This window comes from Ailuropoda melanoleuca, chromosome 10 (genome assembly GCF_002007445.2).
Source record: "Ailuropoda melanoleuca isolate Jingjing chromosome 10, ASM200744v2, whole genome shotgun sequence".
Taxonomy (NCBI): Eukaryota; Metazoa; Chordata; class Mammalia; order Carnivora; family Ursidae; genus Ailuropoda; species Ailuropoda melanoleuca.
The window spans coordinates 65,157,394-65,218,341 of record NC_048227.1 but is presented as its reverse complement, the minus strand read 5'-3'; the positions used below and the strand labels follow the sequence as shown (position 1 = coordinate 65,218,341).

The window sequence follows — 60,948 nt, the reverse complement described above, 5'->3', positions numbered from 1 at the left end:
AATGCCTTGGCATGAGAGCAAAACACCACTCTAATGCTCCCTTGGGCTAAAGAATTTTCAGTAGCTGATGCTTCTGATCTGACTTCCCACTATCAGCTTTTATGCCTCTCGATTACAACTTGTACGCACAAGGGAAGCAGTGTTGGATCGGTGGCAAGGTACGTGCCCGTAGGGCCATCCTGCTCCTGATCGGTTTCCTCTTCGGCGCAGCTAAGAGCAACAGCAAGAGAGTGCACGAGTAGCACTCTCGTCTCAAAGCAAGAAGGAACCTGAGGAAAGAAAAATCTCAGACCGCATTCTTCGTCTCTCAAGCACCATGTCTCGCCCTGTGCTCAGAAGGCCAGAATACCACAAAATCGTAAGATCTTTTTATGAGCCTATTCTCCAAGAGGCCTTTCCTCTACCTCAAAGAAAATGTTTTCTGGAGTGATTTCTGGTTTATTTCAAAAGGTGACACTAGGCACAGACCTTTTTCAGTGGAGCAAGGGAGTATTTAGTGGAGCGGATCATAAATCACACTTCTGGGAATAGTACAATATCTCTAACACACTGTAACAGAGTAATTGCATCTTTATACATATTTTAGGGTTTTCTTTTGTGACTAATTAGATCCATAAAGTGTCAAATTTATCTCTCGTGTCTGACAGAAAATACGAAAAGGTTAAGCAATTCTTTGGATTTCATACTTCGTGAACTACGAAATGAAATGTATATAAAATATATATAAAGTAGTGATTATGTGTTAAATTAATGGGAATAGGTCAGCAAAAAACTCAGCATTAAAAGATTGCCTTTAGAAATGTATTTCCTTGTCTTAAATATAAGTATCTATTATTATAATTTGGTATGTGCTATTATCTTTTCTATATATTTCAAGCTCAGAGTTATTTTCAAAGCTTAATTATTTGCAGATTAGCTTTGGATAAATATTCTTCTTTAATCCTCTCATTAGAAGTTACAGATGTAAAATTTATCGTTATGTTGAAAGCTCTTTTCATTATTTCAGGAAACTGATGAGCATTGGAGAAAATTAATTTCAGTTATGGGTACTTGGAATTGTATGAGTAACTGTCACACCCCAGTTGGGAATGCCTCCAGATGGCCCCTCTGGCTTTCTGGGATCTTGATTTATTTTTATGTGGGGCTCGGAAATACTAAAAGGTATTGCAAAGTTCATCCTTCACCTAAATCACTTCATTTAAGTGTCAGTTAAAACACATTTTTATCCTAATGTATCCAAAGCCTCAAATAACTAGCGGTGTTCTATTTTTCAAATGTGAAAATGACTGTTTTTATTGTTTTATAAATTGTGAAGATAAATTTTACGTTGACATTTTCTGTTACCGGTAGTATAGATTTGAGACCTACTGGGCATGTCGTTCGAGGTACAACCTTTTACGAGGACGCAGAATGGAAAATACTGGCCCTCGTGGGTATCGAACTTGAAACTCACCTACAAGTAAACTGTAGTTAGTATTCACCCAACAGAATAAGAGAGGAAGAAGAAAATGCCATGATTTCAGTTTGGTCATATCATAAATGGCACAAAGCTGAGGCTCTGGCCTGTTCAGTAGAGTATAATTTCATTTCCTTTTATCTCTTTTTCAAATTCTTCTGTTTTTGTTGCTCATGGCAACAAGCACATTATTCTTTCTGTCTCTCTCCTTCAACCGTTGTTTGTTTTTATGCTGTGCTCTTACCACATAGCGGTAATTTATCTCCCGTGGTGGCTCCATATATATTGAGAAGATAGTTCATGTATAATTTATAGACATTTGTTTAAGTGTATGATTAGGTTTTTTGAGTTAAATAAGAAAAGAATTAAAATTGAATACATCATGACCTTTTAGTGATTTAACCATATTTTTGTTAAAATCACTTGCTTTACATTTCTTGCTTTCTAGTAGGAATATTACTGTACTTACTACTTTCCTATTCCTGACTCATACAGATTAGTCCTTAATGTGATGTCAATTCGTGTATCTAATGTGTATTCTACACACACTTAGGACATTTTGATTTATATTTTCAACATAAATGATCTCCACATATGGACATAATTTTGTAACTATAACTATTTAGATTCTATCCATTTAAATCTTATTTAGTTATAATAAATAGTCTATCTGATTAAAGAAGCCGATTTGTCATGATAGAAACCCATGTATATGGAAGTGGACTCTGGTGGTATTGGGCAAATTTTAGAAGTATTTAAATCAAAATTATATAACATTTACAGAAGTTACTTTGTTGAATGAATAAAAATTTTATTGATTTGTTTTGCCATTTTTCCCGTGCCTTAAAAAAGAAAAAAAAGAATGCATCTTACCAGGTCGTATCTTACCCTCCATGTCAGGCTACCCAAGATACCTGGGTCTAGAGGTAAAGACACCCCTTCTAACCTGGAATCCACACTTAGCTTTTCATGTAAATGCAAGATTATGCACGAAGTAAGATTACTTTCCACAGCGGCTCCCCTTCCTGCCTCCCTCTCCCACCCACCTCTATTTCAAATGGGCCTTCCCTTGTGCAGCTCAGAGATAACTGCTGTATCAGAGCGGAGCGGGCAGTCTCAGGCTCCACCCTGGCTCTGCCAATTGACTGCTAGTTGGACAAGTCGCTCATTCCTCCTGCGGCCTCATTCCCTCCTCTGTAGGACTGAAAGGACTGGAATAAACTATCCCTAGTATCTCCGTCCCTTTCTTAGATAGTTTTCAATAGCAGAAGCAAAACAGAGAGACTTTGTCAAATGGATTGATTGAGCTTTGCGTGTTGTTTCCCATGCTTTCAGCCTCTCTAACTAAGCCAAACCTTAATCATTCTTCGTTGTAGTCTTCATATTCAGTTCACTCTGAAAATAGGCCGTGTTTTGGACATCTATAAGAAAAGCACAAATTCTCCTTTTTTCACTAACTATAGAGAAAACAACATCTCACAAATTTGCTGCTACAGTTGGGTTCATCCTGACGGTCTCCTCGGCAGATCTGGAACCCCTTAGGGGTTGTGCAGACTCATGAGAAGTCTCAACCAATTATTCCTTCCAACTTAAAACATGGTCGGCCAATACCAAAGGCCATTCTAGAACAACAGAAATTTATATTAGCAATTATTTTTTTAAAAACCTTGCCCCATGAAAATACCTTGCAAGCTATGTAATATTACCAAATACATAGAAAGATTTCTCCTGTTAAGAAATTTATTTCATTTCACAGCTCTTTTCTCATCAGCAATGGATCCAAATATGGCCACAGCTTGTTCTCAAAAGTCAAAATTGTTGCAATAATTAGTTGGAGGGTGGAAAAAAATGAGCAGATGATCTCAAAGGCTGCCTGCAATTGGAAAATTTTGTTTAAAAAAATAGAGTAACACATTGTCCATAGCTTTGCCTAGAAAGTAAAACTAATCCTTTTTTCTCTAGAACAAAGATCTCTTTGTCCTCACCTATGGAGCTCTGGTTGCCCAACTGTGTAAAGATTATGAAAAAGATGAAGATGTGAATAAATATTTAGATAAAATGTAAGTACAAGTCTTTTATTCTCATGGAATGTATATTGTTTGTTAACTTCCTCTAAATTTTGTCCAACTCTAATGATTTTGCTCCACTTCACAAGCTCTTCTATTATTTCAATGAATCACATTTTAAAACTGAACACCCTTTCTGACAATTGTCATTTGGGCTGTCGTAAATTATAAAGTAAGAGGAAGGAAATTTTTTCCCTATGAAAATCAAGCTTGGAACATATCCTTTTTAGGTGGAAATCATTTCTTTGCTAGTCACTTACAAGCAAAAGTCTGGTAAAAACAGATTGTTCCTTTAACAAGGTGATGGATCATCAAATTTGATTCTTTTCAGAAGTCTTTCGTCCCTAATATAACTCCTAATATAACTCCTTCTAATATAAATATATGCTTACATAGGTATAGACCATTTGTGGCAGGATATGCAAAAAATTACTAACGGCAGTTGCCTGAGAGAACTTGAAGACGGGATTACATGTAGAATAGAGATTTACTTTTTCCTATGTAGTGTTTTTATTGTTTGAATGCTTTTACCATTGCTCTGCATATTTATTTAAAAATATACTAAAGGGAGAAACCCACCCCTTCCTTTTTAAAATAAAGTCCATTCTCCTTGTCTTTATTAATGGAGATTCCTTCTGCACAAATTCAACCTTTAATTTTCTCAGAATAATTATACGAGCATCAGATTATTGCTCAATAATAAACTATCTGTCAACATTTTTTGAGCCTCTTAATTATGGATCCTGAAACGGACTCTAACAGGGCAATCACCTGAAAGCCTACACTAATTAGAAGATTTAGTCAGAAAGGTTGAAGGGGAACTTGAGCCTAGTTGAGCATTTAGGGCTTTTAAAAAGGGTTCATTGTGGTTTTAGTTGGAAAACAGAAAGAAAGACAACATAAAGGAAAGCTTGAAAGGGTTTTCTTGAATGCTGGTTTCTTCCCTTTCTAAGCTTCTTCTTTTTCTACTAGAAAGTTCTTTTTCATTGTCCTGTGTTTATTTTGGCCCATGTAACTTTTTTTTTTCATTTCCTCTTCATTAGCCAGGAGTACTTCCTAAGATAAAACGTGTGTAATAGTGAGAGCTGCTTAAACTATTTTACCCTTAGGTTGTACTTGAACACCTGATAGAGCATTTCCAGAACACACATCATTTTATGTAGCTTATGTTAAATTTGCATTGTGTTGTGGAACAGCGGTAGAAAATGAAGAAACTCATTTATTTGACTGAAAAAACATACCTTGGTTAGCTACTTGGGTGCACGTTTTAACAAATAAGAATGAAATATTAAAGAATAAATTTTGAGAGGCTACAGAAAGGCCTTGCCTTAAGAACAGCAATAATTCACATTTGGATTTCTTTAATAGCTTCTGCTAAAAACATCTTACATTTTTAATCTGATATATAAACTATCTACTTTACAGAAACATACCCTTTGACCGAAACAAGATGTGTGTGTGTGTGTGTGTGTAGTGTGTATATATATTTGTGTGTGTGTATACACACACACACACACAGACACTGCACTGACCATAACATCCTAGCTTTCTTTTTTTTAAAAGATTTTATTTGTTTATTTGAGTGGGAGCAGAACAAGAGAGAGAGTGCGCGCGCGCGCGCGCACACACACGTGATGGGGGGCAGAGAGAGAGGGAGAAACAGGCTCCCCACTTAAGCAGGAAGCCTGACTCAGGGCTCAATCCCAGGACCCCGGGATCACGACCTGAGCCGAAGGCAGACGCTTAAATGACTGAGGCACTCGGACGCCCCCCCATTCGGCTTTCTATCACTTCCCACTGTCCAAGGCTGTAGATGTGCATACAAATTAAAAAACACTGGGAACATTTTTAAGTCCCAGTACAACTATTTCCGCAAAGTATACATTCTGTTCTTCAAAGGTTTCTTCAGTGTCAACTTTCTAGCTAGACTCATAAAATCGTTTTCTCAGAAGGCAAGTAAGCCAAATTGAGTATTTCTACCTACTCCGAAATAGCAATAGGCTATCTCATAGATTTAGTGAATTAATGAGCGCTCTGACATCAAATCCGTCTCCCCCCAACCACCCAGCCACCAAATATCTGCCCCCTTTTAGGCCCTTCGCACACTGTGGTGTCTTTATCTTGGTGGGCCTTCTGTTGCTCCGTTCACATCGTTTCATTTGTCTATGTACATGCGGTTGTGAAATTAAAAGATCAATTTTGTGCCAGTTGTTTAGCAAAAGCAGTCTTGCTCCTTTTCATTTCCACCATTCAGGTCACATTTGTTCAACTAGATTGAAAGTTCTTAGGTCTGTCTCGTCGCACGTGTCAGCTCAGCCCTGGCGCCGCGTGCTCAGCTGTGTCATGACATCTCAGGGAGAGGCCCTAACACTGTACTTCAGGCACGGCTCGATCCACTCGCGGTGGGGTGGAGCTAACAGATAGTACAAGTACTTTCTCCCAAGTCCCATAGATTCAGATCCCCTCGCATGAAAATGAATTTTCCAAATGTCACTTTTTTTTCTTTTCGCTAAACTTCAGAGTTCTAACTGCAGAAACCTACAGTGGCAACAAAAATCGATGTTTCTTTTCCTTTCTTCCTCTCCTTCTGGAGCCCATCCTGGACATGTTTGTCCTCTCACCATGAGAACTTTGCTAAGAGAAGAATGAGCAGCCAAGGACCACACCTTCAGCAGACAAGTTAGCTAGATCCTCATTCTGTTTCCATCAGCAGCTACTGGTGAGAAAGTTAGTTTTCAGTAAGATACATTAGGTGACACACCCCAACCTCCCTTAGCTATAATATACACTGTCAGATTTGGGCCAGCCTTACCTCCTCAGGCTTCTCTGCTCATAGAAAACTAGTTCATGTTTCCCGGATAATTGCTCTCCGCTTGTGTGTCTGTAAGACAAATACAGTGCCTACTGCCCCATAGCCATTGGACTTGTCCAATTTGCTTTACTTTGCTATCCATGCAAGTGCTAAACAGAGGACTCCATTCTTAAACACTGATAGCGTTCACTACTCAAATATTATTTTCAGACCATACTCTTTCCTCAATCACAGGGGATACGGCATTGGAACACGGCTGGTGGAAGACTTCTTGGCTCGATCTTGTGTAAGAAGATGCCACAGTTATTCAGAAATTACAGACATAATTGCCCAGGTAAATGCATTTTTAGCTCTTTCAAGATGTTTTGAAAATCTTTGATTTGTCCTCAGTTCTGTAGCTTTCTGCTCTCATTGGGTAGGTTCTATCTGTATTCATTATTAGGTGCTAAGAGATTCTGATTGAAAAGCATTTTATTTCAGCACAGGAATAAAGCTATTGTGAACAGAGATAAATGCTTTTAGGCACTTAAGGATCTATAGATTTTTCTGACCACACAGTGTGCGTGGAGTGTATGTCCCACACTGGGAAAAATGTTTTGAGATGGTAAACAGAAAGGCAGTGTAATAGGGCAGCCTCATAACTTGATGACACAAATCGGTTTCTTTGTATAATCACCTTATACACAGAAGCCATGGTCTTTGGCTGTCTCAGGGAATATTGTTGTGGCCATTTTATTCCCAGAGCAATGTTTCCCGAGATAAATAAAGCTTCCTGTAAAAGTATGTGCTCTAAGAACTTTCGCAGTCCTCATATACGAGAGACAACCTGGAATCATCTGAGACCAACTCAAACATCTTAGGTAGAAGATGAGATCGGGAAATGCATCCTTAGCCAGAATCCCCTCAGTCCGATGGTCTGCGATTATTAACCTAGTGTTGTTCATTTGGGACAAACCTGGAAAGTATACATGAGTATAAGATATTTATAAGGTTCAGGGATACCGCCTCCAGATTCTCACAACAGACCTATTAAGTTGGTCTCATTCTTCTTTTCTCTCCTGATCCTTAATATTACTATTTCCATACTGACTCTTCACATGAGTGGCAATAATCATTCTACATAGTGCTTTGTGATTCCAAATGCAGTTTTACATATTCTTTTGTCTTTTACCCTTGCAGTATCCCTGTGAAGCAGGCAGAGTAGGAGTTGTTCCCATTTTCCAGATAGGAAAACTGAGTCCCATGGGGCACCTGGGTGGCTCAGTCGTTAAGCATCTGCCTTCGGCTCAGGACGTGATCCCAGCCTTCTGGGATTGAGCCCGGCATCAGGCTCCTCCGCTAGGAGCCTGCTTCTTCCTCTCCCACTCCCCCTGCTTGTGTTCCCTCTCTCGCTGGCTGTCTCTCTCTGTCAAATGAATAAATAAAATCTTTAAAAAAAGAAAAAAAAAACTGAGTCCCAGAAAGACTATGATAAAAATTAAATACTAGTATATACAAAAAAAAAGTATGCCTTCAAAAACACAATCCAAATCAAAGATTTTCCCAATTTTTGTTATGATTACTCTCATTATTTCATTTCATCTCTCATTATTTCATTATTTCATGAATAACGTGGTTGAAATCAAAATCCAGGTCTTCTAGTCTCAGTGTAATGAGTTTACCACACAACTGAACAGGTTAAAAAATTCTCTTTCCCTGTTTGCAGAATATAACTGAAATAATGAAGCAGTAGTTTGAAAAATAAAAACAATTGTTCACTAAGCCAAGTTTATGATCAATGCTATAAAAATACTAGGTGTTTTAATGGGAAATATTTAAAATATATGAATGCAGATGGTTGTGTTCTATTTCTGTAAAATGTCATGGGGGTTTTGATGAGGTCTGATTGCATTGAGTTGGTAGATCACTTTGGGTAGTATGGACATCTTAACAGTGTTTAATCTTCTAATCTATGAACATGGGATGTCATTCCATTTGTTTGTTTTGTTTAATTTCTTTCGTCAATGTTTTGTAGTTTTCCATATACAAGTCTTTCACCTTCTTGCTTAAGTTTATTCCTTGGTATTTTATCCTTTTTCACTGATATTGTCAATGGTATTGTTTTCTTAATTTCTTTTCTGGACAGTTTGTTGTTAGTGTATAGAAACACAACTGATTTTGTATCCTGTCACTTTACTGAAATCACTTCTTAGTCTAACAGGTTTGTGTGTGTGTGTGTGTGTGTGTAGCATTTAGGGGTTTCCCATATATAAGATTGTATCATCTGTAAAAAGAGATCATTTTACTTTTTTCTTGCCAATTTATATGCCTTTCATTTCTTTTTCTTGACTAACTACTCTAGCTAGGACTTCTAGTACTATGTTGAGTAGAAACGGTGAGAAGCATCCTTCTTGCTCTTGATCTTAGAGAAAAATCTTTCCATTTCTTACCATTGAGTATGGCAATGGGGAAAGAATTGTCTTTTCAATGAATGGTGCTGGGAAAACTCGCTGTCCACATGGAAAGGAATAGAATTAGACTCTTACACCATATACAAAAATGAACTCAAGTGGATTAAAATATAAACATAAGACCCAAAACTGTAAAACTCCCAGAACAAGGGCTCCTGGGTGGCTCAGTTAGTTAAGCATCCAACTCTCGGTTTCAGCTCAAGTCATGATCTTGGGGACACACACACACACACAGGTTTTGGTGGAGATGTGGGGAGAATGGAACCCGTAAGGGCGCACTGTTGGTAGGAATTCAAAATGGTACAGCCACTATGGAAAACAGTTTGAAAGTTCATCAGAAAATTAAAAATAGGATTATCATAAGACCTACCAATCCCACTTCTGGGTATTTATCCAAAAAAATTGAAATCAGGATCTTGAAGAGATGTTAGCACCCTATATTCATTGCACCACTATGCGCAACAGCCAAGATGTGGAAACAACCTAAAAGGCAATCAACAGAGGAATAGATAAAGAAAATGTGGTATACACATACAATGGCATACTTTTAAAAAAGGGACATTCTGCATTGTGAAACAACATGGTTGAACCCAGACACAGAAAGACAAATAACTGCATGATTCCACCTAGATAAGGTATCTAAAATATTCAAATTCATAGAATCAAAGAAGGGAATGGTGTTCGCCATGGGCTGTGGGGAGGAGGAAATAGGGAGTTATTAACCAATGGGCATAAAGTTTCAGTCAAGCAAGATGAATGAGCTTTAGAGGTCTGTGGTCCAGCATTGTACCGGTCATCAACAGTAATATATTGTACACTTATAAATGTGGTAAGAGGGTAGATCTCATGTTCAGTGTTCTGATCCCAATTTTTAAAAAGCTTAAAAGAAACAAGTCTGTTTGATATAAAACTAAGAACATTCACTTTCCAAACATCTCTCCTCTAAACTTTTTATGTCTTTTTTATTTTTCTCATGTCATGGAAATTCTTATCTGCTCCTCCTGTCCTCAATAAACTGGGAGAAAATCCACTTCTACTCCTTTGCAAGATTCCTTCCTCCAATGAAGAGAATTTTTTGTCACCCTGACCCTTCTCTTGTACAGAGGGGTTGTCTCCCTTTGTACTTCCTTCAGAGGTCCGATTTCCTCCCACTTAATCATTTTCACTTCTCCAGCAAAATGTTCTTTCACATGTGGGAATGATGTCACCCAATTCAGAAGCATTTTAACACAGAGGAAGGGGCAGACCTTAGCTGCAGACTCACCCACAGATGCTTTCTTTATAATTGGCAGCTTTCATTAGGAGGTCTGGCCTTCAGCAGCATTGTCTCATTAATCCTTGTAAACTCTCCTGTTACAGAGTCAGTTTTAGGGAGGAGGGGAGCAAGGTCAGAGGAAATTTACCATAGTCACATGCTGCCCCTGGAGGATAGCAGGATCAGGGACAGAACCGAAACTTCGTGACTTTGTCTGTCTACCCCCACCCAGACCAGGCCCTCACCGCGGCATCCCTGCGTACTCAGCATTTTGGTGAGCTTTGGACCTCAGATTGCGCCATCTAGTGGTCGGAAGAGAAATCCTGTGACAGAGGCCAAATCTGCTCAAAAAGTTTGCAATCAGGTCTTTTATTTCATATAAAAAAGAGATGACAGGCTAATTCTAAAGTCATATACCTGCGACATTAGAATGTATCTGTTTTTAAACCATGATTGTATCATATGCAAGTCTACTTTTGTGGTGATTGCCTCAAATTTTAAATAAGATGTATAATTTATAAAGATTGTCAGCAGCATTATAAATGATTTGAAAAACTATTAGTAATACAGCTCCTTTCTTTAGAAAAGCTCAAAGTAATTGCCACCTATTATTTTTTTTCCCTTTCAAGAGTCTTGTGAAGTAAAAACAATAGCCATCATTAACCTCATTTTACTGATGACATAGCTCAGCCTTAGGATGTCGCCACAGTTACATCGTCAAAAAAGCCAGCTGAGAATTTACTTTTCCTGATCTTATTCCAGTGCTTTTCCCAAAATTAATTGTTTCTTTAAAATGTACCTACGGGGGCACCTGGGTGGCTCAGTCAGTTAAGCGACTGCCTTTGGCTCAGGTCATGATCCCAGGGTCCTGGGCTTGAGCCCCACATCGGGCTCTCAGGCTCTCTGTTCAGCAGGGAGCCTGCTTCTCTCTCTCCGTCTGCCCCTCACCCCGCTCATTCTCTCTCTCCCCACCCCCCATCTCTCTCTCAAATAAATAAATAAAATCTTAAAAAAAAAAAAAAAGAGTCCACATCCTGCTTAGCCACATTCCCAATGTGTGACCCTGAGCAAGTCACGCCACCTGTCGGAACCTCAGCTTCCCTGTCTGTCAGGTGGGACCTCTTTCAGCTGTAGTTTTTCTGAGTTTCAGGCTTTGCTTTCCCTAGGCAAAATCTGCACATGGAACTATCCTCATAAAGAGCTGAGTGTGATGGGTGTAGTTTCCAAAGCCTCCCTCAGAGCACCCATACCGTCTAGTTACTGGTGCTGTTTACAACTGCTTGGCTTAGCACAAATTCTGCTCATCAAAGCTGGGAAAGCTTTTTACTGTTAGGTCAATGTCATCATGATGTCATTATAAGGGTTAGAAGGAATGTATAATTTTTCAGTATAAATGTCACATCAGGGCTATTGTCACAGTAAGATGAAATTTTTAGAGAAAAATACATGATATATGAAAAGTATAAAAAGACTTGTAAAAACTCAAAATTCTCATCCTTAGGTTAAAAAGTTGGACTCCAAGATATTGTCCCTGGAAATTCTGAAAAGCAAAAATGCAATATTTTCCTTTTAATAGTATAAATTGAAATTTTACCTTAATTAAATGACGGGAGCAATATTTTTTTTTGGTGAGTGATATAAAATCAATGAAATAATTGAAAGGAAGTATTCACAGGAGGCAATATAAGAAAGGATGCCTACAGCAGGAAGGAAATCTAAATGGTGAATGTCAGAAGCATCAACTCAAGGGCAAAAGATTTAGGAATATAATCCAGAGAGGAACTTGAATGGCAGAGGGGTTATTTTTTAACTGGATGATCATTTTTATTTAAAAAAAAAAATTCTAGTTAAGATTAGAGTTGAGACTACACAGAAGGATTCCAGCAAATCATACTGATCTTACCTCTTTTATCTTGCTTCTGACCCGAATGCATAAAACTACCATGGCTGGATTGATGCAAGTAATTCAAATATTTTGAAGCATAAATCTCCTGAGTCATTTCAGAATGGTGGCAGCTGCATAGCCGTAGAATGACGACCTGCGAGAGATTTGTGCTCAGAAGCACTGACTTTCTGCTTCTACAAGGACATCCGAATCTAACTTGATTAGACATTTTTAGAGGGGAATGCCACAGCTTGGAAGGTGGATCAGTGAGGGCCCCATCAAGAGACAGAAACCACACAATCATTTCAATCAAGAAGGTTTACTAGAAAACATTATTAACTATTTATATGGGACTAGCTACTAAGGGAAAAAAGTGCTAAAGAATGTCCTAGTGCTGAGGGAAAATACCCAAAGAAGAACCACAGTTTGAAGAGGGACCCTCTTCTCATGGCTGGGGTTCAAACGTCTTTGGAGACATGTGATTGCAGCCCATGGATGCTGGAAAAGGCCTCTGGGTTGTCAGGTTGAGATAGGTGGGTAGGGAATTGTGGATTAAAACTGGTAAACGGCAACCCTCCACAGGGGTATAAGTGGGCTGAGGCCGGCAGTGAGGGAACCACGGGAAGAGAGCCAGAACTCGGAAGGGAGTGCCACTGGGTGTCCCATGCCTGGCCAGTCACCATTTTCAGCAGGAGTAAGCCAAGAAAAGGCCCCCCCGGGGCAGGAAGAGAAGTCAATCCTCCTGCTGTATCCCTACGGAACCCTCTACTGCCAAAGGAGAAATGTTTGCAAGATCTACGTCTAGCCTCCCAAGCAGGGCCATGAAGAGTGTGGAGCTGAGAAGCAATCATCAGACAAATAGCACAGAGGACCTGAGTCGGTGTGGTTGTCACATACATTTCTGTGGTCATTTTTTGACTTCGATGGCCTCGTGTTTGACCCTACTCAAACTGCTGGCCCACACAGGAACTAGCCTCACCTCTCAGGGTCGCTCAAGCTGGCTAGGGGACGCGAGATGAGAGGAAGGAAGCTGCATTCCTCTCTTAGCAGGATGGTGTCACAGTCTTGCAAATGGAGGTACCAAACAGGCCAAAGAGCACACTTTCTGTTAAATGCTGACATTTGTTAAATCCAGCCAGTGCCTCTTTACGGATTTCTCTATAACCAAATCTGTTCTCTCCCCCATGACTAGTAAATCTCCTCTATTTTATTACTGTTCCAAGTGCCGTTAACTGACATTATGGGCCACGAACCTCAGAACAGGACTGGCTAATAACTTGTGCTGTCTTCCCTGGAAGTCCAAAGGAGTGAGGATACCATGGTACGTTGGTCGCTAAGCGGCCGCCCGCTGAAAGGTATAGCGGGGCTTAGACACACATCTGGGGTAGGGGCTTGTAAGCTTGAAATGGACCAGGTCCATTTTCTGAAATGTGCCGAAGGGTGAAACTTCAGTTTTCTTTGTTAGGAGGCAGGAGTTGCAGTCACGATGAGTAAGCAGACATGACGGAACAACTTCTGAAATGTAAGGGAACCCATGATTATTACCTTTACTGAGAACATTTTTATTGTGAAAAAAGAGTGACATGAGTCTGCACTTACCTTACTGTGTTAGTCTGCGAAATCGAATTTTACTGGGTTTTGTGCCTGCTGATCTTCCAAGAATTTGCAGTTGACCAGCTTTTTTTTTTTTTGGGGGGGGGTATATATTTCTGTTCTCCATCTAACTACAGCCAAAGTACTGTACGAAGAATGGAAATAATACAGAATTTTCTTGAGTTTCTTTGATTTGACTCTGGAGTGAGGTTATCTTTCATCGCTGGGAAATTTCATTGCCCCGTCCCGTCTGTAAGCTTTTCAAAGGAATGGATAATTTCAAACATTCTTGGGGTTTGGCCCGCAGTGCCAGGCAAACCAGGACACTGTAGACATTCATTAAAAATTGTCGAAGTGAATTTGGAAAATATTTGTAGATCTTTTCCCTCAAGCACACTCTGGTGCTCCTCCTCTTCCGTCCAGGAGAGGGCAGTGGTCCACATTCAGCTCCGAATCAAAGCCTGCCTGCCCCTCCCGCCCTGGCTCCCAGCACCTGCAGGAGCTCCCTTACTTCAAGCAAGATTTACCACATCGAAAATCCAGTGCTCCAGAAGAGTCTGGTGGCTCACAATAGCCGATCTGCAATAACACGATTTGAACTGAATAGGATCCTGGACAGGACAAGAGCTGATTCTCATTAAATAATGGACAGTGAACTCATCTTGATAATTTTATTGAAACATTCAGGGTTTTTTCACCACTATTTATATGAGTGTAGAAAGTTTCAGGAGAAGAGGGAGATTTGGTCTTCCTACACTGAGGTCAACTGTGATTTAAAAAAAAATGCAAGCATTAAATAGGTAATCAAATCATTAGATATTATACTTAACTTACTAGCAGGCATCTATCACTTCCAGTTTATTATAAGGGCAGGTAGAAAATACAATTATACCCTTCTCTAGTCTAAGAGCTGAAAAACATCTCCTTAGCTGCACAAAAATGTATTTCATACTTTCCAAACCCATTTATGGTAAGATTGCATTATCAAGAGAAGCTAATTAAAGATAAAATTGATCAGTTAAATAAATCATTTCCATTTACTTTAGAAAATATTTGAAATGTGTTCTAAAATTCATCATGGAGCCAGATTGTGTTGGGTAGACTCCTTCACGCCACTGGCTGGTGGGTTAGGTCAGGTCAGAGTGGTTGATGGTAAGGGTGCTCTGGGACACAACAGCTAGGCTTCCTGGCCAAGCAGAAATCAGGAAATCCCTCAGTCTACCCTGTCATGTCAGGAGCAGGCATCTGTGGTTCCTGGCTTCGGTCCTTGTCATTTTGGTGACTCAACTGTTCTCTGCTTACTTGGCTCTTGCAACTACCTGCTAACATCTTCCTTTTCTTTATCTTCTCTCCACCCCCGTGACTCTGCCACCTCAGGACTTCTGCTTACTCTCCTTTACTCTCTTCTTTCTGGGTGTCTTTTGTCTTCTGTGACTCTCTGTGTCTCATATTCAAAGTCCCCAAAAGACCCTCTGACCTGTCCAGTCAATCACTTGCCCTCCGTGGGTAGAGCTTCCCTGACATGCATCTTCCGGCCCATAGCCAAGCTGTGGACTGACTGCCCAGGCTCGCAAATGCCCATCCTGGTCCATTACCTATGGCCAGAATGGCAGCAGAATGAGACGCAGAGCCTGGCCATCACAGGGAGCCCCCCAGGAAGGGGATTCGGGTATGAAAAACATTCTGAGATCTCCCAAAACTGGGCAAAGCAACTGGCAAAGACCTCATTCTTCCTGTCTAGGAAATTATTTATGAGTCTTCTTTACCTATGAACCCTCTGTTCTTATTATTTGTCTTACTCCAGAGGCTAGAATTCCCATGTGGAAGAGTGTAGTGGGCTCCATGTAACATGTTAACTATAGGGTATTGGAATCAAGAGAATTGTCCTTGCTATGTGTTTTGCAGGTAATAATCAAGTAAGAAATTAAAAAAAAAAAAAGCGTCCTCTGGGAAGCAATCCAAGCCAAACCACATTATTTGTTGAAAATAAATATTTTAGACCACTAGCTAGGCGGAGGAGGGCAGACGTTTCTCAGAACGATAAACTCTGAGGGATGCTTCTGTGGAAGGGAGATAGCCAAATTCTCCCGAGAAAAATGATGTTGCTACCACAGTATTGGGTTTTCTTTTGAATTTTTTATAAAGGAACCAATCATAAAAGTTTGTTCTGGTCCTCTAATCCCATAGGGCTTTTGTTTTTGTCTCTTTTTCTAAATCTTTTTCAGTCCCTTCTCTTGGCATTCTCTGTTTTTTTCAGAGAATGTTACCAGAGATGACCTGATTTTTTTATGTGAATAGGAAAACTGCCCAGGTGAAATGAACTTGAGCCAGGCCATTCAAGACAGAGACATCAGCATATCTTAGGTTTTTTTCTTTCTCTTAAAAACAAAGCAAAACAGGCTTTATTCCTTATGCTTCTGTATTTTACTTTCCCTCCTTTCTTTTTTTAAATTTTTTTAAAGATTTATTTTAGAAAGAGAGGGAGAGAGCGTACATGGAGGGAGGGGGCCACAGAGGGAGAGAGAGAATCCCAAGCAGACTCCCCCCTGAGCGTGGAGCCTGATAAAGGCTTCATCTTACAATCCCGAGATCACGACCTGAGCCAAAAATCAAGAGTCAGACCCTTAACCAGTTGAGCCACTCAGGTGCCCTTCTTTCTTTTTTTTTTCTGATTATATTTGTCTTCTTCCATTTTCTTTCTTTTTTTTTTTTTTTAAAGATTTTATTTATTTATTTGACAGAGATAGAGACAGCTAGCGAGAGAGGGAACACAAGCAGGGGGAGTGGGAGAGGAAGAAGCAGGCTCATAGCGGAGGAGCCTGACGTGGCTCGATCCCATAACACCGGGATCACGCCCTGAGCTGAAGGCAGACGCTCAACCGCTGTGCCACCCAGGCGCCCCTGTCTTCTTCCATTTTCTAAACAATGTACATGTTTAAAAGGAATACTTTTCCTAAAAGGCATCGTATTTCACAATTCTGGGTGTAAGCCTAAGTGTAATGAACTCAGCACGATGCACAACACTTGAATTGTGTCCACATCCTGATTCTATGCACAAAATTGGGAGACTTTTTTCTGTCCTTTGAATATTCTTTTTTCAACCAGAATGCAAATTTAAATCTCAATTCTCAAGTTGCTTTCCTTCCGACCTCCCCTATCCTCCCCCCCCACCCACTCATCCACACGCACACTCTCCTCCTCCTTACACACAATTTCTTTGAAGGGATAGACTAAGAAATGCAGCCTGGATGGCATAGAATAGAGGGAAAGCTGGAACCTTTTTATTACTAGGCAACCCCTGCCCTTTGTTAAAATCTCGCACTGATGGCGGAGGTCTGGTCTTCCCTGATGATCCTCTCAAAAGGTGGCCCATCTCACCAGGGATGGGAGCACCTCACTGCCCCTGGCCCGCATCACCAGGTGATATGCCCTGGCTCAGCCTTCTGCCTTCCAGGACACGGAGAGGAGGCTTTGTGCTCCCCACACAGATGCTAATGGAGGGAAGCTTCCATTCAGGCAATCCAGGTAATTCTGGGTGAGAAACGGGGAGAGGTTACAGGGTGGCTGACCACTTATTTCACGTACATCAGACAGCCAACAGTTGTGACTGTCAGCTCAGAGACACCCCCCCCACACACACACAGCCATTCTAAAATATTTAGGTGTCTTGCCACTGTTTTATGCTAGAATAATCTGTAAATAGATGTTTGAGAATGTGGCCTTTATTGCATGTGCTTCCCATTCCCACCCAGAAGACTGAAGTGGGAAACTGAGGTATTAGAACAGCAGGGTCCTCAGAGTCTAGGTTGGATTTGGGACCCGGGCATTCCTCACCACGTGACCTGTGTGGGGAGCTGAAGAGGTGGGGAGAAAATCAGTGAAAGGCTCAGCCATTAATCCAAAAGGCCTGGACGGAAGTGGCACCTGAATGTTCACAGGTGACGGCATGCCACTGGAGACCAGGTCACACAGAGCTGCTCCCCTCTCCCCCACCCTGCAGGGCGGTGCAGATGGGCTGGATCCCAGGGGGAGGGCACTGTGTGACCTTGCCTTCAAGGTCCTCAATGCGGTCCTAGGATCACGCTTCCTTTCTTCCCTGCCCCAACAATGGAAGCTAATCAGATTAAGCCTAGACAGAACATCTTCTTTTGTTATTAATTACTATTTTTCAAAGGCTAACTCACAACGTAGTATTAGGGGCCTATTGAATGGCTTTATTTTTTCCACTTTTTCCAACAGATGATATTAAAATAAGTGGGAGCCCTTGATAAACAGGGATTGAATTCCATGGAAGTCACAGCCCAGAACCACACAGCATTCCAGAGAAGGCTGGCCGCACAGCTAGCTGAATGTCAGGCCATTTTCCTATTTAGTAACATTTTTGAGCAGGGAAGAAGGGAGTGGAAAAAATTAAATGGAAAGAAAAACTCTTTATAGTCATAAAATTCTCAATATTTAAAAACTGATGAATATTAACATCAGAAGGAACTCATCGAGTATTTTGAGAAATCTTCCCATTGGGGCCAGAAATATAGCAGATGGATTAGTAAAAATAAGAAACTTGTTTAAAGGAATATAACCATTTAGGCTTAATTCCCCCCTCTGAGTGGGCAAGCACTGCCTTACATAAACACCCACACATACTTGATTTATTCCCCTTTGTACCTCTGGGAGGGGTGAAAAAAGAAAAGCGTAGGAAGAGTTCTTTTGTGGAAAAGCATGTGTGTGCATAGCCACGAGGTCTGGGGGATCTGTGGACTGCTCCGGCCCAACCCAGCAGACCACATCACTTACTCACGGCAGAGTTCCAAAATGAAAGTGGGCACCTGTGGGAAAATTACCCGTAAGCTGTTATTATGACGACATTTGTGTAATGTTATTTTCCTTTAGTCACAGAGAAGCGTCTCTTAAGGCTCAGTTGTCAGTAAATTCTGCAAGTTATCCCCCCCTTACCTACAAATGCCCATCTTCCAGTTTTCTGTGTATGATCGGGTCTCATAGGACATCTGGCTTCATCTAGGAGTCTTATCTCCTTGGCACTGTTACCAAAGATGACCCGGGTGAGAGCCTTTAATGTTCCAGATACGTCGGCACATGAAGATCTAGGCTGTCCTAACTTTCCGTTGGAGAGTCTCAGTTTTATTTCTATTTCTTAACTCATTTGAATGAGATTCACAAGAGCCTGACTTACAAAACAAACCAGTGTGTGCAACGAAAATAGCAATAGGGTTGGGAGCGTTTTGTCACTCTATTTACAAGGAATTCCTTCCCAGGAGATGAAAACGGCTGAGGGAATACTCTGGGGGAGCCAAACTCCAAAGGCTGAAGCAAGGTCCTGCTGGGCCTAAAGGTTCAGAGACCATGGGGAAGACAGCCACACTCTGTGGCCTCCTTGCTCGGGGTTCTTAGTGCATGTCAGAGTAAGATTTTGTTCAGACTTGCCCTGCCCTCTCAGTGATGCTCCAGGGTGGGGGTTCTCAATTCTTAATGCTCCATAGAATCACCTAGAGCTTTAAAAAAAAAAAAAAATCCAGATGCCCAAGCCCTTCTTTTGACCAATTGAGTGATGGTCTCTGGAAATAAGACCAGGCATCAGAACTTTTAAAATGCTCCCCAAGCATCTTCATGGGTCTCCTCTGCCTTAAAACAAGAGTTTGCAAACTGTGTTCCTTGGTTGGTGCCATAGGGTGACTGCTGTAAAGGCAGAGGGCAGTATGTGAGGGCGGCCAGTCCTCCAGATCCTTAGTCCCAATTCTTCCACCTCTCCTTTTATCTCTTTTAAGTGTTTCAAATAAAATAAAATGTCATTGAAAAAAAAAATTGGATAGTCTTGATTGAAAGGAAAAAAAACCAAACCCACCAGTGGTTGGGATGACTCACTTATCTCTTGGGAAGGAGATAGGGAGGGAAGCTGATTCTTCTAGGACATTCACTCCAAAGAAGATGGAAAATGATCAAATGTTGGTTTGTGACTATATATTTTTTTAACTGCTTATTTCCTATACAGGGTCAGTGAGACCCACTCCTAGTCACCCAGGTGTTTAAGGAAGTGAGCTTTTTAAAAACACTAATTACTATTCCTTGTGTTTCCTCCCATAATTCAAATACAAAACAAACAAACAAACAAACAAACCAAGAACAAAAACAAAAAACGCTGGGAGAAAGTTGATACCATCAGCAATCATTATTAATGCAGACGCATATCCATTCATGTTAAAATCTAGGAACGAGATGTTGTTACAGTGCAAATAGTAACTGTTTCATGGGTTATGTACTCTGCCCAGACATGTATATATTTTGAGGTATCATTCTTAAGCAGCATTACTCATATCACCAGACTTCATAGTTTTCTTACTTAATCCTATTCCTGGAGATGATCTAGAGAATGTGACTAGATAAAATAATAAATGCATTTCCCCCATTTTCATCTCAGTTTTCATTATAATTTAAAACTTTTTAAAGATTTTTCTCTAACATGGGTGTGGTTATAGGATCAGGAAAACTGAAACTGTAAAAAGACGGCTAGTCATGTAGACAGAAAGATGGGCTCACACGATATAGAAATTAAAGTCTGGAGACTACTCCTATAATTTAGAAACCCAAGGTGGAAGAGCTGTGCCAAATGGGAAAGAGGCCAGGAACCTGAGAGCTAGACATGAATTTCCAGGAATACACCAAGAAGCCCATTGATGGAATTCATGTGCTACTGGCTGTAAGATTTAGGACAACAAAGTTGAAACTCAGAGATGTACTAATCCAACACTCTGATTCTACCAATGAGGAAACATGTTTTTAAAGCTTAAATAATTACTTGAGAATACACCAACAGGAGACAACATTTCTGTGGTGGAAGTTAAGAGATCAGATGAATCCAGGTCCAAATTTAGGCTCTATTCTCTTACCCGTGGCTTAACCTTGACCTTTTTGAACATCAGTGTTATTCATAAAAATAGAAGCAGTAATCCCTCCTCCCCAGCCTGGGAAATTTTAAAAATAAACCATATGTAAAGTATCCGTCACATAATAGGTTGTCAATGAACATTAACTCTGCCTTCCCTCCTTAGCGGAAGAGCAAAATTTAGAATATGATCTCTCTTACAGCTGCACAAGTGTTCTTTCTGCATCACTCAACCTTAACCAAATGAACATTGAAAATATTAATTGAGGGGCACCTGGGTGGCTCAGTCCATTAAACGTCTGTCTTCGGCTCAGGTCATGACCTCAGGGTCCTGAGATCGAGTCCCACATTAGGGTAGGGGGGTCCCTGCTCAACAGGGAGCCTAATTCTCCCTCCGCATGTGCTCTCTCTCTGTCAAATAATAAATAAAATCTTTTTAAAAAAAAGAAAATATTATTTGAAGCCGCCTAAAAGCAGATTTCCTTCCAGACTCAAATAGGACATTTTATATTCGTAATAAATATGCTCCAATCCCAAAAGGGATTAAACTAACTCAGTGCCCTTCATCAAAATCCTACTCAGATAGGTTAAGTACAAAGCGCCGCTACTGCTCTCGCTTGAAGGCTTCTTTCTGGGGCTTCCCTCCATGCTCAGCCTCCAGCCTCAGCAGCTCGGCTTGCCCTTTTGTCTCTCTTCAAATCTCATTATGTCCCAGTACACATGTTGGGCTTCATTAAGGCACAGTCAGAAGCCACTGCTATAATGATTAGAACCAGAGCCGGGTCCTTCCTTCGTCAGCACCTCAGGGCAGTCTAGGGTCCCTTGGGAACTTTGGGCAATGATGGGATTGGGTTGAGTATATGGTAACAATCAAGGCCACAACCACACAAAGAGAGAAATCTTCTTCCTTGCAGCTACCACATTAAGAGGTACCTCTGTGGCTCCCCTGCTCCCTGCTATTTACCTCATAGGTCAGGGGCTACAAGTGTCAAAAAATCAAAGTGACTCTATTCAGGTTGCAGGGGCAGGCAGAGGGAAAGAGAGGGGAGGAATAGATGAAATAAGAATCAAGACCACAAGAATAATTTAGTTTTTAACAATTATTATGAAATTAATGAAATTCCAATAAGAGCATAGCAGTGGCTTAGTTCTGAATCCAAAACCATAAAGTTTCTTGAAAATCATATAATGCAATAAGGGGAAGAAGAGGAAATTCACAAGCCCCACTTTCTTGAAACAAAGAAAATGTTTCTCCATAATATAAGAATGTAACTTGGAGCAGGGAAAACTGATCCAAAAGACCTATCCGAAGGCAGATCTACTAACATTATTGGACTTTAAAGACTTTAAAGATGTGAAACTACAGGGTGCCTGGGTGGCTCAGTTGGTTAAGTGTCTGCCTTTGACTCAGGTCATGGTCTCAGGGTCCTGGGATTGAGCCCCGCACTCGGGCCTAATCTGCTTCTCCTTCTCCCTCTGCACCTCCCCCCACCACCCATCCCAGCTCATGCTCTCTTGCATTCTCTCTCTCTCAAATAAATACTAAAATCTTAAAAAAAGAAAAAAAAAGATGTGAAAATACAGGTAAAAACATCATGTTAGAAATAAATCAGGATGGCACTGGATTTTTCCTCAGCAACATCTGGTAACAAAAGAAAACGGAATAACGCTTAAAATATACTCAAGTAGAGAAAGTGTGAACCAGCTAAGCAGTCCTTCAAGTAGAGAAGAGGCCAACATTTGAATATCAAAGAATTCAGGGACTAGTATTCCCAAGAACCTTTTCTGAGAATGATGCTAGAGGATACAATCCAGGCAAGCAGGAACTGATTGACAGCACTTCTGCAGAAGAACTGAGATGAACATATAATTTATTTCATTGCATAACTATTATGAAAATTTTCAAGCATACACAAATGTAAAGAGAATATTTTATAAACCCCATGTACCACCTATCCAGGTTCAGTAACTATCAATCGTTTGCCAGTCTTGTTTCGTCTTTCAGTAACCCCCTTTTTTGTGCTGAAATATTTTATTTTATTTTTAAGATTTTATTTATTTATCTGAGAGAGAGAGCAAGAGCGAGCACAAGTGGGGAAGGTGTGGGAGGGGCAGAAGGAGAAGCAGACTCCCTGCTGAGCAGGGAGCCCAACTCAGTCCCAGGACACTGGGATCATGACCTGAGCCAAAGGCAGACTCTTAACCTACTGAGCCACCCAGGTGCCCTTAAAGAAGATTCTAAACATTATGTTAATTTACACAGAAACATTCAATATGCATCTGTAACTAGTAAGGACTTTTTAAAAAATATAAACTACCATGCTATTATTATACATAACACGGTATATATTTTATATACATGTGCTTGATTTATAATATCATTATAAATAATTCCCTGAAATCATCTAATACCCATTTAATACTCATTCATATTTCCCTCAATATTGCAAAGATATCTTATTATAGTTGGCTGTTTGAAACAGGTTACACATAAGGCTCATATGTTGCTTCTGGTCATTAGGTCTATTCTGTCTTTTTTCCCCTTTTTTCATGCTATTGGTCTGTAGAAAACTGAGTTATGGGTCAAATAGAATGTCCTGTATTGTGGATTTACTGGGTTGCTTCCTCATTAACTTGCTTTCTTTGGCCTGTATTTCCTGTAAAGTAGTAATTGGGTCTAAATACTTGATTAGATTCAGACCGAATTTTTCAGGAAACAATATCTGACGGGTGATCCCTCGTACTTCCTCTTGCACCGTGCAGCAGAAGGAGGCACAGAATCTCTGGCTCTCCCATTTTTGGGAATGCTAAGAAACACGAGTGGCTTCAAGTGGTGTGGTCTTCATCCCACCGTGCTTTCCCCTAGGAGTTTAGAATTCATTATTCCTTGTGTAGATCCATTATTTCATTAGGGGTAGCAAAATGGTTATTTTCTAATTCTGAAGAGCTCTACATAGAACATTGCTTCATAGTGCCCCGAATTTGGTGGTTTAAAACAACAAAACGTTTATTTAAGCTCATGATTTTCTGGGTCAGGGATGTAGGCAAGACACAATAGGGAGTGGCCCACAATGTCTGCAGCCTCAGAAGCGTGGCTCAAAAGTCTGGATGGCTGGAAAGGCTTCACTAGGATCACAGAGAGGAGGTCTTTGTTCTGGCTGTTGGTTGGGTTCCCTGGTTCTTCTCCATGTCACGTCTACTGAAGCTGTCTGGAATGGCTTCTTCACTCATGTGCCTGACACCTAAGCTAGAACGACTGGGACAGCCGGGGCTGACCAGCCTCCTCTTTCTGTCTCTGTCTCTGTCTCTGTCTCCGTCTCTGTCTCTCTCCTGGTTAGCGTGGCCTTCTTCAGAGCTTGGAGCTTTCAGGGTGGTCGGATTTCTTGTATGGTGGCTGGCTTCTGCCAGGCTGAGCATTGCCGAAGACGAGGCATTAGCTGCAGCACTTGCACAATCTGGATTCGCTTCTGCTACAAGCTGTTGGTTCAGTAAGGGGAGAAGGCTAAGTCTCCATCTCTCAATTGGAGCCATTGAGCTGTATTATCATGGTTTGGTTTTATTAAAGTGAAACCCAGATGCAGCAAAGATGCAGTGAAGTTGGTTTGGTTAGAATCAATGTAAATGCAAAAAAAAAAAAAAATGCTCGCTTTAAGACCTTTGAAAGACTCAAGAAAGAGAGCCTGTGGTTCACATCTCTTCCTCACTTTGCCTTCAGTGATCTCATCTGGGTAATGTGAATTTGTGTCATAGAAATTGTCAAACACTTCAAATCAGGATTTTTTTTTAAGAGTCAGTTGTTAAATATTAATCATACACCATGTTTAAAATCCAAGTAATGTATCAAATATATTGCAAATATATTGCAACTTTATATCCTCCACTTTCTACTCTCCCACCTAAGCACACACACATACGTGAGCCTGCTCTAAATTCCCAAGTATATGTTTCGGGTCTTAACACCTTTAGGGTCCTTTCTGCAATTGGGGATAATGTTCCATGGTCATAAAGGGTTCATTCCCCAGCTTCTCCAGCTAGGGGGCCAGGACTCTTAGTGATACAAGGTGTGAGCCATACCATAAAATGTAGTGCCTCTTCCTTACACAACAACGCCACTAGGGATTTAGGGGGAACTTAAATATGTACATATGCATATTATATATAGTATATACACATTGTGTATATATTGTATATACATAAATGTACATAATGTACATAAATATATACATAGATTGTATATATTTATGTACATTATATATAATATATAATATGTGTATGTATATATTTCAACTAACATATATGTTAGTAAATATGTATATATTTAAACTATACATATATGTGTATATATATATTTAACTTAACATGGGTATATTACATAGTAGAATGCAAAATTTGCATTATTTCTTTTTTTTTAAAGATTTTATTTATTTATTCGACAGAGATAGAGACAGCCAGCGAGAGAGGGAACACAAGCAAGGGGAAGTGGGAGAGGAAGACAGGCTCATAGCGGAGGAGCCTGATGTGGGGCTCGATCCCATAACGCCGGGATCACGCCCTGAGCCAAAGTCAGACGCTTAACCGCTGTGCCACCCAGGCGCCCCAAAATTTGCATTATTTCTGATAAACATAAAACTGCAAAACAGTTTTACACTAGCACTGCTTTGACAGTTTCCCCAAAACCCTAGTCAGGACTAACTTACCCATTCAGCGCAGTGGGTACTATGCCAAGGGCTGTGGAAGTGTTTTTAATTTCTTTTAAAATCAGAAGAAAATAAATGAACTTTTGGGTTGAAAAAAAGTTTTAATATATAATATTAATATATTTGTCTTTATAGTAACACAATCACAAATGTGTGTGTGTGTGTGTGTGTGTGTGTATTTGTTAATGCAGAAAGGGGTCCATGAAGGCAGAAGTGCTTACGGCTCCCAAAAGCCATAATACAGCCCTGCCTGTAAGGACATACTTTCAGTGCACAGTAGAAACATGTGAAAAGCTCTAAATTTCAGGCATCATATCCTTTCAATGTGTTTTTCTTGAGAATTGCTGTCTTCAGATTCCTAGGAAATGAATTCCAAATGGTAGAATTTCATACGTACTTGAAAAGCAGTAGAATAGATTTGCAGGACAAGGATTTCCTCTGACTACACCGCAGATCCCGCTGTCTACAGCCGTCTGTTAAGAGTGTCTCGCTTACTCACAAGTCACCACTTCTGCCCCCACATGCCATGACCAATATTTACACAGAATGGCCGAACTTCTGGCATGAATCTTGCTGTCAAACCATAAAATCTTAGAACTTGAAGCCACTGGGGCACCAGTGGCTCAGTCCATTAAGCGTCTGCCTTTGGCTCAGGTCATGATCCTGGAGTCCTGGGATTGAGCCCCGCATCATCGTCGGGCTCCCCGCTCAGCAGGGAGTCTGCTTCATCCGTCTCTCCCTTTGCCCGTCCCTCTCCACCCCCCCCCCGCCTGTGTGTACTCTTTCTCTCAAATGAATAAATACAATTTATATTAAAAAAAAAAAAAAAAGAAAAGAACTTGAAGCCACTGAACCCCAACCCCCATCCACGGAAAAGCACCTTTCTCTCCATCCTTGACCACTCATGCAGCACCAGTTGGAGCACATCCTGACACTGCCTGCCCTTGGGAGCCGCAAAGCTCCTTCCCTTTGGGTTCTTGTCTTCAAGAAAATACTGTGAGAACACACAGAGATACACCGGTTGCTACTGATGCAACCGAAAATGTAAGAACGTGTGTAGCCCTGAACGCCACGAGTCAGTGGGAGTGGAAGCACTACGCACTGTGGGCAGTACCCACAAGCACCATTGTGGTCTCATCATCCTCGGGGCTAAGTTCCAGACCATCCTCCACCACCCTGTGTAGGGTGCTGTAATGTTGCTGGCTTTGCTGGAAAGAATGCAGCTCTGAAGCCGCTTCCCAGGCTGCAAAGGTGGGCATGGGGAAGACATCTGGCCGCTTGTTTTCAAAAAAGCATTTCAGGTTTCTCTCACTCAGCTTGTTGGCATACTCCAGGAATGTGTTTTCCAACTGCTCCTTCTCCTTCTGCGCATACGTCTTCCAAAAGTTCAGCTGAAGGTAGCTAACTTTAGATCGGCAGCGAGCGTAACAAGTGGTGAGCAGAGAGAAGAAAGATGCTGAACAAATCAGGCACCATCCTAGAATCTTAGAAAGAAAGAAATATTGAGGATGTGCAAAAGCAAAGCCACTTCCCAGGGAGGGGAGGTGGTGTTACAGGGAACCGTATGGCTGAATTAATACCACAGTCATTGCCGTGGCTTAGTGGATATCTTTCACGTTAATTTTTTAACAATACTTTTGTAACAGTCAAAGTAAGGTGGGGGTTTAATCCTTATCATCCATCCCACCCACCATTGCAGGTAGGCAAAGAAATAACCAGAGGGCAGACAAATGGAAAAGGGCAAAAATATAAATTATCCGAGAATCAGCTAAACCAAGCCCTCAGCTAGTATCAGTTATTAAAGGAAAGAATTCCATGCATGAGTGAGTGTGATCATTGGAGCAGATGAACATTTCCTCAGCCAGTTTTCAGGCATTGATAAATGCATATTCATGGCTAGTGACTGATTTTTCCACGTTAAGTTGTTTGCGGAGAACCACAGATCCTCTCTGAGAGAAATCTCATTATTCATCATCCATGATAAGGTGAGAGAGACGAAATACAATGGGGAAACTGAAGCTAGAAGAATTGAAAGGATGCCTAAAAGCCAAGAAAAAAAAATTAGAATCATTCTAAACCTTCAGGATTATTGGTTTTGAATTTTGGTAACTGGAAAAAAAATTCCTTTTTGAGTACAAACTGGCATTTTTTCCTGAACTTTAAAAGCAAAACTCTAAATAGCTCAACTGACCTTCTAAACTTTCTTGTTGTTCTTAATTATATATGTCACAATTGGAATTAATCTCCTATTTGGACAACTAACAGAGCCCTTTCACAGTGTCTCTTGACATTTTCATTTAATGACTCAGTATTTCTCAGCAAATGGGCCTATTTGAAAATAGAAGCAATAATCTGCAAATGAACCCATTCAGACCATGACAGAACTGCAAACATGCTCCGATGCTTTAAACCGGGAGGTCCCGCAGCCTGGCTCAGCCTGTGGCGTGTCGTGAGGGCCCCGGACTCCACATGAATGCCAGCTCTGGATTGGCACTAGGTGGGTTTAAATCTCAGCCTTCCCCTCCCTATGGGTGTTCTCATTTCCTATGGGTGCCCCATTTCCTCCATTGTGACATGGGGGTTACCCACCTCAGAGGGGAGTTTGGGGGATTCAAATAAGAGGATGTAGGCACACATGTGCATCCAGGAAGTGTTAGCTGGTATCACATGCCGCTATTTTTCAAACATACAGATGTTTACGTAAAAGCATCACTGCGCTCACGGGGTCTCTCTGGCATGATTTATGAATGAGGCACAGCTTCTATCATGTGAAAGTCCTCATAGTGACCTTGAATCACTTATGGTTGGCTACTTCAGATCTTCCTCTTCTCTTCAGCTTCTACCTTCCTCTTTCCACACAACCGGGCCCTTGAAGGCCAGTAGGCCATCTCACCTCAATATCTGAGCCAATTCTGCTTGAGTTATACTGTTTGATCTATTCGATCACCTACAGACACCTCCTCCCACATTGCGTGATCTTAGCGTACCTTGCTCTCACCTGAGGGCTGAGCACTGAGACTTCTTGTTCTTCCCCAGTTCATAGCACCCAGACTCTAAGTAGACATGGTGGATGGCCCCACCGTGGCCCTCAATATTTCCATTCTGCATGACTCCCCTCTCTCAAACCCTGGCAGTTTTCTCATCAATTTAGAGCCCTTACTGTGTGTCAGCAGCTTTATGCCCCTATACGTCCATCATCTCTACACCTCCCAGCAACCTCCCAAGGGAGATGTTATTAGCCTCAACTGTGAGGAAACAAGAGCTCAGAGGGGCCATGCCAGGAGCTCTGGGTCGCAGAGCTGGTAAATGGTAGAATCCGGATTCAAACCCAAGGCTGGCCAACTCTAAGACCAAGCTCTGTCCACTAGTCCACTCGCCTTCCTTAAGAATAGAGAGCCGCCCAGCTGGATTTCCTGTTTCTTTGCCCCACCCATGGATGGGGCACTTTTTCCACCCCCACCCACATACCCAACTATTGATCTGGACTGTTTGTTGCTTCTGCGGGGCTGAACCACTGTGGTCAGCACCTGCCTTGATAGAGCTCCCTGTGTCCGCGTCCCACATGCCTCCTCCCCTAGAGATCAGCCCCAGGTCCTTCTCATTCTGCTGAAAAGAAAACAGGTAGTATGCGCAGGCTAAGCAATGACAGGATACGCATGACTTCCTTATGCCTGTGTTTAGAGAAGAAAAGCTCACACAGTGAGAAGTGTTTGGATCTGGCACTAACTGAATACAGTCTGGTGCCTGAGGACGTAAATCCTCAATCACTCCTTGTATCAGAACATTTGTAACCAATGCCTTCCTTCAACAAAAGAAGGAAGGCATTTGAGATCCTGGCATGTTTTTATCTAGGATGTGCTTTATGCATTAAACAAAAGATTTTGTCTGGGGACATTTTTAAGCTTATCAGTTTACGTAAATGACGGTGTGACTCCGCTGCGGACCAGCTTTGGGAAGGATGATTTTAAAACCAGACTGCCCTGATGTGTTGTTGAAAAGGCAAGAACTTGTTGAAAAAGCAAAATTATACCCCTTTCAGTGCATTTCTTCTGAAACAAATGACATTCCTGAGAAACCGTGGATCTGTTTATCTACTCTTATTAACTGTTTTGGTTTGGGGAATGTAACCCTACGACTCACACTCACGAGGAGGAATTCGCTCTTTTCCTGAGGCCAGGGCAAGGCTTCAACATCTGGATTTGTGCTCAGGTACCTGGAAGGATGACAAGCTACTTCCCTGTGTCAATTAGGTAAAGCTACAGTTTCCTTCTGTTAAAAAAAAGCCATGTCCCAAGTCTTGAGCTTCTAAAGTACTGTACGAACTTCGGCTGTAGAAAGCGCAGAGCAGAGAACAAAACCTCCCTAGAGAATGCGGTCCCTTTTCACTAGCAGCTATTTAAAGACTACCAACGCCCATTATACACAGGAAATTTTTCTCAATCTTCACAATCTTTATACACAGAGATAACAGTTGCCAGAAATCATTTGAGGAAATCTCTACACTAATTATATTACATGCCGCTTTGGAAAACATGAGCTCATTTGGTTCAGCTATATTTTAATAGATGAATGCTATCTGCACGTGTTTTTTCTGAGAAACCAGTTTGAAAATAAATAATTGAAAGGAGGCAGTAATTTCTAATTACAGCTCTGCCACTAACACTCAATTATGAGTTAGTGTCATGCATTATTTACCAAGTCAACCCAGAGAGATTGTTTTGAAAGCACTTAAGTATTTACATATGCATAACCCAGAGGATATTTTCTTTTCGGAAGTGGAAAAGACAATCCAATCAGCAATTTTACTGAGCCACCAACTTCTAAAAAGCTTTTCCCAAGATTGCCCTCATGCTGCATCGCGTTCCAATTTTCCTTTAGTTTCAAAACGTCCTAGCAGGATTCAGACTCAGCTCGGCCTGAACGGAGTACCCGAGGGAATCCTTCAAGCTCCTGCTGGGAGAAAAAGGCCAGTTCGTCCTTCCTTACCTGAGACTGGGCTTGAAGGGACAGCTTCACTTCTTCGTTGTCCGCGGGCGTCATGCCGGTTTTGCCACAAGAGACTTTGTGAAGTTCATCCCAGCACTCTTGGGGCTTGCCTTTGCAAATCAGTCCCAGGAGACTTGAACTTTTGGTCCCGCTCACGGCACATTCATAAAAAGTCCCATTGAGCAGAGCCACAGAAAGCCACATCATCGGAGCCACCAATGAACTCAGAGTGATCTGGCCGAGGACATAGAAAAAGCGGCAACTGTGGCCTTTGGGGAAGATTTTCCTGGGATTCACACAGCAGCCTGTGAAGAGCCTCCAAGACCTGCTGTTCAGAAAGAATCCCAGGATCAGTAACACCCAAGCAGGAGCAAACAGGAAAACCAGCCCGTAGACCACATTCTCAGTGCTGCAGGGACACTTAAAAGCCACCAGTGAAAAGAGACGCTCACTCCCCACGGTCAGCAGAGCCATGAAGCTATAGCCAATAACAGTTTTCTGGTTGAGGAAGAATTTTAAAATCCCCTGAAAAGCATCCATGGTGTAGCTGGACCAAGGGAAAAGGCTTTGCCCTTATTTATTGTCAGAGCAGCTGTGGCAGTGACCGAGGGTGGAGCTCTTTCTTCATCAGAAACAACAGTCCTCCTTCTCAGACTGAATTCAGCCAGATAAGGAAACAATGTCATTCCCTAGGAATGAGTATTTCCCAACCATGTTCAGATAATGCCTCCTACTGGTGGATTTGCGCCGTGGAACCCCGGCCAAAGCCCTGAGAATCGGGGTGGATTCAAAGGGCACCACTTCTGTTTTATATTATTTTCACATGGCTTGGGTTCCCAAGCATAGCAATAATAGTCTAGGAATTTTCCAGCCAGAGGAATCAACATGAGCAGAGCGAGGTTTCAGCCAGTGCACCGGGAGCCAAATCACGTCTCCAAGCCGGGAGTTAGATGATGGCTTTTCTCTTGCTGCTTAAGAGCTGCTACTTCGGCTCCTTTGCCCTGAGACCTGAAAGATTCACTTTGTATCCTCTAAAACTGACGAGCATCAGAGATTTGAGCCAAATTTTAGGATTTGGGCTATTTGAAATTTAGATGGAAAAGTTTAGGGAGCATTTGAGTTTTGAATGAAAGACAAAATGAGAAGGGTCCTCATCGTTCCTTTCTCAGGCGATCATAGCAACTTCTCAATTACCATCTCTAACTTTGACCTCATGCCCGCCCCTACCCTCAAACCTAATGATGACTAATACTTTAATTTCTTACCTTCCTGAACGATATTTATTTTTGAAAACGATTTTTTGAGAAATAATGCTTAACTCTTTCATAAAGCATCTTGTTTTCATAGAAAACTAGTCCCTTAGGATATTCCGTAAAAATGAAAGGGTTTAAGACTTGTGCAGGTCATAGGGTCAGTATATTTCAAAGCTGAGTATGAACCCAGACTTTCCGATTACAAACTACACATGCTTAACCATTGTGCTGCACTGTCTGGAACAGAATATTTGGGTGCTCTGCTAACAGATATTTGTTCTAGACCAAGTTTTAGTAGAATTTTTTTTCCCCTCTTTATCAGGTTGCCTTTAAGATGTACTTGGGGATTACACCAAGTGTGACCTGTAACAATTCAAGCAGGACTGAATTTTCCCTGATCCTAGACAAGAATCCGCTGGTGGAGTTTGTGGAAGAGCTCCCCGCCGGGCGATCCTCTCTGTGCTACTGCAATTTACTCTGTGGGATTATCAGAGGTGCCCTGGAAATGGTAAAGCACGTATTTCATTTTGCCAGGTATATTTGTTAGCTAGTGCTGTGTAACAAATGACCCCCCAAATACAACTGCTTAAAACAACAAGTGCTTATTATCTCACACAGTTTCTAAGAATCAGAAATCTGGGAAGAGTTTTGCTAAAGAGCCTTTAGCTCTTGTGGCTAAGAGTCTTTCCGAGCTTAGTACCCACACAGTCTAGCCATTGGTCAGGGCTGCAGTGGTGAGGAGTTGACACAGGCTACAGAATCCGCCTCCACGCTTGCTCACATGGCCTAGGTGCCTGGCTGCCAGTCGGCTAGAGGCTTCACCAAGATCCAGTCACAACAGGTGCTGCCAACCCTGGTACCGTGTGGGAGGGCACTACCTGCGGGTGTGAGTAACAGGTGGCCGAGATCATTGCAGTCTGCTTTGGAGGTTGACTTCCACACTTGAATTATTCATTGACTTAAGAAAGGCAGTGATCAACATCTGTTAAAAGGCACTGAGCATACAAGATAAGCAAGACATAGTCACTGCCCTTTAAGAGTTTCTGTTCAGCAGAGAAGACAGATGTGTAAAGAAGCGTGGACAATGGCTATGGGAGGAGCTGGGTTGGGCTGGGTGGTGGGGCAGGGATGAATTCCTAGAGAAACTCTGGGCTGGCATGTGAAGGATAAATAGGAGTTAGGGGAAGGAGGGCCTTAGGGGGAGGGGAGCAGGGGAAAATAATATTCCCGGTGAAAGGGGCAGCATGTCCAAACGCACAAAAATAATGTTTCATTCAAGGAACAAGGAACTTGAATTAGTTCGGTATGGGTGACATGTAGCTTGAGAGAGATATTGTCATGAAAAAGGATGCTTCACTTTACAGTGGCCTGATTTTTAAAAAGTGGTGGGAGACATTTATATGATCAGAGCTTGGGAATTTAGACTTTTGAAATGAAAGCAGCAGAGACCCATTATAGGTTGATAAAAAAGGGAATGATATTTTGAAATTTGTGGTTTAGGAATTTCATTCCTTTGTCATCAAAGTGAAAGTGTACAGGAGGGTATGATACTGGAGGGAAGAAGAGGGCAGTTGGGAAGCTGTGATGGTAACCTCAAGAAAAACCAGAATAAAGCCCTGACAAGAGGAGTGGTGGGGAGAAGACCAATTTGAACAACACTAAGAAGGCAGATTAGTAATCAATTAGACTGAGACTAGGCTATCAGTTGCCTGAAAGAAATAAGATGGGGCAAAAGAGGAATTTTTCAGGGTTCTGAACAACCTGTAAGGATGGTTGTACTGTTAACCAAGAGAGTTCAAACCAAGGAGGGGTACGGTGGGGGTTAGGAGAGACAAAGGGGGGAGTTCAGCTTGGGAGGTTCTGGCGTCGAGGTGCCTAACACACAGGCAAGTGATGATATCCAATGAGCAGTTGTTGTACATGTCTGAAAGCCACAGAGAGATGTGGACCGAAAAGGCATTGGAAATGTCAAAAGATGTGTGGGGGTGTGTAGAAGAAGAAGGAAAAGGAGTCACAGGTGGAATTCTAGAAAGCAATACCACGTGATGGGTACGTTGAAGAGAGAATACAAAGGCTGCAAAGGATACCAAGAAGGAGGAACCAGAGGTGGGGAAAATACTGGGACAGAATGGAGCCAGAAACAAAGGAAGAGAGTATTTCAAGAAGAGGAAGTGATTCACAAGATCAAGGACAGCAGAGAGGCTAAGTGAAACAAGACCTGGAAAATAGCCAAAACACGTAGGGACCGAAAAGTCAGGAAGGACCTTAGGAAAAGCTGGTTTGGGAAAGTGGAGGAAGAAGAAGATAATCTGGCAAAGACTCTCGAGCCCCTTGGGGGCTCAGCTTAGAAAGAGGTAATAGTCCACAAAGTCTCATTTTTCCAGAAGCTCAGCTATTAAGAGTGGTGGGACCAGAGAGTAGCCAAAGATGAGATATGTGTTGACCTATGTAATAACGAGCCATTCATGTAATTTTCAATTATGGTGATAATTAGAGGAAGGATATAATAACAGGTAATCCAAAAGAGTAAAACAATCAAAATAATGTATTATTCACACAGATCTTCCATGCTTCTATCTTACCAACTTTTTAGGTTTGTCCTATAATCCAGAAATCACCAAAGGGGAAAGGAAATGTTCTGGGAGCTTACAAGCAAAAGGGATGAAACATAAAACACAGGCGAAAATAGGATAAAGAGTTTGCCAGCTTTCATGGGTAACAGTTGATTCTAGTGCTATAGGACAAACAGGTATCAGACCTCCTGTGGCCTCAAATATCCAAATAGCTTCCACGTAGCCTCCTTGCTTAATTTACTTGAACTTCTGTTAAATTTTGACAAAGACAAAAAAGATCTCCTAGAGGGGAAATGAGGGTGAATATAGCTTCTATATTTCAATTACCTACTAGACCCAGGCTTTTTGACTTATTATTTGCTTTTACAACCCAGTAATTTTGCTTAGTTATCTTATTTATCCCAATGACTTAAAATAGCTGAATGGACACTCTGTTGAGGGTCGTAGGTCAGCAATGTGCTGTTCTTATGTGAATACATTTTAATAAATAGAGAAGTAAACCTGGGGGATTACTTCAATGTATGGGAAGTGGGAAATGCTTTACAGTGGAAAAAAAGGGCTGGATATCAAATATTCATGTCTGTAATTCCGATCTTTAATTTTATATTTATAATTTATTTAGTTGATCCTTTTTCAAAGCTCTCAAAGCCATAAGTGATTGCTCAGTGTTGTTAGGACAAGTGATTATGTTATTTAGCTGATGACAGAATGACTGAATGCAAGTCAGTTGGAAAGAAATCGCTTAAGAATCCATTTATCCTTGGAAGTTCTGCTTGACAAGGTACATCGGGTCAAGGCTATCTTTGAGTTGGGAGTTTGTGTTCTTCTTGAGATGGACCCATAGTTCAGCTGTGCACTGTGAGCAAGAGTGGGCCATTATCTCTGGGCTTGCCCCAGAATCATCCGGGCTGGCTGTGGCCTGGACCATCCTTCTCTTTGCAGACTCACACCGCAGAGCTGACACACTGCCAGACCATCTCTGGAGGACATGCAGTAAAGAGCCCTTCATCCCCAGAGCAAGCTCCTTTTTATCATTCCATAAGGAAAGTCAGCCCCTTATAGGGTAAATAAAGCTGAAAACAGAGAAAAATTTAGGGATATTTTTTTTTAAACCAAAATGACGCAGGCTTTTTTTTCCCCTTTCCTAGGTTCATTTGGCTGCTGATGTTACATTCTTGCAAGACAGACTGAAAGGCGACCGTGTGACAGAAATAGGAATAACATTTCTGAAAAAGCTAGATGAGAAAAAATGCAGACGGAGAAAATGAAGCCTTGCTTGCACAATGCCACAGGGTAGCCAGTTAAAGAATTAATATTATCTAAACTAAATTACTATTATCTAAACATACAGAGCCATAGAAATTTTGAATTGTTTCATAAGAGCATCGGCTTTAAAAGGCTTACACATCAGCCAGAAATTTGAAGTGTGGGACACTAGGATTTAAAGCTGTTTTTTTTCTTTGCTGAGAAAGTATACATTTTCAATCTTATGTCCATAAGATGTCATATACAAACAACTCCTTATAAGATAGCATACATGAATTCACAGATGATATAGTCCATCCTAACAGAGCCCACTGATTTCCTTTACTATGGTAATGGATAAAAAAGCATACCAATACACAGTTGGTGTATTTATCCATTCTCATTGGAAAAAATAGATGAAATGATACAATATAGAATTCAATTTCTAGATACTGTATACTGCATTCTCTATAGAAACAGTGCCATTTATAACACTTTTCCATATGGATATGATCTCTCTCATATACTGGCTTGATTGATTACGTCAGCTTCCCGAAGCTGCTCTGTCTTGATTTATAAATACCAAGGCAAGCTGTTTATTTGCACGCTAATTCCAAAATATTTTTAAATAGCATTTAGTTTTAATTCATGTAATTTTTGGATAGTATTAATCAAACGTCTTCCTATTCTCATGAAACATTGCTGACGGTCAGGCCGGGAAACCTCTAAAATGAAAGGTAAATAATGTTTTTTTTAAAAATTCTTTCTTACCCCAAAGCTTATTCAGGTAGAATTTTTGGCTGTCATTTTTATCTCCTAAAAAACCTTACAAAGCATACTTTGTCTGTGACCAGAACGTATTTAAAATTCAAAATGTACTGGATTAAAGAAACAATAATCTTTCCCAGACCATCAGCATATGCAGGTGGTCTCTATGGCGGTCCAGAATGTCCTGGGCTCTGCAGAGAACTGAAATTCCAAGTTACGATTAGTGTGGACCCATGGGTTAAAACTGGTGTAAATGATACGATTGTGGTAGACCTCAACTAGGACTGAGGAGCTTGAAGACACGGTCCCAGGTCTGTTTCTAGTGCGTTCTGTTGATCCTAACTAGCGGCTCATCTTGAGCGAGGCACCTTACCTCTCAAGCACACCCTCTGTCTCCCATGCATGAAATGGCACAATCGAACACGATAACTATCTTAAGTTACATAAATGAGTTTAAATGATATCAAGAACCACTGAAATTCCACATTTTGGGATTCTGAAGACTATAAAGAAACGGTTCGTCTCTTCAGAAGGACATTGAGGTCGGTATTAAGGACCAAATAGGGTCCCTGGGGCAGCTGCAGCAACCATGGAAAGAACTTCAAGCCAGTTCCACAGAAGACCAGGAGTAGAATCGGGAAGACGAGTATTACCTGACATCAGAAGGGATATCACAATGCCATGTATTTTAAGGCAATGCTTCCAAAAGAATGTGTGCCTGCCATCCATCCCAAAGCTTCCTTTTGGGATGTTTCCTTCTTCTGCTCTGTTTCCTCTTTCTCCTTTATAGTACACTCACACCTCCAGGAACCCCAAAGACACATGTCTAAGGGCCTCTCTCTTAAATCAGTACCCAACTAGCCCTCTTGTAAAGATTCCATGCTCTGGAGTATTCTCTTACCGACTATACCTTGCTCTCCTTTCTCTCCCCACCGGGCCATCCAAACTGCCTTGGCCCGCTGTCTTCATTGCTCAGCCACCTGAAGACAGCTGATCTCCTGAAGCCAGGGATGGCTTCAGGAGAAAGTCTTGTTCTCCACCCTTTTTCCCCCTCACCTTAGAGAGGGAGATCAGTCTTTTGGATTGACTTTGTCATATGGACAGTGACCTATTTAACCAAGAGAGAAGACTGTCTGTGCAGTAGTCCCCTCTTATGCACGGGGAAATGTTCCCAAACCCCCAGTGGATGCCTGAAGCCACGGATAGTACTGAACCCTATATATACTATGTTTTTCCAATATATGCATACCTGTGATAAAGCTTAATTTATAAATTAGACACAGTAAGATATTTATAGCAATAATAATAAAATAAAACAATTACTACAATATACTGTAATAAAAGTTATATAAATGTGGGCTTTCTCTTTCTCAAAATGTCTTACTGTACCATATTCACCTTTCCGTGATGATGTGAGATGACAAAATGATGAAAAATGTGATGAGACAAAGTGAGGTCGCTGATGCAGGCGTTGGGAGGGACACTAAGGTTACTATGGATCTTCTGACCAGAAGTCAGAAGGACCATCTGCTCCAGGACTGGTTGGCTGTGGAAAGCAAAACCACAGGTAAGCAGAGACTGCTGTATTCAGTAGGTGCTCTCTCCTGAAGAATGTGAGAATCTAAAAAGTGCTGTTTATTAGAAGTAGAGTCACATATATACATTTTCTAATAGCCACATTCAAAAAGTAAAAAGGAGTGGAGACTGGGTGCAGTGTCTGCCTCTTGATTTCAGCTCAGATCATGATCTCGGGGTCATGGGATCTAGCCCTGCGTTGGGCTCTGTGCTCAGTGTGAAGTCTCCTGAAGATGCTCTTTCTCTCCCTCTACCCCTCCCCCTGCACGCTCTCGCGCTCTCTCTCAAATAAATAAATAAAATCTTTAAAAAGTAAAAAGGAGCAGGGAACTTTCATTTTAATAATATACTTTATTTAGACGAAGTATCCAAAATTTTAAAAATAGACTAGTTATCCAAAATATTATTATTTCAACATTTAGTCAATATAAAAATTGAGACCATTTATATCGCATCCTTTTTTTTAAAAGATTTTATTTATTTATTTATTTATTTATTTGAGAGAGAGAGACAGCCAGCAAGAGAGGGAACACAGGCAGGGAGAGTGGGAGAGGAAGAAGCAGGCTCCTAGTGGAGGAGCCTGATGCGGGGCTCGATCCCAGAATGCTGGGATCATGCCCTGAGCCAAAGACAGACGCTTAACGACGGTGCCACACAGGCACCCCATATCACATCCTTTTTTTAAAATGTCTTCCAACTGTAGTATTTTATACTTTTAGCACATCTCAATTCAATGCTAAATTTTCAAAGCTCCCAGTAAAATGTAGTCCTATGAAAACAATAAAATTGTGTTTAGTGTTGTTTAATAGCTTCAATTTTTAAATTTAAATGATCTAAAATTAAATTAAAAATTCATTTCCTCAGCCACACTAGTCACATTTTAAGTGTTCAATAGTCATATGTGGCTAGAGGCTACTCTAATGTACAGCACAGGTCTGTAATTCCCAGTCAACGATCTATCATCGGGTCTCCTTGACCTTGGACACAAAGAATTAATGGGGGGGATCCAAGTTAATAGAGAGGGAGAAAGGAGACAGAAAGGAAAAGGTAAGAAAGACCATCAGAGATCAATGAAATGCTGAGTGGTGACCCATAAAAACAGGAAAGTTTCTATATGAAGGTTTCATACTAAAGACAGGTTGCACACCTTCCTCTGGTTCCAAGTGTATTTTTAGCCCCTTTGTGTGAAGCTGAGTCTTTCTAATAAAGGCCTTGTGGAAGTTGCACAGTGTAACTACAGAGTTATACAGGATTTTTATTTCATAAAAGCCTTCACTCTGAACCCCAAATCTTGACCAATGCAGAGACATTTATCGTCTTGGCAAAGCCAAAAGAGAAGAAAAGTCTGGGGCAGAGAGAATTTATGGCTACTCAAACGACATCACCAGATTGCTGCCCGAGCTGTTTGCTGGAGAGACCTGCTGTGGTGGCCTTTACACTGTGTAAAGTCTCCAAGAATCAGAAATCCTTCCCTCAGCAGCCCGCATACTTGTTTATTATCTTCTCAAATCTCTTAGGTTCGTCCGTTAGTTATTAGAAGCCTGGATCTCTTTAGCAGTTGGAATGGACTATTATGAATAAGTGGAAAGTTCCCTTTCCTCTCTGTTTATGAAGGGCCAAAGTAGAAATATGGAAAACCAGATGCGTGAAGTGAGAGAATGACATTAAAACTCTTGTAACCAAAGAGGCCACTTTAATCAAGTTCTGCTAGATGTTAACTAACACAGTAAATGTCCAAAGAGATAACCTGAGTCCGTTGTTAAGGGCTGTCAGTTGGGACGGTAGACTGAGAGGTTGTTATGTGTCACGGCCTCCTCCACCAGCTATGGAGGCTAATTAACTCCTCCTCAGTCACACCAAAGTCCATGATAGGTACCCTCCCAGCCCTAGAAACTTGGTGGGACAAACACTTTCTTCTTTAAAAAGAGAGCCAAGCAGGGTGACTGGGTGGCTCAGTCGGTTAAACGTCTGCCTTGGGCTCAGATCATGATGTCAGGGTCCTGGGATTGAGCCCCACGTTGGGAATCCCTGCTCAGTGGGGAGTCTGCTTCTCCCTCTCCTTCTGCCCCTCCCCCTGCTTATTCTCCCCTGAGAACTCTCTCTCCCTCTCAAATAAACAAATAAAATCTTTAAAAAAAAAAAAAAAAGAAAAAGAAAAAGAAAAAGAAAAGAAAAGAAAAGAAAAGAAAAGAAAAGAAAAGAAAAGAAAAGAAAAGAAAAGAAAAAAGAAAAGAAAGGAAAAAAGAAAAGGGAGAGCCAAGCCTTGTTTATTCTGCTTGGTTGCATATTTAAAAAAAAAAAAAAGAAAGAAAAAAATCTGTCCAGTTGTTGTGTCTCTTCATTCTGGTAAACCTTCCAGAACTTTTGCTGGACATGACCAGTGGTTGACCAACAGTGGCTATGGCAACTAAGCAGACAGAAGGAAAGGGAATGCAGCAGTATAATATACAGTCTATAACCTGAGAAGACACCCAGTTTTTTCAATCAGCAGTAGTCACCCTACAACTGAGAGTAAGTCATAACCACAGCAATCATTAGTAAAACTTTCTTTTTCAAGCGTTTCACTAAGAAAGGAGAAGCTAGGGGACCTGGGGGGCTCAGTTGGTTGGGTGACTGCCTTCGGCTCAGGTCATGATCCCAGGGTCCCAGGATCCAGCCCCACATGAGACTCCCTGCTCAACGGGGAACCTGCTTCGCCCTCTCCCTCTGCCGTTCCCACTCTTTGTGCTCTCCTGCTCTGTCAAATAAGTAAGTAAGTAAATAAATAATCTTAAAAAAAAAAAAAAGGAGGAGCTAAACAAAACACATCAAAGGTTGGAAATCCTTTACTAAAAACAGATAAGAAATAAATGTCCTAGGATGATTCCTTGTTCCCCTTCAAGCTCAAACTCCATCTTTCCCAATTAAATCTTTGTTTTTCTTCCTTCAGTTTCTTTTGTCTTCCGTTTTTTCTTCAAGGAGCTCTGTTGCCACTATGAATGATTCTTTCTCTTCTTCCCAAAGATTCTTCCTGCAGCTCCTTTACTTCACCCTTTATTCCCCCTTCTGCTCCCTGTCCTTTCATCCTGCTTCATGTAACGGGTATTGGTTGGCTGCCTGTATCTCCACTAATAGATGACGTTTTTTCTCTTCAGCTGCTCACCATTTTATCAGGCAACCCATCCTTCAGGAATTCATCGCTATCCCCTGCTCCACTGCTATCCCCTGGACACAGTGGCTCTTTCCCAGGTGAAAATTACCTCTTTGCCAGTCAGAGCTAAGCCGGTCAGGACGTGGCATTCCCCAGACCACAATCATTGCTGCTGACGTAGGGCAGGGCAGAGGTCAAGGGTGAATGGACTGAAAGAAGAAAAGTCTGCCTATTACACAAGCTAATAAATGTACTGCATCCTTTGAGCAAGTAGAGCTGTGTTTCTGTTATAGTACTGCAACGAACTTCCCTGCATGATGAATAGGTGAAAGGTCTAGATAATTTGCAACGTATTGGAGAATACCAAAAAGAATAAGCTTTATTATTACATTTTTCACATGGTTGAATGCTCAATGAAATAAATTTGGCTTTACAATGGCTCTCTCAGCACAGAAAGGAGAGGGTCACAGGAGAGAGAGGCTAGAAACCATGTGTGACGGTGTGCATCTACCCGGCACACAAGTCCCAGGAAAGGAGACCCCACAAGGAGAAGACATTTTCAATCAGTCATAGCACTTTAAAAACAAACAAAACTCATACATTTCAGGTATTTCAACTATTTTTACTGGAAACTTAAATCCCATCAGGAGTCACCCGAGGATTCCAAAGTCAGAACAATCCTGATTTCTGGAAACTCCCAGTGGCCTAAATCTTTCAAGCCAGCAGACTTCTTAATGACTTGGGGTTTCCAAGCAGCGTGTGAATCACATAGATTTTAATGACTTAAAGGAGGAAATGCTAATTCCCTGTGGTCTGTATATATCAAACAATAGAAGCACCTGGAAATGCTGCTTTCTTGGTTTGGGATTCAATTAAGATTTTTATCTGGTGCTAGGCACATTCATTATGTGGTGTGTCACTTAATTTTCATAACAATCTGTGAGGAATTATATTGATAACAAAGACAAAGCGTTGGATATGAAATTACCAAGGAGCTAAATTTGTTTTAAGGGCGTGAAGACCAGGCTGGTGAGTGGAGGGAGGAGGCAGTGGTTCCCCTGTGTCTCCTGTCTCCCTTGAGAGGCTGAATGAGGAACCACAAAAAGAGGAGACAGCTTAGGAAAGAAGTTAATTAGCCGTGAATATTTTCAGTTTGAGGTGCCTTTGAAACATCCAAACAACCTCAGAAGCTCAGAAGAGGCCAGGACTGAAGATGGGCTTTGGAGTCATCAGTACATGGATAGTAGTAAAAGCAGTGGATGTGGACAGCAACATCTGGGGAGAGCATGGACTTCGGGCAATACAAGGAACAAAGAGTGTTGACAAATACCACCATTCAAGAGGCAGCAGGGAAAGAAGAGCACAGGTGAGGCTGACCTTTCCGTCATAGACGGAGATGGGAGAACTTGGTGATGTGAAAGCTAAGAGAGTCTCAAGGAGAGCAGGGTGGTCAGAGGCATTAGATGCCACAGAAAAGCCAAGAAAGGCCAGAGAATGGACACTGGGTTTGGTAAGGAGAGGGTCTCTGCCTCAGAGCAATTTCAGGGCAAGATGGAGGCAGCAGACTCGTCGGAGTGGACTGAAGAGTCAGCAGGAGGACAGAGACCATGTGATTATTTCAAGATGATTCTTGGAACTTGACTATAAGTAGAAAGAGATGGAGGATACTTGTGTAAAGTTGGGTGGCTGTTTGCTCTTTTCTTTTTATTTTTTTAAGAATGCAGGCATTTGAAGATACAGGAGAGAGGGGATGACTGAGGAGGCAAGGCTCTGGGGAGGTCCAAGGGGTCAGGATCCAGATCAAACAAGTTTGGCTCTGAATGGCAAAAAGATTCCCCCTCCCCTAAGAAAAGAACAAAGAAGGTGAGAGGGGGCATGGTTGGGGATAGGATGGGAGATGTTAGGGGAAGACCTTGACAGAGCTTATGACCGTGGCCTCAATCTTCCCTGTGAAGCAGGGTCTTTGTGGAGATGGAGGTGGAGGAAAGCCAGGTGAGGATACCTTCTACTGTAGGCCCTGGCTCATGCTCTCCCACTCACACCCTAAATAGAAAACAGCCCAGTCTTCCAGTTGAGTGATCATACACATGCCTGGGGAGAAAACACAGATCACCTTTACTTCTGTGCCCTGATGAACCGTTCTTCACCCTCACACCAACACAAGAGGGATAACATCGTGACGGGAGGCGCTTACCTGAGACTCACCTGGATCACAAGCAGGATTTCCTCTGCCTCCAAAGGAAAGCGGGAGATTTGGTTGTGGGCCCTGTTAGAGAGCTCTTCATGCAGCAAGTCGATTTGTGGCTTCAAAGTTGTCCCCGCTACTCCTGGGTTCTGAAACTGCTGATGGTCCACGCTGAGAAATGACCCCTCAGGAAAACCACTGAAAGCCCCAAAAGCAGACTACTAAGACTTGTCAGGTGATGTTCCCGAAGATGTAAAAGAAATGACATTTTTCCCTTTGGGGAAGATTTTCCAAGGGTTCATAGAGAATCTTGTGAAAAGCTAGCAGATGCCACTATTGGGGGAAGAAAATAAAACCACCCCGGGGAAAGCAGCACAAAAGCTGGAACTAATAAGTAAAAGTGTCCATAGACATAATTTTTACTGCTGCAGACACTTACAACCAACAGGAAGAAGCAAATCCCTTCCCCCACCGTCAGTAGTCCCTGACAAGTGTAACCTGTGACTGTCTTCTGGCTGCCTGGGGCATGTCTGATGGTGAGGAAAAGCTCCAGGTCTAAACAATATACTTTTCAACCCCCTTTCGAGGTGAAAAACTGGCCTTTAAGCTTTTCCAAACACCTGCTGGATGGAGTCCCTCACAAGGTTGTCAAATCTAAGTGAATGAATGGGAGGAAAGGAGCCCCAAAATCAGTTGCTTGAGTTTAGACAACTCAAGAGGCAATTCTTTGCCAAGAATTCAACTACTCCAGGCCCAGCAGTTGATTGGGGTTTCTGTGAGTGGACTGGGCCAACTGTCTCTTGGCAAAGATTCGTACTCTATAATCTAAAGTTAAATATAGTTGAACATAGTTGAACTAAGCCTCGATGATATGTCTGGTAGCTACCTTCTGGAGGCAGAAACAGTTGCAGCAGATTTGACTTGGTGGCAGGGAGAGAGATGTACAATAACTCAGAAAGTTCTCTTCAGTGCGGGGATGGTGGACCTTATAGAAAAAGCTATAAAGATAAAATTTTAGGACCAAACATGGTCTTGGAGATATCTAAAGTGTACTACTTTTTTAGATTAATAAGGTTACTGAGACCTGAAAGGTGATAATGATGTCACAAGAGAGACCCCAGGTAAAAGCAAATTAAATAAATAAATACTAGCTGTGCAATTGTTTATTCTGATACAGACACAGGCATAGTCGAGTTCCCACTACCTCATCAGGGACCTTACTCTGTCCCATATCCACTTGACTCCTTCTCATAAGCCTAAAAAGATACTCAAGACTCAACCGTCCTAGAAAAAAAAATTCTCTTGACACTGTTTCCCTTCTTCTACTGGCAAACTTGATGAAAATATGATGTAGTAAGAAAATATTCTATGGCCTGAATGTTTGCCTCCCCCCAAATTTCATATGTTGAAGCCCTCATTCCCAACGTGATGGGTTTAGAGGTGGGATCTTTGGAATGTGATTGGAGTTAGATTAGGTCTTGAGGGTGGGGCCCTCATCATGGGGTTAATGGTCTTAGAAAAAAAGAATGAGACCCAAGATCTCTCCCCACCCCCCACCCCCCTGCGATGTGAGGATATGACAGGACAGCCACCAAGGAGAGGGTCCTCACCATACATTGAATCTGCTAGCATCTTGATCTTGAATGTCCCAGCCTCCAGAACTGTGAGAAAGAAATGTCTGCTGTTGTGTAAGCCGCCAAGTCTGTGTAGTTTAGTTAAAGCAGCCCAAATTGCCTAAGAAAGCGAGCCAGCTTTGAAAGTATCTAATTCTGTGTCAAAACACTTTCCAGTGCTTACCTTAAATTTCTCTATCCTGACTCTTCTCTTGTATTTCAGCTGGCTATTGATTATCAGTCTCTCTCATTCCTCTCCAGCTCCTCTTCCTTCCCCAAATTTTGCTATGTGCAGACTCCACGGATGGCACTGTGCTCGAGGTAGACATTCTCCCTGGTCATACCAGGAGAAAACAAACTCATACATTTCAGGTATTTCAACTATTTTTACTGGAAACTTAAATCCCATCAGGAGTCACCTGAGGATTCCAAAGTCAGAACAATCCTGATTTCTGGAAACTCCCAGTGGCCTAAATCTTTCAAGCCAGCAGACTTCTTAATGACTTGGGGTTTCCAAGCAGCGTGTGAATCACATAGATTTTAATGACTTAATGTATTAACTAAAAAATAAAAATCAAATGTCTACCCATAAAGGGCTGATTGAATAAACTATAGTCCATCCACATAATGGAGTACTATACTGCTATCAAAAAGAAATGAGTACTATCTTTTTTACTGTATGGCATGATGACCTCTAGAATATATTGTCAAGTAATAAAAAGGAGAGTGGAAAAAAGTGTACGTATATATATATTTTTTTAATGGAAGGTTGATCAAAAACATTTTTATTTTTAAAAGATTTTATTTATTTATTTACTTATTCATTTATTTATTTATTTTAGAGAACGAAAGAGAGCGTGCACGCAAGTGCAAGCAAGGGGAGGAGCAGAGAAGGAGGGAGAGGATGGGGGAAAGAATTTCACGCCAACTCCCTGCTGAGCGGGAGCCCAACACAGGAAGCTCTCAGGACCTTGAGATCATGACCTGAGATGAAACCAAGAATCAGAGGCTTAACTGACTGAGCCAACCAGGCATCCCAATCAAAAGCATTTTTTAAAAGGATGCCATTGAGAGAGGGAACAGTATAGAAGCAATAAGGATAAAAGCTAGATTTCTCAAAATACACCTCTTTAGGTGATTCAGTTTTGTAACCATAGAATCACTTCTTACAACAAATATTTTAAATTAAAAGCAGTTCTTAACAAATGAAAGCAAAATTAAATAAATGAAACTAACTACATATTGAGTTAGTGGCATAGAAAGAACTAATTGCGGTGATTTTATACAAGGTAATTTGATTGTACAACCTTAGAAGGATATACCTTAAGGACAAAAAGGAGCAGAAAAACAATAAAAATAAAAATCCTAAACTTCTCTCAGAAATCAAATTGTCTACAGTAGTGTTGGTATCATTATTTTGAGTCTTTTGGATGTATATTGGGGTATTAAGAAATGTAGTAATTATGTGGCTATTAGGACCTGGGATTTGGGGGATGAAGAGAATGAGACAAAAGGTCAGTTTGATAGAGTTAAATTTAATTTAAAAACAAATTTTTTAAATATTTTTTAAAAGAAATCTCCTCTTTGAGGTGACACCTTGGTGGCTCAGTTGGCTAAGCATCTGCCTTCAGCTCCGGTCAGGATCTCAGGGACCTAGGATGGAGCCCTGAGTTGGGCTCCCTGCACTCCCTGCTCAGCCGGTAGCATGCTTCTCCCTCTCCCTCTGCCTGCCGCTCCCCCTGCTTGTACTCTCTCTCTCTCTGTCAAATAAATAAATAAAATATAAAAAAAAAGAATTGATATTTTAAAAAGACATTTAAGGGACACACCAATTTGTAGTATATGGACCTTATTTGAATCCCAATTCAGACAAGTAATACCTTAGGGGCACCTGGCTGGCTCAGTTGGAAGAGCGTGTAACTTTTGATCTCAGGGTCTTGAGTGTGAACCCCACTTTGGGTGTAGAAATTACTAGAACATAGGGGCGCCTGGGTGGCTCAGTCATTAAGCATCTGCCTTCGGCTCAGGTCGTGATCCCGGGGTCCTGGGATCGAACCCCGCATTGGGCTCCCCGCTCTGTGGGAAGCCTGCTTCTCCGTCTCCCACTCCCCTTGCTTGTGTTCCCTCTCTCGCTGGCTGTCTCTCTGTCAAATAAATAAATAAAATCTTTAAAAAAAGAAAAAAGAAATTACTAGAACATAAACAAACTTTAAGAATGAAGTAATACCTTTATGAGGGATGCGGGAACTTAAATACTGACTGGATATTCAATGATATGAAGGAATTATTGTTTTTTAGGTGTAATAATGGTATCGTGGACTTTCTTTTTGGGGTGGTTTTTGTTTTAGTTTTTGTTTTAATTAAGACTTTGGTTTTTTAGGGGCACCTGGGTGGCTCAGTTGGTTAAGCGTCTGCCTTTGGCTCAGGTCATGATCCTGGGGTCCCAGGATGGAGCCCCACATCGGGCTCCCTGCTTAGTGGGGAGTCTGCTTGTCCCTCTGCCCCTCCCCCCGCTTGGGCTCTCTCTTTCTTTCAAATAAATAAATAAGATCTTAAAAAAAAAGACTTTGCGTTTTTAGAGCAGTATTAGATTCACAGTAAAATTAAGGGGAAGGTACGGAGCTTTCTCATTCCCCCCCACACACACACACATGCAGAGCCTCCCCCATTACTAACCTCCTCCACCAGAGTGGTACATTTGTTACAACTGTTGAACGTCTACTGACACATCATAATCACCCAGAGTCCGCAGTTCACGTCATTGTTCACACTCAGTAGTATACATTCTGTAGGCATTGTAAGTACTATTTTCTAAGATATATACTTATATATTTAGACATTTGAGATGTGCCTCAAAACAATCTGGGAATGGAGGGAAGTGTGTTGGAGTGTAGATAAGATGGGAAATGAGTTGATAATTGTTGAAACTGACTTATGGGTACCAGAGGCTTCCTTGCATTATTTTCTCTACTTATGTTTATTCTTGAAACTTCCCCATAACAAACACATTTTTAAAATGTTTATAATTCTGATATCTACGTTTATAGTGGTTCATTATACTATTCTCTTTTTCTCTGTGTTTATATAATTTTCATAATGCCAAGTTAAAAAAATGACCAGAATGACCGTCTATACCCAATGGCATCACCAATTTCCTTACTAACTCCATCGTCTACAGGGCAAAATGTAAGTTCCCTGTGATGACAAATGCAGCTGTCTGTGACTGGCCCTCTGCTCTGCTCTCCAGCCCTTGCCTTCAGGGCAATGTTAACGGAATTTTGTTCTTAAATACACAGAGCTGCTCGCGCCTCTGCCTTTTCACGTGGTCCTCCGTGTTCCTGCAACGCTCTTCTGCTTGGACACCTGGCAAGCAATTCATCTTCCAAAAACCTCTTCAGGGCTCAGGGTCTCTAAAACCTCCCCTTCTCGCCTCTCTCAACTCCTTAATCAGTATATCTCTTGCCTCATTCCATAAATATCTGAGGCAGCTCTCAGGCAAATTATCACTCTACTATTTCTCTAACGTGTACAAACATGAATCTTCACACAAATTTCATGGCATTATAATTATTTGATTATGGGGCCCCCTCACTAGGCTCTGATCATATAGCTCATGCGAGATAAATATTTATTAAATCAACCTGGCTCCTGCTTCAAAAATTTCTGAGTGACATTGCACAAATTTCTGAGGAGGAAAGGCTAAAATGAACAAAACCTATTCAATAACCAGAGTATTGTTTTTCATAGCCTAAATCAATAGAGAAAACAAAACAGTCACCAGAACTAACTAAAGAGGTCACTAAAGATTTTGTGTCATCTCAGGACACAAAAAAAATTCTCAACGGACAGATCACTATGGCTCCAGTCATAAAATGATTTTTAATCACTTCAGAAAACACAGGAAGATCTTACGTGGAAGCTAAGGTCATGTACATATTTCTCTCTGTAGATGTAAGAATCATATTTGGAGGACCCCTGAAAGAGACTTCGGCATTGGAAAGCGCCGATTAGTAACATTGGTGACATTTGCAGATTCTCTCCATACGTTTCAATGATTGTTTTAGTAATTCCCTTGTTTCTCTTTTAAGTGTCCTTTTTAAAAATGTATTCACACAAATAATTTAAAGTTAGATAAGAGTATAAACTATTTCCTACCTCCCCTCCTTGACCTCCACCACTTCTACCTTCCACCGTTTCCTGAGTCACATCAGCACCTCCTTTCTACTCCTGTCAACCGATTCTTCTGGCATCTACCTTATTTTTTCACATAATATTCTTATATAACTCTTTCTTCATTTCTTCATCATTTTTTTTAATTTCCACATAGAAATAAAAGGCTTTCTCACACACAGCCTTCATCCTAACCACACATATAGGCAAACTTCCTGACCCTCAGCCCTCCTATCATGGTGGAATGGAACTCAGACCAATATCAGTGGTTCCACTGCCATGACTGTGTAAACGCTACAGATCACTGGACCGTGTAGACCCTTAGAGGAGATTTCCTTTCCTCCACAACTTTTGGTTTTCCATGGAGTTAACAATAGAACATTTTCATATTTTCTTAGCTTTCTCTATTCTAATCATTAATCTTCAGTCTTGACTTGCATACATCTTCTCTCAGTATTTTCTAATCCATTACGTTTTCTATCAATTTATCTTCTTAAAGAAGTCTCAAGACTTCTGATGTTGTCTTGCTGCTTAGCTATTACAGTCCAGAAAAAACTTACTATCTTGATATTGCTGAGAACTGCACGTTGGGAAGGACAAAGAGATGCTCACCATCGGTCACTGGTCATGTGCAAATCCCATTTCCTTAACCCGTCAAAATTACAGTTCTTTTTACACATGAGTACAGTCTAAAACTCTCAAAAAATTGCCTCATGGTCAGCAGCGGAAGAGGAGACTATGACACTTGGGTAGAGAGAATGAGATGTGATGTCACTTACCAACATTGGGGAGGATGGAGCTTAGAGTCAAGTTAGCAGATTTCAGTAGGCTCTGTATTAGCTACCTTTTGCTATGGAACCAATCACCTCATAACTTAGTGGCTTATGACAATTTATTATCTCACAGTCTCTGTGGGTCAAGAATTCAGAGGCAGCTCAGCTGGGTGGTTCCTGTTCAGGGTTTCTCTCAAGGCTGCCATCAGGGTATTAGTTAAGTCTGCAGCCATATGAAGGCTTGCCGACAGTTGGAGGATTTCATTCCAAGACAGGCCACTCACATGGCTGTGGGTAGGGGGATTTAGTTTGTCACCAGATGGGACTCTGCAGAGGCTGCGTCATCATCCTCGCAGTCTGGCAGTGAATTCCATCGAGAGAGCAGTCCAGGAGAGAGTGAGAGCAAGGAGGCTGGCAGCACCTTTTATGGCCCATGCTCCGAACACTCGTGTCATCCCTTCTGCCTTTCCTATTCCTCGGAAGTGAGTCCCTAACTCCAGCACGCAACCAAGGGAGGGAATTCATCTCTACCTCTTGAAGGAAGATGTTTCACAGAATCTGTGGACATGCTTTAAAGCCACCACACACTATCTGAAAGAGGTTGCAGTGATTTTCTAGTAAAATATTAAAAACTCATAATTTTGTTAGAATTTTTATTTTCTTCCTATCTAACCCTTGACTAACCATACAGGGCTAATCTTGTTATGGAGGGCCAAATTACCACCATTTTTTTAAAAAGTATTCTCTACACCCAACATGGGGCTTGAACTCACAACCCCAAGATCAAGAATCAGCTAGCTACTCTATTAACTAAGCCAGCCAGGCGCCGCTAAGTTGCCATCATTTTTGTCTTTTCCTTTTACCATCATTTTAGAAATTCCCTACTCCTCTACCTTCTATGGGATCTCTTATTTCCCTGATCCTATGATTGCCCTTTCTTGACGTACTCCCTCTTCTGGAAGAGTGTATACTCTAGTAGCTTCCTAATAAAGAGTGAATAGGAGATAAAGTTTGTGAAAATATGATCATCCAGCTTCCAGTAGTTTTTTCAGAAGTTCAATGGCACTTGATTTTCAATTCTTAGTCTGTTCTTTCTCTCTGGAAAACTTGAGGATCCTTTCATCCCCAGTGTTCCAAAATTGTACCATGGTGCACCTCATCATGGGTCTGTACCCTTCCACTTCCAGTGCCTTGATGGAACTCTTCATCTAGAAATGCATCTCTTTCTGGGGTGCCTGGGTGGCTCAGTCAGTTAAGTGTCTGCGAGTAGAATTCCACTTCTACTGAATTTTGAATTTCTGCTATCGTGCTAATCTCCAAGAACTCTTTTGTTCTCTAAATGTTTTTTAATACCATTCTGTTCTCATTTCATATATGTAATATCTCCTCATATCTCTAAAAAAACTATGGTGGGTTTTTTAAAAAGTTTTCTTAAAAGTGTATGATTTCAGGGCACCAGGGTGGCTCCGACTCTTGGTTTCAGGTCAGGTCATGATATTGGGGTCATGGGATCAGCCCCACATCAGGCTGTGAGCTCAGCACAGAGTCTTCTTGACCCTCTCCCTCCCCCTGGCTGTCTCACATCTGCGCATGTACTCTCTCGCGCTCTCTCTCTAAAGTGAATAAATAAAATTTTTTTTTAAGAAGTGTATAATTGGGATGCCTGGGTGGCTCAGTCGTTAAGTGTCTGCATTTGACTCAGGGCGTGATCCCAGGGTCCTGGGATTGAGCCCTGCATCCGGCTCCCTGCTCTGCTGGGACCCTGCTTCTTCCTCTCCCACTCCCCCTGCTTGTGTTCCCTCTCTCACTGGCTGTCTCTCTCTGTCAAATAAATAAATAAAATCTTTAAAAAAATAAATATAAAAAATAAATAAAAAATAAAAAGTGTATAATTTCTGCTTCTTCCAAGTAGACTTTTCTCTTTGTTTTGACTTCTGTCCTTCTTACTTCTTGCAAATCTCTGAAACTCCTTGGTTATCCACTTAAATTGGAAAAATATGAACTTTGGTAGTTTGTAGATTATGCCCTTCAACATAGGATAATAAGTGGGGGAATTTAAATGTGAATCTCAAATGTGCTGTTTTATGGATCTCTTTTCTTGGGCAGCCAGATTTGCTAGATCTGGCTCCTCTGACCCACTGCCCAGAGAATAAAGGCCTGAATGCCAGCATTCTGGGAGCCAGGTTGGCTAAGAAGGCTGGGGAAATAAAAATTCGGTATAAACATTTTAACTTAATTCCCATGTGTTCAATATAGTGCCCCTGCCTTCAACTAGCCTAGTGTTCCTCAGTTCAGAAATCTTTTTGAAAAACTGTATCTAGGATTGAAATTCCCATCTTTTCCTAGGGTACAGAGAAGCGGTTGCTCAGCCACTGGAATGGGGACAGAGATGTGAGATTGGCTGAAAGCTGTCGTTAGCCCCACCACCAGTCCCATTTCCAGAAGTGACTGGTGCTGCTAATTCCTGAGCCTTTCTAAACAGTCCCATGGTACAAATCATATCATTTCTTATCTTTCTCCAGTTCTGGCTTGGGATTTAGATTTCTCAGGTCCGTTAGGAAAATTATCATTTACTGTCTTCTTTCCGACTTCTACAAATTGTGTCGCTTTCTCCTCTCCTGTTCTCTGTTTGCTTTATGATGCGCAAAAAGGTCCTTTGCTTTGTTTTATTGTGGTTGAACATGTACTTTCAAACCAACGATTTTAACCAGAGTGCCTCTTTCAGTTGTCTTTCACCGCCAATAATCATATTTACCAACATGAATTTTAATAAGTGTAAATTATTCAATCTCAAGTTGGAGTGGGAACATAGAGGATCCGGAATAAAGGTTTAGATTTTAAGAAAATAAAAGACTTATAGAGAGAGCTTCATCATGCATCTGCAGGGAGAGGTAGGCAGATGCCAGCTGGGATAAATGTGCTTATGAGGCTGGAAAACTGTGGAATTCTGTTGGTATGAACAGTGGCAAACAGATTTAAAGTTAAAGAATGTGGACTCATTTTAACTTAGTCTTCTTAGATTGCGCATGAATTGAATAGGAACAATTATCTCATCAAGAAATCTTGAGTAGAGCTGGGAGCTGAGAAAGGGGTTAGAATTGTTTTGATTTTTGAGAGGAAAAACATCTGGTTTTGATTTTATGCACTGCCCTCTCTCCAAGTGCTTTTAAGTATCTTTAAAGATGCCTAGACACACGATGATCTGGTCTCCGTGAAATAAAGTATGGTTTAATGAATCCGGAATGTATCCGTCTACTTGCTTGGCCATAGAAATAAGTTGCCCCACAGCTTGACCATATCTCAGACTTGAGTTTATTCAAGTTGCTATTTTTGGATAGACTCTGTGATTTAAGAATATTATGAAGTAAGCCAAGCAACAGTTGATTTTCCATCTGCCTCTGATTATCTGAGGTAATGTTTCCCGAACTGTGTTCTGTGGAATATCAGAAGCCCAAATTGCTGGAGGATACTCCATGAAAACAAACAAACAACTTTTGTCTTTTAAATTTCATTTCTTTACTATGTGTAAGTAAAATATTAAACATATTTATATAATTGCTTCTCTTATTCTATAATCTGCCTTTAAGAAATGCAGTGCCACACAGAAAAGACCGGCAAATAACATGAGATCACCTGATTATGAACACATGGTTTTCAAGCCCAGGAATGATAATGTATTTATCAAAGTGCAGATTTATTATCTATTGATATGTACCTTGTATGTTAAAATTTCAAGAAGCATTTGTCATATTTTAAAATTTTTCATCCCAATAAAAATTTTAAAATATTTAATTTTTCTCAGTTGTTTTTGAGTTTTGTTGCTGTTTTAAGATAATTTTTTAAAATATATATATATATTAAGATTTTATTTATTTATTTGAGAGAGAGAGACAGAGATAGTGAGAGGGAGCATGAGCAGGAAGGAGAGGGAGAAGCAGGCTCCCCGCTGAGCAGGGAGCCCGAGGCAGGACTCAATCCCAGGACCCCGAGATCAGGACCTGAGCTGAAGGCAGATGCTTCACTGACTGAGCCACCGAGGCACCCCAGATAGTGTTTTTTTTTAAGTCTTCAGAAGGCATAAAATCACACTGAGAAGAGAAAACGCAATTAATATGATACAAAAAGGTACACGATCAAGTGCTACAGTGAGTTTGAGAGGTGCAGTCATAAGAGTTCAGAGAAGGAAGTTACTGAGGACTGATGACACTGGGGGAAGCTTTGAGTAGGAAGTGTGATTTGAAAGGGGGCTTGAAAGACAGAAAGCATTGTGCATGCTCTTACCTGTCTCACTAGTATGCCAAGAATGCAAGTCTCTGACTGCTTTTTACCCAGACCATCTCTCAGGGTGTGTTTGCAGTAAGCAGCATTAAGAGATGAAACAATTTCCTTCATAGACAAAGAGGAGGCTTGATTACTCTTGCTGTAAAACAGTGGTGCCCCAATGCCTGCGGGGCTCAGTTAGTTAAGCATCAGACTCTTGATTTCGGCTCAGGTTATGATCTCCAGGTCGTGGGCTCAAGCCCCCATTGGGCTCCACGCTCAGCAGGGAGTCTGCTTGAGATTCTCTCTTTCCCTCTCCTTAGCCCCTCCCCGCCTGCTCTCTTTCTCTAAAATAAATAAATCTTTTTAAAAAAATGATGGTGTCCCAAGCTCTGTGCTCTCTCATATAACATGATCTACTCAGTGTGATGGAATTTGGAGGTGATTAGGTCATAAGGGCAGGGCCCTCATGAATGGGATTAGTGCCCTTATAAAAGAGACCCCAGAGAACTCCCTTGCCCTTTCTACCGTGTGAGAAGGCAGCTATCTGTGAACCAGGAAGTGGTCACCCACCAGAAGTGTCTGATGGTGTCTTAATTTTGGATTTCCCAGCCTCCAGAACTGTGAGAAATGTTTCTGTTGTTCATAAGCCACCCAGTCTATAATACTTTGTCTCCAGTGACTGAGCTGTTAATCATAGTATTATAAAGACTCCCACGTTTGGTAGGTATTCTCAATATATGTTTGGATGTTTCTTGAATGACTGAAAATGAATATATTAAGAAGTTGATGGTGAATATGAGGGCATTGTTTGAATGGAGCCTGAAACTTGACAAGGAGAATCATTTTAAAGTGATCCACAGAATTTTTTTCCCCAAGGTTTTCAAAACTAAACATATGTAATCATTTTGATTAGAAACAAAATTATATATATACACACACACATATATACATATATATGTAAATAAAAGTTATATCATAAAATCCATCCCCAAAAATTCATTCCTAGAGTAAATAAACACAGTTTTAAAAATATGGCAAATACAAAATTAATTAACCTAAATTGAAAATTAATGAAATCCAAAAATTATCACCACTATTATGCTATTGGCTCTATTTTTATTCTATTTTTTATTTTTTTAATTTAAATTCAAGTTAGTTTACATATAGTGTAGTAGAGTAGAATTTAGTGATTCATCACTTACATATAACACCCAATGCTCATCCCAACACGTGGCCTCTTTAATGTCCATCACCCATTTAGCCCACCCCCACCCACCTCCCCTCCAACAACCCTCCGTTTCTTCTCTATACTTAACAGGCTCTTATGGCTTGTTTCCCCTCTCTGTAGTAGTGCAGTTGATATTATCTAGCAAACTGGAATATGTCAATGCTCTCATGCTTCCAACTATTCCAAGAACACATCTTGAGGCAACACTAGGGCGTGCAGACTAGAATTCAAATACATGAAGGTTCACTCCAGCATTGCTTCTAAGACCAAGAAACTGGGAAGAAATCGAATGTCCATCAGTAGTTAAATGGATAACTGGGTTGTGGTATATTCATGTAATAGGATACTATCCAGCAATCAAAATAAATAAGTTGTTCTAGACATACTATGGATGAATCCATCAAATAAAAGCAAAAAAATGATAAAAAAAAGAACAATTCTTAGAGAATTGATTAGAGAATGTTCTCATTCATATAAAGTTCAAAAACAGACTAAACTAACCATTAGTAATTTAGGAATACACACATAGGTGGTAAAACTATAAATAAAAGTAAGGAAATGATCACCACCACCCCACAACCACACACACAACTTTTAGGCAAAGAGAGTTAAGACTGTAGAGTGACATTTGGAGCAGGTGTTTCTTGGGGTGCTGGAGAGGTACTCTTTCCCCTCTGTGCTGGTTACATAGATGTTTACTGTGTAATTATTCTTTAAAATGTACACAAATGTTTCATATACTCCTCATTGTGTTGGCTATCCCACAATTTTTTAAATGACAATAAATTGCCTAATCTTATAGAAATTTCTTTCATTTAGGCAGTTTTAATGTTTTGTTCCTTACGGCAAAGGATCTTGACAGACCATATCCCTTTTTTGATTCAGTTCTCTTGCCTTAGATAAGAATGTCATATAGTCAATTCCACAGTCCTTAAATTGCAATTCACAAGAGAGATTTTGTAAGGAGGCAATGAAGAGGAAGAGACAAAATAAGACCAACTAAAGGCTTAGCTTGCAGGGCAGACCCAGGGTTTGGCACATGGTTGGCACTCAGTGGGAGTTTGCCACTGACGAGGCAGTGGCGGCTGCAGCTGGGGCTGACTCAGGGAGCATTTCTCCATCTTTTGTCTTAGGGATAGTTCTTTACAATAGGCCACCTGGTAGATAAGGTGTTGTGAAACTTAGGGGTTTCGAGATGTTTTCCAGCCAGAGACATTTGTGTAGGGGGTAAGTCTATTTGCAGATGCTCCCTCAGGACTTGCTTCTTTAATCGGTTTGTTGAGCGATGATATATCTATATATGGCTTTGAATGGAGCAAAGACACCATGCCTATTCTTATTATGCTCTGTAAATTGTATCATCTTGCCGGACTCAACACAGTGCGGAATCATGTCTTAGAACAATATGGTTGTTTTGCAGCAAATATTATTAGCAGGGGCCATGTCTGAATCTCTTCTAAAGTTAAGCCTTTAAGGCAGCATAAAGCCAGGGTGATTATAAAGAATCATTTGGTGAGCCAGCAAATAAATACAGTTGGCCCTGAACAACATAGATGTGAATTACACAGGTCCACTTATATGCAGATTTTTTCGATACAGTACAATACTGTAAATATATTTTCTCTTCCTTAGGATTTTCTTAACATTTTCTTTTCTCTAGATTATTTTATTGTAAGAATACAGTAATAATACATAGAACATACAAAATACATGTTAATCAACTGTTTATGTTATCATTAAAGCTTCCAGTCAACAATAGGCTATTTTAATAGTTAAGTTTGGGAGGAGTCAAAAGTTATACATGGATTTTTGACTGTGTGGGGGTCAGCCCTTCTAAGCCCCAATTGTTCAAGGATCAACTGTATACACCGAGTTTAGAAATGCCTGTGAGCCCATGATGTGTCTATATGGAGCCAGGCTCCTAGGAGATAGTGTGCCCTACCAAACAGTGGTAACCACGTTCCCACCATGAAATAACTGCTGTGTCCTGATATCACTATGTTTATTCAAAGTGGTCTCAGCTATCAACAGTTGCCAAGTTCCTGAATGAGATGAAAAACATTAAGGGTCACTAAGGACATCTGCACCTTTTCTGCTCACGACGACATGTGGACTAAGAAGGGAAAAACCTGGCCCAGTAAGAAAAACACCAAGTGGCTACTTTGAACCACGTGATCCAGAAAGGCTCAGTCCCCTAGCTCTAGTTCCGCTGTATGACCTTGGACTAGTAATGTCACTACTCTAACTTTCAATTCCTCACTTAGAAGTGTGAGTGATGTGTTTCACAGGTATCCCACAAACTTGTGAAAACGAAATGAAGAGAGACATATAAAACTTCCTGTTGAGTGCAAAACCTTACACTTTTCTAAGTGTTCTTTTTAATCTTTTCTAATTATATAGTTAACATTTATCATTCATTACCAAAAAAAATTGAAAAATCGAAAACATATGAGGTTTATAGAAAAAATCCTCTGCCTCATATATTAGTATTGAGAATTGACCAAATTTGACAAATTTATATATACTTTATATTTTTACTCTATATGAATGTGTGTATATGTGTATGTGTATTTTTTAACAAAAAAGGGGATCATATCCTACTAATCAGAATACTGTGCAGTATTTTTTATGGGGGAAAGTGTTATATATGGACATAGAACAACAATATTTTATGTGAAAAAGTTGCAGACCCACATTTAGAGTACGATAATATTTGTGTAGACACAGAGTGCATGGCTTCCTCTGGTAAAAATATATTGCAAAAGAGTAAGGTACTTTTTACTTCACACAGCTCTCTACCATTATCATTTTTCCCTTAAGTATATATACTTTAACAATAATTAATACTGTGCAAGAGGAAGTGGGGCATAAGTCAACAAATGGAGACTATACTATTGAAGATGGAAGGACAAATGGCAGACCGGGGTGGAGGGGAATACTGAAAGAGGAGAATATACAAAAGAAATAGGAAAATGAAATGAAGCAAAATAAAAGTAAGCACGCTACGATTTTCAAAATTATTTATTAGGAAATAGAAAGAAACTGGTCATGCAGTTTCTGCCGTCAAGTTTCTTGTAATATAGGGCTCAGCAACAGGATGTTAGTTCTGCTGACTAGTTCTTTTAAATGATCCTGGGCAACAAAGGGCATATAGAGGTCAACACAGAAGTCTGTCGAGAGAGGAAGAAGGGCTAAATATGCCTAGTGCTCAATTCCTTTACAGTTTATAATTTTCATGTGTTCTTTCTAAAAATACACAAAATACCATAGATTTGGGAGATGTTCACAAATGACAATCTAAAGTCCTCTGGTATTGTCAAGCAACAGAAGTTTGTCTACAGATGCCATTGCTGTCAATAAATCTTTGCATCCTCTCCATCAACAAAGCCTGTCATGTCTACGTTCAAAATCTACTTTGAACCTTTCTATTTCTTCTGTTTTCATTGCTATCAACACAATTCAAGTTCACTCCCACCTCTTTTCACTGCAGTGGTCCCCTGATCAGTCTCTCCATTTCCATGTTGGCTCTCCCTCTTCCCCACCATGCTTTTTTCCACAAGAATATCAGAACCAATCTTCCTAAAATGCTCACGGCATGAAAACCAAACTCCTTTGCATGACTTCAAGGAGATGCATGACCTGTCCCTTGCTTTGTCTTTTCCAGTCACCTTTAAGGATTCAAACTGTGCTAACATCTTTCTCACCTTAGTCCTTGCCATGCTGTTCTGTAAACGGAAGTGCTCTGCTATTTTTCAGGTTTCAGTTTCGCACAGATTTCCCCAGTCCCCTCCCACACTCTAAATCAGATCACAGTCTGTATTTCTATATTTATTTGTATGGGTTTTATCAGACTTCCGTACTCTGTCGAAGCTATGTAATGACTGTACAGGGGTTCATAACATTGTCCTCTGTACTTTTGTGCATGTTTGAAATTTCCCATTATAAAATGCTTTGAAAATTTCCCTTTGATCCTGCAAGCGAAAACCAACAGTTTTGCATGCAATTATCCTGGTTTTTCATATTTTGTATTTTTTTATTTTACTTTCCTTTTTGTGATAATTTTTTGGGTTTTTATTTAATAACTGCATTAGAGCCATAAAATGCCTGTATTTTAATGTTCCAAACAATGTGCAATCTGCAAGGCTGGTAATTTGAAATTAACATAGACTAACCTAAAAGAAAGGTCAGAAGTTCATTTTTTTTTTTAAAGATTTTATTTATTTATTCGACAGAGATAGAGACAGCCAGCGAGAGAGGGAACACAAGCAGGGGGAGTGGGAGAGGAAGAAGCAGGCTCATAGCAGAGGAGCCTGATGTGGGGCTTGATCCCATGACGCCGGGATCACGCCCTGAGCCGAAGGCAGACGCTTAACTGCTGTGCCACCCAGGCGCCCCAGAAGTTCATTTTTCTTTCAGTTTTTGCTACTGAAGTCTTATTTGACAGCGTTATTATTCAGTGAAAAAGACCCTAGACTAGGGATATAAAACTTCCGACCTAGGTCCAGTTTGTCACTTTGAGTGAATCATTTGACTTTGCTTCCTTTTTTATAATTAATATAATAAATAGGTAAAGTTCTAAATTTTTTATTTGATTTACAATTGTTTCCACAATTTGATAAATCAAAAAAGGAGCAGTCATAAACAACACCAAAGTTCTTTTTTTTTCTAATGAAGTGAAAACTCAAAAGACCTTTCCCCATATTCATTAATAAGGACATAACTCAGGAGTAATGTTCATGCCAGGTGTATCCACAAAGCCAAGAACAGGAATCACTGTATCTCCTTCGTTAGATCTGATACTATGACTCTTCTCTTTCCTGTTAACATATTTATGCAACATACTGTAGTACTGCTCCTTTGGATTGAAAGTGTATACTGATGAAATTTGCTGCCAGTCTTTAATGGTGGGGGTGTTGTGTTCCTTTGGATGTGAGCCCTCAAAGAAACATTTAATATTCTCTTTTGCCAATTCTGTTGCATGCTCTGTGGCCTGAGTTTTAAGGATCTGCTGCTCCTGTTCCAAATAGATTTTCCAGAATTTCAGCTGCAGGAAACTCACGGGAGATAGGCATTGGGAGACAGACGTAAAAATCAGAAGGAAAATGATGACGACTGCTATCAGGATCCAGCCCAGCACCTGAGGAAAACACAACAAAACAGCAATTTAGTCACATTTTTTATTAAAAAAAAAGTTTAAAATCCTTTTTCCCCCCAGGTTTTTATTTATTTATTTATTTATTTGAGAGAGAAAGGTCACTCCCGAGAGAGAGCAAGAAAGAGAGCGGTCCTCTATCCGAGGACCCTGGGATCATGACCTGAGCCGAAGGCAGACGCTTAAGGGACTGAGCCACCCAGGCGCCCCAAAATTTAACAATCCTTACATAGAGTTTGAACTACTCACAGTGATGATGACGATCAAACAACAGTTTTAGGTCTTAGTCTCTTAAGAGAAAGAAGTGGCAGTAACCTCCCAAGCCCTCGGTAGAACTGCCGGACAAGTCACTTTCCAAGTCATGGCAAGGGCCCAGAAAGGGGCCTAGGTATCGCTCCACTAGAATTCAAAGCGTGGAATTTCGGCAAATCCAATGAAACAAGCATTCATTTTCAAAAACCTCTGAGCTGTATATGCCCAGAAGCAGTGTGGGGTGGTGGCTTTAGAGCCAGGACAACCCATTTTATTCTAACAATTCTGCCTTCTTTTGGCTGGACAAACAACTTGGCCCGGACAAGTGGTATCAAGAGGATCCTGCAGGGCTGGAGGTAAAGCGCCTGGCGCGGTATCCCGCCCGCGCTGTTCGAGTAGGTCTCCTGGGGTCCTGTGTCTGGAGCCAGGGCACCCCGCCTGCACCTCCCCCGGCCCCTCTCCCACCCTCCCGACGGCGGCCAGCGCCTGACCTGCGACTGCGCCTTGAGCTCCTTCAGCAAGGCCTGCGCGTCGGACGCCTGGGCCAGGCCGCAAGGTGCCAGCGGCAGCTGGGCCTCGCAGGTGGGGTCGCGGCCCCGACACAGGCGCCGCGCCAGGGGGCCGGTCCCGGTGGCGGCGCACTCGTAGAAGGCGCCCCCGAGCAGCGCCA

The 60,948-nt window shown here is 41.1% G+C and overlaps 3 protein-coding genes across 3 annotated transcripts in view; 1 reads left to right on the top strand and 2 right to left on the bottom strand.

The window, feature by feature from the left end:
• Positions 1 to 316: 316 nt before the first annotated feature.
• Positions 317 to 35,192, top strand: TRAPPC3L (trafficking protein particle complex 3 like). Its single transcript, XM_002924092.1, has 5 exons — positions 317 to 358; positions 3,419 to 3,516; positions 6,569 to 6,668; positions 31,674 to 31,859; positions 35,073 to 35,192. Exons 1-5 carry the CDS (start codon positions 317 to 319, stop codon positions 35,190 to 35,192), a joined length of 546 nt encoding a protein of 181 aa, XP_002924138.1.
• Positions 25,265 to 30,681, bottom strand: CALHM5 (calcium homeostasis modulator family member 5). Its single transcript, XM_011230888.3, has 2 exons — positions 30,099 to 30,681; positions 25,265 to 26,596 (listed from the first exon to the last, which is right to left on the bottom strand). The coding sequence occupies exons 1-2, from the start codon at positions 30,636 to 30,638 to the stop codon at positions 26,207 to 26,209; spliced, it is 930 nt and encodes a 309-aa protein (XP_011229190.1). The 5' UTR covers positions 30,639 to 30,681; the 3' UTR covers positions 25,265 to 26,206.
• Positions 35,193 to 59,446: 24,254 nt separating the features above from the next.
• CALHM6 (calcium homeostasis modulator family member 6) overlaps positions 59,447 to 60,948 on the bottom strand; it is a 2,323-nt gene continuing 821 nt past the window's right edge. Inside the window, 2 exon segments of the mRNA XM_019804726.2 lie at positions 59,447 to 60,011; positions 60,770 to 60,948. The exon segment at positions 60,770 to 60,948 is cut by the window's right edge and continues 26 nt beyond it. Coding sequence (XP_019660285.2) covers positions 59,580 to 60,011; positions 60,770 to 60,948 — 611 coding nt within the window. The 3' untranslated portion in view covers positions 59,447 to 59,579.

Excerpts from the sequence above, each read along its gene's own strand:
- TRAPPC3L (XM_002924092.1), top strand. The coding sequence starts at position 317 with ATGTCTCGCCCTGTGCTCAGAAGGCCAGAATACCACAAAATC. Across the intron at positions 3,517-6,568 it reads AATAAATATTTAGATAAAAT|GGGATACGGCATTGGAACAC; the intron begins GTAAGTACAAGT and ends CCTCAATCACAG. Across the intron at positions 31,860-35,072 it reads TCAGAGGTGCCCTGGAAATG|GTTCATTTGGCTGCTGATGT; the intron begins GTAAAGCACGTA and ends CCCCTTTCCTAG.
- CALHM5 (XM_011230888.3), bottom strand. The coding sequence starts at position 30,638 with ATGGATGCTTTTCAGGGGATTTTAAAATTCTTCCTCAACCAGAAAACT. Across the intron at positions 26,597-30,098 it reads CCCTTCAAGCCCAGTCTCAG|ATTCTAGGATGGTGCCTGAT; the intron begins GTAAGGAAGGAC and ends TTTCTTTCTAAG.